General features: G+C 41.2%; 2 protein-coding genes across 2 annotated transcripts in view; one reads left to right on the top strand and one right to left on the bottom strand.

Moving 5' to 3' along the window:
• The window catches only part of MACROD2 (mono-ADP ribosylhydrolase 2), a 1327587-nt gene extending 1324056 nt beyond the window's left edge, over nucleotides 1–3531 (bottom strand). The window contains exon 1 of the mRNA XM_026653173.1: nucleotides 3371–3531. Coding sequence (XP_026508958.1) covers nucleotides 3371–3416 — 46 coding nt within the window. The 5' untranslated portion in view covers nucleotides 3417–3531. The remainder of the gene's footprint in view (nucleotides 1–3370) is intronic.
• A 30309-nt stretch (nucleotides 3532–33840) lies between these two features.
• SEL1L2 (SEL1L2 adaptor subunit of ERAD E3 ligase) lies at nucleotides 33841–71334 on the top strand. Its single transcript, XM_029911894.1, has 17 exons — nucleotides 33841–33896; nucleotides 34864–35026; nucleotides 46980–47033; nucleotides 47147–47206; nucleotides 47305–47386; nucleotides 50047–50201; nucleotides 50771–50827; nucleotides 51957–52025; nucleotides 52483–52560; nucleotides 56800–56862; nucleotides 57455–57542; nucleotides 57641–57789; nucleotides 60039–60204; nucleotides 60295–60369; nucleotides 61856–62025; nucleotides 69415–69543; nucleotides 71221–71334. The coding sequence occupies exons 1-17, from the start codon at nucleotides 33847–33849 to the stop codon at nucleotides 71332–71334; spliced, it is 1722 nt and encodes a 573-aa protein (XP_029767754.1). The 5' UTR covers nucleotides 33841–33846.
• The last annotated feature ends 755 nt before the right edge of the window (nucleotides 71335–72089 follow it).

Below are 72089 nucleotides of genomic sequence, written 5' to 3'. Positions count from 1 at the left end.
GTAAATATCACCTTTCAAATGTGAATCAATGAAGTGTTATTTTCCTTAGTTTGCAGAGAGTCGGCTCTTGTGTTAACATGAAATTGTAAGATCCAGGTAAATAGTGAAACAGAAAGAAAAAAGGTCAATTTCACACTGCTGCAGCTTGTGAATGCTCAGCAGCCACAGACTGACACTGCAGGCATTCACCTAGTAGGAAGACAACCACGGGAGAAAAAAAAAAAAAAAAAAAAAAAAATCCAGAAGTTAGGCATCTACAATACAGACATTGCAGTACTGACATCTAGTAATCAAATGAGAGACAAGGTGGATGAGGTAACATCTTTTATTGAACCAATTTCTGTTAGTGAAGGAAACAAGCTTTCGAGCTCCACAGAGCTCTTCTTCAGGTATGTAAGCTCAAAAGCTTGTCTCTTTCAACAACAGAAATTAGTCCAATAAAAATATCAACTCACCCACCCAGTCTCTCTCATATCCCACGACCAACACAGCTACAAAAAGAAAGCGAGAGAGATTAATCAAGGCTGAAGGACATTTACTAGACATTAATGGACAGCCTCAATAGAAATGATGAAGTAGGAGCATCCCTCACCACCAAATCCAGGATATACACCCTTGATGAGAAGCTCCACTGACAAATGTCAGAGGTAGAAAGGTGCTGAGATTCCTATTAGAATGCTGCTCATGCTTAGGGATCTTCTATCAACTTTGGTACAGTAATTGCCTGCAAATGTGAAGTCCCTATTTCTTCTCTCTGCTGGATGGGAGAAAGCATTCATAGTTTTAAGTTTTATAAACCTCTCCCCTCCCCATACGCCCCTAAGTAAACCAAGTGCATCCCTTTACCATTTCTGCAGGAAGTTAGTATTGCTTGATCATATATTAAAGATACTGAATAAATATTCAGCAACAGAAGGGAGCTCAAAATTAAGAGTGCCCATCACAATTTGACTGTCATTTTATCCACTGCAAGTAGGAACAATAGCATCAGGCATGCAAGATTAAAATCTCAGCTCATGTAAGTAGTTTTTGCCTGTAGAGCCCACGCCACAAATAACTTCTTGTACATTTAAGTGAAACATAAAAAGTTGGGCTAGCCTCAGGCAGATTGATTATGTATTTGTTTTGCTCTTTTTTCCCCCCATGGAGTTATGTTTAGACTTCGTCTTCTCTCTCAGGTAGCGGCTGTCTGTTATGGTCATGCAGCATCTAGCACCACAAGGCCCTCGCTTCCATGTGCTACCTTACTGATAATAAATTATAGGAATCCTACAGTAGAAGAAACGGCAACAACAAAATATGAAAAAGAGAATAATATTTTACATGGTCTGTCATACTTGTTTGCTGCTTAAGAGCGTAGTTTTTCATTTTACGTGAACACTAAATAGAAGGTCAACATGAGTGTTTCCAGGGCTAAACAACTGAACTAATTTATATTAGTTGATACTGATAACAGGATTTTGTACTGTTTCTATTATTGCATGTATGTTTGGATTGTCTTCAAAACAGTCAATACAAAATTGCAAGATCAGTTTGATGGTAATTCTGTGTTTGTGGACAAGTTGCTCTTTATCCAATTAAGAAGAAGAAAAAACGTTCCTATTAGATTGATGACAGAGTTTTCAAGGCAGGATACAGTTCTAAAAGTCAGTTCCCTTACTAAAAAGGGAAACATTTTTCACAGGAGGGGGCTCAGCTGTTTTCTACCATGAAGATTTCACTTAGCTGCCATTGCAAGGTTCGTGCCAAGAAGATCAATAAGTTTTATTTAAGCTACTATCCGTGTTCAATAGTTAAACACAACAATAAAAAGCCACGTAAGTTAAAGTGGAGTTATGTTTGGATTAAACACTTAATTTAGTCCCTTATATAACTTTATTTCTCACCTACCTGAAACATACCAACCTTTCATATGACTAACTTTATAGCAGTAGAATCAGTTTTAGTTCTGTCTTTTTACATACATTGTATGGAATGTTTATTTTTTCTACAGAGTAGTTTATAAAGGAAATATTTCACCTGTATTTTTCCAATTTAACACCTTTTTCTCTTCTTCCATTTTAAATGGCCTCTCAATCAAAACTAGCATTTGATAACAGTAAGTTTGTGAGATTTAAAGTTATATTTGGTTTCAAAATGTTTCCTTCAGTTAGAGCCATTGAAGTGTTCAGTTTTCCGTTTCTGTGTAGCCCTCTCTTTTCTCTCCAACCTCCCCCAGCTACTTTTAAAAAAATATGTATTGTGCTTTTAGACACTTGAACTTGTTTCAGACTTCTCTCTCTATTCTATGTCTGTTTTGTGATAAGTAGCATTGCAGATGTGTTTTCCTACCTAGATCTAGAAACTAAAAGGGAAAAGAGAGAAGGGGTAAGGATAGGGAGAAACACTCTACTTCATGTTTCTCCCCCCGAGTAGCACGCAGTTATCTCACAACAGGTCATCCCTATGTAAAAAAAAACAACAAAACAAGTTTTGTTTTAAACGCACACAATACAAATATGTGTTTGTGCTGATTGGAATAGCCTCTTGGGAGAAAGATCAGGTTTGAATAAGGGTCTAGGAAGGGGGAGAATCTGCAGTCATACAAAGGAAGAGAGAGGGACAGAGAACGCAAGGAAAAGGAGAAGTCACATACAAGGAAAGGGTGATTGTTTGAGAAAGATAGCAGAAATATACCAAAGAAAAGAAAGGAGGCTCACGGCCAGACTGACACACACACAGGGATGGCTGGAGAAGAGAAACACTGGGAGTAAAGACACATACCCCAGCGAAAGGTGCAGCACACAGAAAAGTGAGGGATGACCCATAAACAGGGGTGCTAGAACAATGTTTATAGTGGGGGTGCTGCTGATAGAAACCATGGTACTACTTCAAGCCAGGGGGTGGGGAAGCATCTCCAGAACCCCTAGCTCCAGCACCACCGCCCACACATGGTGCAAGAGGATAAAGAAATTCAAGGCATAAGAGCAACTGGGGAGCTCACACCTCAGAGCCACGGAGGTGGGGGGTGGCTCAAAACCCAGGAGAACCATTCACAGAGTACAGCAAGGCGGGTTGAGACCCAGTCCCACTGAGATAGCAGCAGGGGGACGGGGAAGGAGGAGACGAAGGGGGAGGAGGAGACTCTGCCCCCCAGCAAGAAGGATAGTGGGGCCAGGGGACCTACCAGCTGCCCCACTGGGCTGGGGGGGGGAGGGTTACACTGCCCCTCAGGAGGACGGGGGGGCACTAGGAAAGGGGGGCAGGACAAGAGGTAGGGCGGATGGGGAGGGAGTAACCCCCGGGCGGGCAGGCAGGGAAAGTGGCTCCCCACGCGGCGGGGAGATAGGGTGCCCTGCCCGGCTGAGACAGGGCTGCGGGGGGCTGGTACCTTTCTCCTCCTTCCAGAGCTTTTTCCGCTTGTTGCCGGGGTACATGGTGCTGTGGCTGGCGGCGGCTTTGAGCTGCACGTTCCCCAGGCTCACCGGAGATGGGGGGAATCGCTGACCCGGCGGCCGTCCCCTGCGTCCCCCTGCACGGCTCGCTCCTGCCCTGCGGCTCACAGCGCCTGTCAACTGGGTCACGCCTCGCTCTAACCCGACACCCCCGCAGCGCCCGCCTCCCTCCCCGCAGCCCGTTGGCTCCGGCAGCCGCCGCTCATCAGCCCCCGCCCCGCCGAGCCGCTCACAGCACCCGGGCTCCAGCGCCGCGGCCGAGGGGAGGGGCCTTAAAGGGACAGGCCGGGGGGCAGCGCCGGGCACACGAGTCGGCTCAGGCCATGGTGGGCTCCCTCGCCGCGGGGTGATTCCCTCCTCGCGGGCAAGGCGTGGGGGAGCTGGGCGGCTCTGAGGAGTCCCCGTCCATCCGGAGGGGGTCAGGGTGGGTCCCCTCTCTGTGCATGGGTGGAGGGAAACACTTGGGTGGCTCCCTCCAGGCGGGAGCAGTGGGGAGGTGCCTCTTCTTTCCAGGGAAGGCCAAGGGAGATGCCCTCCCTTTACCCAAGCGCCCTTCTTTATAGGGGGGGCTCCCTTGCTGCCCATAGTCCGGGGGCGCTTGACTGCGATGTGGGGGTGTCCCCCGAGTACAGTCATCCTCCCTAGCCCCCGGGGAGAGGCTTCTTTGCACCGCTGTTTTCTGACTAATCTCTCTTGCCCCCTCCCCAATTCGGCGGCATATCTCAGCCCTTTCTTCCCCCTCACCCGAGCCCACCCCGCTGCCGTCTGTGCTTAGGTGCGACACGTTGCTCCCAGGCGGCAGGAGATGCTGTGTAATGTCCTTCCCTGGCCTGTTGCTGCGCCCGCAGGTGGGGCTGTGAGTCGGGAGGATCCTGCCCCTCTTTCACTGAGTCGCGCTCACGTGCCAAGGGCCCGAGGAGGAGGGCGGGAAGAGGCCACAGCAATTGACACACACACACACACACCCCCGAGCCCCATGGGAAGCGGCTCTGTGCAGAGCGCGAGCAGGCTGGGCTCTGGGAGGAGGGGGTCCCACCCAAAACACACCGGGGTTACTGATTGCGGCTTCCACCCAAACACCCCCACATGCTGCCCGGCTCCTCCCCTCGCCGGGCGAGGGGCGTCCCTGGCACCACCGCCGCGCCCGGGTGCCCGCCTGCCCTCAGCCCTTTCGGTTAGAACCCGTGAACTGACATTTCACTTCCGGGTTGAAGGTCAGACGGGACGGAAGGCGGGGATTGGCCGCTAGTGAGGAAACGGTTGCTAAGTAACCGCATCAGGGCCCAGCCTGCGCCGGGGGCGGGAGTGGATGAGCTTGGCCGGAGCTCGGACCTTTGAGGTGGCCGCGGCCGGTAGTGCCTGCTGCCCTAGAGGTGGGGCCTGTCCCTGCCCTGGGTGTGTGGAAGAGGGGCCTGTGCGGGGGGAGCCCGTCCCTGCCCTGAAGCTGGGGGCGGTGGCAGGTGTCGGTTGCGGCCCCTGACCCATGTGGGGTCCCTGGGGGAGAGTTACAGCAGCAGGAGCTGCTCTGCGATGGAGGCTCTGAGTGTGGCGCTGCTGCTGCTGGCCCTCCTGGTCTCAGTGCACAGTAGGTATCTGACACTGCACTACAGCAGCTTTCCCCTCCTTAAAGCCGGGGTGAGCAGGCGACTTGATGTACGAAAACAAGTAGACACTTCCAAAATGACTCATGATTTTTGGTGCCTCACATCTGGGTGCCCAACTTAAGGCATAGGGTGACCAGATGTCCCCATAGGGACAGTCCCAATATTTGGGGGGTTTACTATATAGGGACCTATTATCCCCCAACCCTGTCCTGATTTTTTACATTTGCTATCTGGTCACCCTATTAAGACATCACTCACGGGTTTGGTTTTTCCTGGGGCACCTACTGTTCAGCCCTTGTGAAAAATCAAGCCTGTTCTCTCCACCTGTTGGGCACCTACAATCACTTTTGAAAATGTCCAGCTCTGTGTTTGAAAATACACTTTGTGGTTGGTTAACTTTCAAGTTCTTGTGCATTGAACTATAGTTTCCTATCCTGTGTCATCATTACTGGTAATTAAAGTTTGTGAGATTAGTAGTTTAAGATTAATGGAGATATCCTATCTCCTAGAACTAGAAGGGACCTTGAAAGGTCATTGAGTCCAGCCCCCTGCCTTCACTAGCAGGACTAAGTACTGATTTTGCTCCAGATCCCTAAGTGGCCCCTTTAAGGATTGAACTCACAACCCTGAGTTTAGCAGGCCAATGCTCAAACCACTGAGCTATCCCTCCCTGCAAGATTATTTCACTGTCATCACTTTAATAATAATGTGGTGCCTAACCATCCCAGAATTATGCCACCTTCAGAATTTGTCCCACCAAACCCTTTGCAGCCACTGCAAAACAATAGAATGACAGTTGTAAATATATATTATTATTATTTATTATGAAGGGACATTATAATCTCGCATTACCATGTTGCACACAACCCAACCTAATCCTCTGTTATAGCTGCTTTCCTTTGTGACATTTGACTTCAGAAATCAATATGACATTGGGGGAAAAACAAGACGTATAACTATTACCCTCTTTGCACTGCATTTTGCAGGTCACAAATTAGCTTGAGCAATGTCAAATTAAAATTTTATGATCACTTAATTGAGATTTTGGTGTTTGTGACAAGAGTAGTTATTTCATTTTTTAAAATAAAATCCTTGCTCTTAGTGTCTGGGCACCTGGGACCCAACTTTTAGATTTTAAAATAGATTTTTATCTAAAACAGAGAATTTTATTTAATTTAAAACACACACTGGACTATAAACTTAACTATATACACACACACACACATAGACATTCCCCTGCACCATTTGCAACCCAACATTGCAGCATGTATTAGTTCATGAGACAAAATAGCAGTAGAAAGTGTGTAAAGAAAAGTGAAACTTTCTACCTGACTTTCAAAACTGAGAGAAATGAAAAAACAAAACAACAACCAGCAAGCAGACTATATAATATTGTAGTAGTTTAAAAAAATATTTTAGTCAGTCAATCTGTTGTGTTAGTATTGTAATAGGGAAATTTGTTATTTTAAAATACTGATTTTAACCCCTAACTCTGAAATAATTTTGAAAAATGTAATTTAGCCATAATAAATAGGCTGTATATAAATTGTGTTTACTCTTTCCATTTCCTAGCTTGGGTGCAGTAGATTAAGTGAAACATAAAGTTTGTATCAAAGGGGTAGCCGTGTTAGTCTGGCTCTGTAAAAGCAGCAAAGAGTCCTGTGGCACCTTATAGACTAACAGACGTATAGGAGCATGAGTTTTCGTGGGTGAATACCCACTTCTTCGGATAAAGTTTGTAGTTACTTTCAGATCAGTTTCACTTTCTAATTCCTGTACTTAACAGTGCTGCCTGCTTAGGTTGCAAACACCGCAAGGAAATATTTAAATCTGAACACACCAAATTTTGTTTCAATTACTTTTATAACAGTAAGGCAAAAATAACTCCTCAATCAAAGGTGCATAGATAAACCCCTGCATCCATACAGAGCCCAACTGACTTCATTTGTACTGTGCTTGGGCGTAAGGTTCCACCTTCATGGATCACATTGAATGATCAAGGCCAATAATTTTGATCCCACAATGAGATTGGTAAAGGTGGATGCCTGTGTAGAGCTCCATGAAAGTTAAGAGAGCTACACAGGGAGCAGTGGACCACACATACAGACTCAGTTGCAGGCTGAGGGCCTTAATTAGCAAAACAAAATTTATAAATAAATTTTAGGGCAAAAACTATTTGACACTGTCACTTAGATATGCATTCTCATTTTAGTCAAATACATATATTTAGGTCCAATCCTATAAACACTTATGCTTATAAGTAACTTTACTCATTTGAGCAAAATTACTCATTTGCATAAGTGTTTACATGACTCATAGACTCATAGAATATCAGGGTTGGAAGGGACCTCAGGAGGTCATCTAGTCCAGGGGTCTCAAACTCAAATGACCACGAGGGCCGCATCACTGACACCCACCCCTTGCTGCCCCCAGCCCCGCCCCCACTACACCCCTTCCATGAGGCCCCGCCCCTGCCCCGCCTCTTCCCGCTCCTTCCCTGCCACCATTCCAACCCCTTCCCCGAAGTCCTCACCCCAACTCTGCCCCCTCCCTGGGGGGGAGTGATGGGGGCTCAGGGCAGGGAGTTGAGGTACAGGAGGTATGCAGTGTATAGCAGGGGGCTCAGGGCAGGGAATTGGGGTGTGGGGTGCAGAAGGGGTGAGGGGTGCAGCCGGGGGTCAGGGTGCAGGGTGCGGCAGGGGGCTCAGGGCAGGGAGTTGGGGTGCAGGAGGGGCGAGGGGTGCAGCAGGGGATTGGGGTGCAGGGTGTGGCAGGGGGCTCCGGACAGGGGGTTGGGGTTGGGGTGCAGGCTCCGGCCCGGCGCCGCTTACCTAGAGTGGCGCCGGGGTGGCAGCACCGTGCACCGTGGCCAGAGCAGGCTCCCTGCCTGCCTGCCCTGGCCCCGCTCCGGCCCCTGGCCCCGCTCCACTCCAGGAAGCAGCCAGAGTCCTGGGGGGATGAGGGGGAACGGCGCCATGTGCTGCTCTTGCTACTCCAGGTACCTCCCCCAAAGCTCCCATTGGCCGCTGTTCCCCGTTCCCGGCCAATGGGAGCTGCGGGGGGCAGTGCCTGGAAGTGAGAGCATGGAGCCCTCTATTCCCCTTCCTTCCCCCCCCCCGGACCCCTCCCGGGGCTGCAGGGACATAGTTCCAGCCACTTCAGGGAGCGGTGCGGGGCTCACGGTGCCACGGGGTAGGCAGAGGGGTGGGGGGGCGTGGGGAGCTTGGCGGGCGCGTGTTTGAGACCCCTGATCTAGTCCAACTCCCTGCTCAAAGCAGGACCAATCCCCCATGATCAGGCTTCTCTACAGTGAAACATTCTGTCAGTCTTGACCAACAACCTAAAAGGTCATGGACAATTTAGCAAATTTGGACTTTTCCTCTTTTTAAATAACTCATCCAAAAATTGTTGAATGTTGCGACAATCTTTATTTTCCTATTTGCTTTTAAGCTGCAAACATATAGTCTAAAAAGCAAAAATGCAGAAATAAAATAATAAATCACAAAGAAAATATTTTAATGGTATCAAGTCCTCCTATAAGTTCTTCAAAAATGAGCATTATGAGATACTTAAGTGCAGGAAAAAATTGGACATCTTCTGTAAGATGTATAAAATGAATAATTTGCATGTGTGAAAAAGTGTGCAAAATATGTCTTTAAAAACTAAAACTCAGACATGTTGAAAAACAAAGCTTCACAAGATATTGATATTCAGGGAGCAAAGATGTATCAAGTTGCAAAATCTAAATCAAATTTCTTTGGATACATGTAGCAAATTCTGGTTTTTATTATGCTGTGACAGTAACAAAAGACTGCATTATCCTAGTAAAAGTACAGTTTATCTTCAATGAAAGAAGTGTAACAGAAAATAATACTGAGGTCATAAAATGCAGAGAAAAAAAATCACATGATCAAGTTAATAACTTACTGTGCTAATTATGACTTATTTTAGAGGTATAATGAAAAATTGATTCCACCCTTTCCGCTCCCCCTAGCCCCCAAAATTTAGGAATACCCAAATACTGAATATTTGTAGTTTTTTAAAAAAAAATTGTAAGTTCTAGCTTATGGTGGACAAGCACATCATCGCTTTTCACAAATGCTCCACTTAGGACTTATAGTGCTACATGTCTGTAGAGAAGTATCCTTGATCTGATCAGACTCACTGATATTTTTTTCTTTAAAAATACTGGTTTGATACAAGATGTTGGGAGGAAGTATTCACAGGTTACCTTGTCAACCATACAGTAACAAAACAAAACAAGATTTCTCTATGCCAACATAAATTTTAATGCTCAGATTACATTAAGCACACCGTATCCAAATTTGCAACTTTTAAAATCCTGATTGCTATTGGATCTGCATGCAGTCAGTACATCATGTGTTTTTCAGCTTCTGCAGATGTTTATCTTTTTTTTCCCCCAAAGAAAAATTACTTTTATGTCTGTGGGATCTAATTGCACAATTTTAGTAATTTTGCTAAAGACTATTTTGCTCATCCTTTTTTTCCTGCGTAGGGGCATTTTAAACTAACATTTTCAGTTTCCTTATTTTGTGCATTTGACAATACTTTGCACAAAATTTCCGTTTGTTTATATGAAGAAAATTTTCTTTTGTTTGTATGAATTTTTCCACTGAGCAGCAGGGAAGAGAAAAACAGATTGAAAATAGAAAAACATTGGCTATGGGACTCAAGTGTAGTACCTGAAAGTACTTTTAACTCATGTTTTTTATCTAACTAGATTCAAGTTGATGGTTTCGTTTTAAATCTGCATTTATAAATAAAAATGTAGTAATCAGCTAGCACCTATCGAAATCTAGATATATATTATTGTTCTCCATGGTTGCTGACTGTCACAGCCTTTTGGGGTGGCCTCTCAAGGGGCCTCAACTTCATCTGACTGGTGGCTGGCGCCCCTTAGTTTGTTCTCGGTGAGGTCCGTGTTTGAAGCCTCATCTTCCTTTCAGCCTGTCAGCCGCTCGCTTCCTAGGCTTGTCATCTCTTCCAGTTGCCTAGATGTTTGGAGGCAGCCTGGTGCAGGGTTTTCAGCACCTTGCTACCCAGGCCTTTCTGCCTCACCTTCCTTCTCTGCACTCTTGCCTTTACAGCAGGCATTTCTTTTATTGGTTGCAGCAGTGGGTGCCTGCCTCCACGACTGGAGGCTCCAAGCTGCTTGCTTGTAAACAGGAGGGACTCTCCTCCCCCTTCTATGTTCAGTATGGGGCTTGGTAGACCCCATTACATATCTTCCTCGCAAGACTGAAGCCCTGCCTTGGCTAGCATAGGCTACCTCCCTGGACAGAAAAATTGGTGTTGTGATGCAAATTTCCTGCTCAGTGCTGTATCTGAAAGGTATATGGTTGTAGCAACAAGTACCATCTCATGTCTGGTTTCTTTCTTTCATCATATTCAGCCAGCATAAGGGAGCATGATCTGTAACTAGTGTGAACTTGTTTCCTAGGAGGTAGTACCACAGGCTCTCGATTGCCGATTTGGCAGCCAAGCACTCTTTTGCTATCACTGAGTACACTTTCCCACAGGGGGAAGAGTTTCCAGCTGATAAATGGTCACTAATTAGGTGTTCCTCATTTTCTGGATGTCCAATTTGAGACCTGGGACCTGATTTGCAATGCTGAGCATTCACAGCTGCAACTGAAGTCTGTGGAGCTGTGCCTTGATCATGTAAGTGCTATATAATACCAAGTACACCGAAAAATCAGGTCCTAGATGTATTATATTGGGCACCCAAAATTAGTGGAAACTTTTAATCTTAATCTCTGTGCCACAGCTCCCCATCTGTAAAATGGAGGTAGTATCACCCCCTCACTTCACAGGGGTATTGTGAAAATAAATTCATTAAAACTTGTGAAGCACTCAGATACTATAGTGATAAGTGTCATACAAAAGCCCATAAGGAAATTAATAATTCTGTTTTCAGAGCAGGGTTTGAATAGCATGTAGGAAGTAAGGCATGGGTCACACTTTGAATTATGAAAATAAAACAAAATACTGAAAAGCTCATTATTAAGTGAACACCATCTATTCTGTGCACTGAATAAGGCAGAAGTTACATATTGCCCCTCTGACATGGTTAATTACCATCCTTTACCTTATGCATGTTGGTTCAATCAAAACATCTCTATGCATCATCTTTATCTTTAGGAGGGGTCAGTGTGTCCCAGTATCATCTTTGGGGAGTGTGTTTACACCATAACCTTGTATTGGGGGTGTTCTGGAATGTGTTTATGTGAATACTTAGTTCACGTATTGGATAGCAAACCTACAGGCATCTGCTTTGTAACGAGGCCTGATTTTTTCTCATAGCCTGACTCTTGCTAACTTTGCTTTATATGAGTAGGGCAAAAAGGAGGAGAAAAAAAGAGCTAAGGTGGATTACCAGGTGACCTGTTTAGCCTGGGAATCAGAACAAAGGATGGAGGAGGGGTCCTTTGAGTGTGATATAGTATGGGTTGCTGGAAGCAAGATTCTCTTCTGTACTGGAGACAAAGAGGGGGTCTGGGCTCAGGGCTGACCCAGGTGGACTATGCTATAGCTTTCTATTCTTGATGCTAACTAAGACCTTTCTGCACTGTGTTCCAGACATCTAATAAACCCTTCTGATTTTACAATACTGTCTGAGAATCACTCCAGTCTAAAGAGGTTGAGGATGCATTGCTCCCTTTGGGTGTGCAAGTCTCCTTCAGGTGGCCAATGTGAGGGAAACTCACAGTGTGAAAGCTATGCTGAAGGCTCCAAAGTTCGTACCTAGGAGGCGGTGAATCCTAGGGGCTTACTCCAGTGAAAGAATATGACCGTAAGGGGGTTAACACTCTAACGGTGTCCTCCCAGAGACTATTCCAGAGCCGTGCGAGAGCACCAGACCTGTGGATCTATGACAACTTTACATTTTTAAGGACTCCTGAGATACTTTACCATATTTGGGGGTTTACACCCAGGCCACAAAGAGATGTCATTTTGTGGGTGAGCAACACCACCAGCAGTATTGCTCTTAGCCAGCCATCTTTTGCCAGTCATCTGACCATGCTAGGCAGCAATGCTTCTCCAGAAAAGGAGAAATCACAGAGAAGATCTTCTGGGTCTAGTTTTACCCAACCAGCCCATCTTCCATCTTTGGTGAGGCAGCATATTGGACTTTCATATCAAGAGCAACACACCAATTGTGAATGTTTCAACCCAGTCTCAATGCAGGGACAGGCAGTCTTGCTTCTACAGTGCTTGGGAAAGAACTACAGACAGATGGGTTCTAAACATTGTGGAATCATATTATGCCATACAGTTTCTTTCCATCCTGCCTTCCCATCTCTTTTCAGGGATGCCTCTCACAGACCACTGCTTCTTCAGCAGGTCCAGACTTTGCGTGCTCTGGGAGCTACAGAGGAGGTTTCTCCTTTTCACTGGGGAAAGGGATTCTACTCTCGGTACCTCCTGATCCCCAAGTCCAAGGAAGAGGTGAGACCTATCCTTGCTTTCCACAGTCTCAACAAATACATCAAGTATATGAGATTCCACATGGTTACCCTGGCAACTATTCTTCCCCCATCAAATCACAACTCGTCTGTTACTCTCGATCTTCAGGATGCCTATTTCTGTGTGGTGGTTTACCCAGGCCACAGGAAATTTCTGAGATTCCTTGTTGCCAGTCAACACTATCAGTATACCCCATGCATCTTTACCAAATGCATGACTGGTAGTGGCCTGTCTCAGAAGGAGGGGAATTCATGTCTTCCCCTATATAGATGATTGGCTAATGAGAGGCAGATCTGAAGAATAAATCCTCAGTCATGTCCACTTTACTTTTCTTTCATTGATTGGAGTTGATTTTGAACAAAGCAAAGTCAGCATTGACTCCAATTAAAAAAATGGAGTGCACTGGTGCCCCTACAAGTCTCTATGAATTCGAAGGTCTTTCTCTGACATGAGCAATTCCATTTGAGTTACTTACCTGTATTGTAACTATTCTTTGAGATGTGGGTGCAGACATGCATTCCATGATCCATTCTCCATCCTCAGAGCCTCCAGCCGTGGATTCCAGTGCGAAGAAACTGAGGGGTTTTGAGGCACCGCTGCCCTTATATAGCCATGGGAGGGACTACAGGGGCCAAAGGGTGGGCGCTGCTTCAATGGATACTGCTAAGCAAAGTTCTCTGGCTTCAGTTTGCTGGGTGCCTGCATGCCTGAGTTGAATACTTCTCAAAGAGCAACAGTTACAATACAGATAAATAACCATCTTTTTGCAAGAAAGTTGTCAATGTTTAAAGAGAAGGGAATTTAAAAGTTATTCATTTCTCAGTCAAAACAAAGTATTACTAGAAGTTGCCACCATAAAAACATTTTTAAATAGTATGCTTGTGAAGTATCGATTCCCTGTAAAATTTGTTTAATTCCAAAAGTTATATGCTAAATGAGTTGTGTAGTACTCTACTCTTAATATTTCACTTAAAAAAATAGTACTTACGTATTTATAAAATGTAATTAAATCTGTTAAATTTGCATTAAATGCTACAAAAAGGAAGAAAGCTGTTAGTTTTATACTGCATGATAAATGACTGTAGTGCCCCATTTTCCCCCTTGCATTTACGTGTATCACAATTATAAAACACAAATTGTAAGGTAAAGACAAGATTCCAATTAGATACTATCAACTAGTTTTTAGAGAAAGTCTTTTTTTAGCCACACACATGGATTTATATTATGTAATGTAACTGAACATTTAGTTTTAACTTTGAGTTGTGTTGACAGTACCCATTCAAAGATTGAAATTTCAAATTACGTCCTCCAATTTTGCCCTAATTTAAAAGAAAGTCACAGCTTTTTTGCTCAGCCCAGAATTTTGAAAGTTTGAAGAGTATAATTAAAGTTATCAATTCTGATTCTGTAATGAAAAGTGTTTTCATTTGTGACACTAGCGCTATAAAAGAGATATACAAAAATTTTAAATAGGTTTACAACTTGTTTAAATAACAATAATAAAAGTAATATTTTAATAAAGTATTTTTGGCCCAAATTCGGAATCAAGATCTGCTTCTGTGGACCCCTGACTGATTTCAATGGGACTCTGTGCAGGCGCAAAGTCCATGCTAAAGAATTCCAATGTAGAACTGTGCTCTTAAATAGTAAGCATAAGATATTTACTTCTGACTGTTTAACTAGTATTTCTATCATGTTGGAAAACCAGTTTATTTTCACTCTGTTTAGGGTTCGACACTGCTAGTGTCACAAATATTAGCTTTTAGTAACATGGATACCTTCAGATATTAAATTTAATATTCATTTAAAACTTAATGCACTTATTTATGCTGAGAATTACATTTTACCTTTTGAACTTTCAAACTTCTGGGTGCAGTTTTCATGTAATGAAATTATGCCTAGTGGCAAATGGTATTGAGCATTAGTTAGCTAAAACCCTTTGATCATTTATTCTGCTGTTAACAAATATGTATAATGTGCTGGTTTGCTTGTCTTGGGCAAATAAAATAAAGCTTTAGGCAGGTAATTACAAGTTTAGTTGGTTGATTAGTTTAGTTGGTAGTTTTGTAACTGAAGGATAAAATAAGGAAATGCAGTCACATATTCCCTTGGCTTCATTGGTTTTAATCCATTTGGTCAGGCAAATAAATTTTGGTCCATCAAATAATATAATAATTCACCTGCCAGACAAAGAAAAGTGTGTTGGTATATTTGCTCATGTAGCTTACTATAAAGATGCCATTTTATGTTAAGTCATATGTCCAATACCACAAATTACACTTAGCTGCAATGCCCATTTCTAGCCACACTAGCAAATAGGGGAATAAAGCATAAATTCAGTAAGGATGGAATAATTATAAAGATTTTTTTCTAGGGAGAAGTCTAAGCGGCTCATCTTTCAGTTAAGAAGATTAATAATTGTATTTTCAAGTTTTTTAGGTGCTAACTTGTGTTTACTTAGCTTTTATCAGTTACCTACCATTAATGTCAGTGAATAAGTTTTCAGAGTCTAAGGTCCTGTCTATAAATTGTAATTTCTACTGCTTAGGTAAGAGACCTTGTCGACAGGTCAGTCTTGCAGTGTAAATGGGAATGAGCCATATTTTCAGATATTTTTCAAAAATACCTCAGCTAAATAATATTAGCTAGATATTGGGGCAGTTAGGGAAGTCATTTACAGATTTTTAAAAAAAAATTAAGAATTCATATCCAATAAATGGTGTGCATTGGTATGTAACTATGATGTATTGTTACCTAAGGTTATCTAAACCCAAAGCTGTGGTAATTAATCTCTGTTTTCCAGATGGTGTCAGGAAATAAATCAGTGGGGGACACAGCACCTCTGTCTGATAAATGATTGGTACACCCAAGAGTGCTTCTACCCAAAAATCCTTGTTTTTATTTAGTACAAAGCATACGTCTAAAATAGAAATAGTCTTAGGACACCCCAAAAATAGTTACGCCAAGTCTGAGGTGGTATCAAACGACAACAGCAGGGTTCCAGTGGCCAGCCTCTCTCCTAGCTGCTGGGGAGTTTGTCAGTGACTCTTTGTTTGTTAAAAAACAAACAAACAGCCAAAAAAACCTTCTCCAAAGCAAACTCTAACCAAACTCTCTATAGATTTTCTCAGAACAAAGCACATAACTCATAATAACCCCTACTAGACTAAATTTCCCTAGCAATAGCCAATAATAATTCATTCTTCTTCTAAGCAAAGTAGCCTCAGTAAAAGCTTACGAACACTGGCACCCAGAATCAAGATCAGTTTTCCACACTCCCCACCGCTTCTCATGAATCTGTCCTTTCACTTTATCTATCTTAGTTAGTAAAACTGCAGTTTGCAGTTGTTAGTTCTGTCTGAGCCAAGGCCAGGTTTCTCCTGACACTGTAGTTTTCTCCTTTCCAGCTTATGGGGGCTAAGTGCACAAGATGGCTGTGGGTTATACCAAATCCAGTTCTCTCATAACACTATCACCTTTACACTTTTCCTTTCTTCCCCTATCTTATAGTGTGTTGTATCTTTTTTTCTACAGAGTTTATCACAGTGGGGACCCATTCCTTATAGAAAAATATTAGAAATGTAAAGGTCAGACAGTTCTCCTAAAGAAAATACAGGATTTTTTCAACATTGCTGAAGTAGCGGCATGATTGTTTTTCAGGTTATTTGCAGGTGGTAGCACTGCAGGCTAACCACAGAGGGGCAATTCAGTTCATGCTTACTCATGTAGGGAGCTGCAGAGATGACATCCATTATTCCAGCCCAGGAGCTGGAAGAGCTGTCATGGAGTCCCGCAGAATTACACTACACTTAAATTTACCTCCTAACCTGTGGTAAAGGTAATCTCCTCCAGCCCCTACAGAGGTCCCTGCACCAAGCCTGGAAGCCTTTGAACTCAAGCTCTTTAGAAGGGGTCTGTGATGTGCATTCACAGTTGAATTTCATCTCTGACATTGTCCATATATTCTAACTAGGGTCCTATATTCTAATATGTTAGAATTATCTGCAAAGACTCAGTTAAAAGAATAGCAAAATTTGTCTCTATTTGCAAGAGTACATTCTGTTTGATCAGAAATTAAATTTATAACAAAAAATAGATGTTCTGATGGCTTTTGTTATTTTCAGAAACAGAAAAAAGTTTTGAAAACCAGAAGGAAAAAAATGTTTCAAAACAGGTAAGTACGTCTCAAGGTGGAGTTTGTGGGTTGTTTGCTTGGGGGTTTCCTCCCAAACTAACTATGCTGTATAGTAATCATGAAATATGGACATTGTCTATTATTCTTTTAATCAGTGTAAAATGTTGCTTTAAATAAGGAATTTACACTAGTCTGAGGCCAGGGACTCACTGCGTTCTGTCGTGGACCACTGACAGAACAGCACTGAGATACTAGAGCGAATTTTTAAGCCCAACATCTCAGAAACCATTAGATTTAGAAAGCATTCTATCATGGGATAGTTGGAGATCCCCATTTTGCTACTACATTAATGGTGCATCTAAAGTGGGGAAGAAGCTAGATAGTAATCAGAATCATACAACTTTAAGGTCTGATGTCTTGCAACATGCTAAGTGTAGAAACACTTGAAAGACTAGTGCAAGTGCTTTCAAGATCGGAAAGCCTTTCCATGCACTAGTCTTATGCCAGTGATGGGGGGGGCGGGGAATCCCTGAAACCCATGTAGGATTGTTCTAGGATGAGGATATACAAATAAATTTTGAAAAGTGGCCACTAATTTTGGATTTCCCAGATTTGAGGTCCAATATTAAGTCACCTTGAGCTTGATTTGCTGAACATCTGCATCCCCCGTTGACCTAAAATGAAATGAGCACTCAGCACTTCTGAAAGTCAGGTTCTGGTTCCCTGATTCAGTGCCCACTGAAGTCAATGGAAAGGATCCTACTGATTTCAATGGGTACTGGATCTGACTATAGCTATCTCAGACTGGACTCCCGAAAACTGAAGCACCCATAACTGGCAGATACTTTGGAATATTTTGGCCTCAGTTGACTAAGTGGTTTTGCAACCTTTTTATACCGTAATTACTTACCAAATGTGATCAATTATGAGTTTAAAGCTGCAGCTGTGGCATGTGTAAAATATGTTTATCAAATTTGCCTGGATAACACACACAATTATTTTTATTAGTGCACTTCTTGAAATGTTAGCCCATTTTGTGCAGAAATCTAGTTGAATTTTAATATTTTTACTTGAAATAAAAAGTTATTTGGAAGAAACTGTATTATGTGCTTATGGTTTTGTTACAGAGAGAAATGTTTTCATAAACCTCCTTTCAATTCTAATCTTTTTCTGTTAAACACTTGTCTATTTTATACTGTATCGTGTTTGCTTTTGTAGCCATTCTTCAAGTGAAGCAATATACTTACTTCTTATCTGAACATCAATCTGAAAGCAATGTTCATTTGTTAAATAATTCAGCTATTTCTGTGGACATTTCTTAGAATACATTTGAGAAATAAAACTGATTTCTGAATTGGTAAACATTAAGGCAAACAGTAGCAAGAGAAATATTATGTTCAACATGGGAGACTCTTACAATTTATGAAACAATACCAGAATTCTGCATTTGAACTCTGCATCCTAAATTTTTTAAAAGATTATTATGGTAGGCTGTCATAACTAAGATTGCAAGACAGTTCCCATTATAATTTATGTTTTTGAAGTCAAGTTTCTTAATCTCTTATTTTCTTAGTTGATAATTTCTATGCCTGGTTTCAGTCTAGAAGTAAATACTTCTGGAACATTTCAGCAAAATTCTTTTAGCCATTTTTCAGCTATGGGAGAGATTAGAATCCATAGTTTTTTCCTGTGTGCTGAGCAATGACAGAACACCTTTAACATGCCTCCTTACACCTTAACAAGCTTTCTGACTTGGAGTTTCTTGGGAGGGTGTGGAGGAGCTCTGCAGCTGCCTAAACAGCTCTCTTTACTAAGAGTATTCATGAAGGGACACTGTGGCTGCTTTGTGGCTCCTTTTTACCAGGTTAGCCAGCACATATTGGTTACAAGATAACCGTCTAACACTGGGGTGGGCAAAATAAGGCCTGCGGGCCAGATCTGGCCTGTCTAACATTTCTGTCCAGGCCGCCAGTCTCTTTGGCCACCCCCTCGCGATCTCCGGGCCACTAAAAGTCCCGCGGCGCAGCGGGGCGTTCAGGCAGGCTGCCTGCCATGGCCCCAAGCCACTCCCCGAAGCAGCCGGCTGCTGCTGGCATGTCTCTGTGTGCCCCTGAGAGGGAGGGAGGTGGCCCCACGCGCTGCCCCCTTCCCCAGCACCATCCTCACAGCTCTCATTGGAAACTGGCCAATGGGAGCTGCGGGGGCAGTTCTTGCGGGCAGTGCACAGAGACCCGCTTCCTCCCTCCCCGCAAGGGGTACGCAGAGACGTGCCAGCAGCAGCCGGCCGCAGCCACTTCCGGGAGCAGCGTGGGGCCATGGCATGCAGGCAACCTGCCTGAGCCCTGCTGTGCCTCCGGCCAGGTGCCACCTGTGCTAAGCACCTCCCGGCCAAAGCCTTCACCTCGCACCCCCTCCCGCACCCCAATCCCCTGCTCCAGGTCAGAACCCCCTCCTGCACCCAAACTCCCTCCCAGACCCTGCACCTCCTCCTGCAGCCCAATCCCCTTCCCCAGCCTGGAACCCCCTCTTGCACCAAACTCTCTCCCAGAGCCCACACGCCTCACCCTCTCCTGCATCCCAACGCTGTGCACCAGCCCAGAGCTCCCTCCTGCACCCAAACTCCCTCTCAAACCCTGCACCCCCTCCATTAACATAGTAGAAATGTGCAGGCTGTGATGACTTACCAAAATGCGTGTAGTAGCCCCCCTGCGAAAATTATTGCCCACCCCTGGTCTAACTCTTCCCTTGTAGCTTTCTGGGGACTTTGAAGTCCCTGGGCCAGGTCCTCAATTTATGTAAGTCAATGAAGCTACACTGGTTTATAGCAGCTGAGAATCTGACCGGTTAAGTTCAAAGCCTCCAATAATTTTTGGGGGGATGTCATCTTGTAGTCTAGTAAACGGTGGTAATTTCCATTTGGTGGCCTCCATTTGTTAACAAAACTCTATTGCTTTTCATACATCAATTTTAGGTACCTTTTCCTATCCCAAAAACATATGTTAATCCAGTATTTCTTTTAGAATCTCTATCCTCTTGAATTAATGGCTTTAATATTCAAACAATATCAGTGAAAGGGACTGTGTGACATTTAGTGGAATAGTTTCTCCCTGATGAGTGTTTTGTACCAACAGGAACCAGCTATTTGGACAAGCAGAAGTTAGCTATGTAAACTGTATTGAGCCCAATCCTCCCTGTGATCTCAGCCTCTCTATGCTTCTCTGCTTGCATAAAGAGGGTTGTAATAGCCCCCCAGGGAAAACTCCAAGTGTCATGAGGTTCCTCAATCAATGTAGAGCTGACAGAACAGCTCTACATCAGTCATCAACACTGTATGTCACATCTAGATGTAGCAGGTAAAATTCACATTCAACAATAGCCAACATCAGTTATAGTTTCTTTGAATATATATAGTATTTTCTGTTCCTATTCTTCTGGATAAATGTACAGCTTAATATAGTGTCAGCGTATATCATAACATTTATAAGCTGCACATAGGGTGACCAGATGTCCCGATTTTATAGGGACAGTCCCGATATTTGAGGCTTTGTCTTATATAGGTGCCTATTGCCCCCCACCCCCGTCCCGATTTTTCACACTTGCTGTCTGGTCACCCTAGCTGCACAACTACTAAATTAATGGCGTATCAGAAACCTAATTTTGATTATTCTGTGTGACTTTAATGTTCATTGCATTACTGTAGTAAGTTTACATAATCTTGCCTCTTTGAAATACAAATATTTGCTTTATTTTGAAATAGTTTCTGTAAAATATGGAACAGCAGAGTGCAATTCCATTTGCCTTTGCCATTTGATGATGATGCATGTTAGACATGCGAGTGAACAAAAAGATAAATTAACTATGGCATTGCTAAGAGGACACAATGCTTCTCCTAATAAATTCTTTGCCTCTTTCCAAAGGGTCACAGCTATTTTTTCAGCTTATGGCTGGCTTACTGCCTACAGCAAAATTGGTTTTAATAGACTTACACAAGCTTAAGAAAAGATGATCTAGTAATGTTTCATATTCAAAATATGAAAAAACCTTCCAGAGAAAATAGAAAAGTGCTGCAACTGAACCATCTCATGCAAGTATAATTTCACCTGGAGGTAAAAGATATATATGCATAAACAAGATTCTCAGGCTGTAGAGAACAAATTATTTAAATATAATATTGTCAAGATTAGATCGATTTTAGTCACTTTGCTGGAAGTATTTAAAAATAATTAAATTCAGCTAAAAAGGTGGGGGAATTCCAGCCACTAGTCCAGCTAAATTTTCTTGTCTCAGATCACTATTATTAAATAGCAAGTTTCACTGTGAAAGGAGAAAAAGAAACAAGGAAAATCCTGAATTAGAAGGCTTTCGTATAAATTAATCCCAGAGAATGGAGATTCCTATGCTGAGATAAGCCAAGTCTATGCAAGACTATGCAAGCAGCCAGACATTTAGACAAGTCATTTTAGTGGTGGGCAATACCATAACACAGGTATCAAAGCAAAAAATTAGGTGGGTGTTATAAGGCTTTAATTCACTCTAAGCAGGATCTCTAGGACCTTTTAATATCAAGCATACAGGGAAAGGCCTAACCTGAATGGACATGTGTGTATGTAGAGGTAGAGGTGTTGTAGCCACGTTAGGCCTATGATATTAGAAAGACAAGGTAGGTGAGGTAATATCTTTTATTGGACCAACTTCTGTTGGTAAGAGACAAGCTTTCAAAAGATATTACCTAACTCACCCTGTCTCTATAACTGTTGGCAGGATCATAGGAACTCTGTCACCACTTTGGAAAGGAATCTCATGCTTTGTCTACACTACCGCGGCAAGTCAACCTAAGTTACGTTACTTCAGTTATGTGAATAATGTAACTCAAGTCAATGTAGCTTAGGTCGACTTACTGCGGTGTCTGCACTGTGCTGTGTCGATGGGAGACGCTCTCCCGCCGACTTCCCTTACTCTTCTCGGGGAACTGGAGTACAGACAGTCTTCAGACTTACGACACAATTGGTTCCTTACAATTGTGTCGTAAGTCGGAACTGCAATCTACTCCATTGCAGGACCAAGCTTTGTAAACTAAAAACCTATAGTCGTAAGTCGAATCAGGGTGTCAATGTAGAAGCGTTGTAAGTGCTGTTCGTCGTAATTCAAACATCATAAAGTTGAGGGCTGCCTGTACTGCAGTTGATAGTAGAGCACTCTGCCATTGACTCAGCAGGTCTTCACCAGACCCATCGATTGCAGCAGCACCGATCTACCGGTAAGTATAGACATGGCCTCAGGCAGTGCCACTGTATCCTTGTAAACTTTTGCATAAGGTAGATTGCTTATGAGAGCGTAGACCTCACTCATGCTGAGCTGAAGTTATTGCCATCAGGAAGAAGCTTCCACACAAGAAACTTGAACTCATACATACTCAGTGATTCAAAAGGAGTTTATCAGTTTAAATCAGACACTTGCCAGTACCTTCAAGAAGGCATAATTTGGCATCAAGGCATCTGGAACAAAAATGATCTTTATTTTTAATACACTGCTTTTGTACTATATTCAGAATTTCTTTGATTATTTTATAGTGCTCACAAGAATGTTAACAGGTTTCAGAGTGGTAGCCATGTTAGTCTGTATCAGCAAAAACAACGAGGGGTCCTTGTGGCACCTTAGAGACTAACAAATTTATTTGGGCATAAGCTTTCGTGGGCTAGTACCCACTTCATCGGATGCATGAAGTGAAAAATACAGGAGCAGATATAAATACATGAAAGGATGGTGGTTGCTTTACCAAGTGTGATGTCAGTCTAACAAGATAAATTTATACCTGCTCCTGTATTTTTCACTTCATGCATCCGATGAAGTGGGTTCTAGCCCATGAAAGCTTATGCCCAAATGAATTTGTTAGTCTCTAAGGTGCCACAAGGACTCCTCGTTGTTTTTACAAGAATGGTAGATGCTTCACAGAAACAGTCTTTGCTCTGACAAGTTACTCCTGGGAGAATTCTGCACCAAAAAATTTTAAATTCTTCAAAATTCTGCATATTTTGTCACGATAACACAATGTAATCATTCCAGTTTCAATTACTTTGGTAATTTATTTCAAAATACCTGTCAGCAAGTATGTCTGTATTGTTACAGACCAAAAAAAAAGTTGTTGTTTTTTTTACACCAATAGGCATATTAATACAGAACTTGAGTAATTAATTTAAATTACAATACAGAAATATATTTCCTTTACCTGTCAGAAGTGGAGCAATGGCTTGGGGGAGTCAGGGGTAATGGAGGAGCTGAGGGAGTGGGAAGGAGCCTGGAAGGTTGTCGGTTGTGCATGGGAGAAGTATGCTGCTGACTTTTATGGCGCCACAGTGGCCTCTGGTGGGCAAAAGGTGCAACTACAGCATTTCTGGGGCAGAAAGTATTTTCTGCGGGGAAAAAAGTTCTGCACCAGACATGAATTCTGCGTGTACACAGTCATGCAGAATTCCTCCAGGAGTAATAAGTATATGGTAGTGGGGATCTCTGAATCTAAAAACCATGAGCTTCTACTGCCTGAGCTAAAAGACTCTGGTCTGTTATGGGAAATGATAATGACTCCTTTTTTATTAAGGAATCATCAGTAAATACATTGACTACGCACCCTGTTGATGATCACAAAATTTGCTGCTATAAATTTTGGCATCCGTAGTTTTACTTAACCTGAAAATCAACATGGTACAGTGTTTGTAATGTAGACTTTAATCCAAACAATTGATATATGCTAGGGTTGTCGTTTAATTGCAGTTAACTCATGCAATTAACTCAAAAAAATTAATTGCGATTAATCGCAGTTTTAATTGCATTGTTAAACAATAGAATACAAATTGAAATGTATTAAATATTTTTGGATGTTTTTCTACATTTTTAAATATATTGATTTAAATTACAACACAGAATACGAAACGTACAGTGCTCACTTTATATTATTTTTATTTCAAATATTTGCACCATAAAAATGATAAACAAAAGAAATATTTTTCAGTTCACCTCACACAAGTACCATAATGCAATCTTTTTATCATGAAAGTACAACTTACAAATGTAGATTTTTTGTTACATAACTGCACTCAAAAACAAAACAATGTAAAACTTTAGAGCCTACAAGTCCACCCAGTCCTACTTCTTATTCAGCCAATCGCTAAGACAAACAAGTTTGTTTACTTTTACGGGAGATAATGCTGCCCGCTTCTAATTTACAACGTCATCTGAAAGTGAGAACAGGCATTCGCATGGCACTTTTATAGCCAGCATTGTAAGGTATTTACATGCCAGATATGCTAAACATTCGTATGCCCTTCATGCTTCGGCCACCATTCCAGAGATCATGCTTCCATGCTGATGACGCTCATATTAATTAAATTTGTGACTGAACTCCTTGGGGCAAAATAGTATGTCTCCTGCTGTGTTTTACCCGCATTCTGCCATATATTTCATGTTATAGTAGTCTTGGATGATGATCCCAGCACATGTTCATTTTAAGAATACTTTCACTGCAGATTTGACAAAACACAAAGAAGATACCAATGTGAGATTTCTAAAGATAGTTACCGCACTCAACCCAAGAGTTAAGAATCTGAAGTGCCTTCCAAAATCTGAGAGGGACGAGGTGTGGAGCATGCTTTCAGAAGTCTTAAAAGAGCAACACTCCAATGCGGAAACTACAGAATCCAAACCACCAAAAAAGAAAATCAACCTTCTGCTGGTAGCATCTGACTCAGATGATGAAAGTGAACGTGCGTCTGCACTGCTTTGGATCGTTATCGAGCAGAACCCATTATCAGCATGGACACGTCCTCTGGAATGGTTGAAGATGAAGAGACATATGAATCTTTAGCGCATCTGGCACGTAAATATCTTGCAACACCGGCCACAGCAGTGCCATGCGAACGTCTGTTCTCACTTTCAGGTGACATTGTAAACAAGAAGCGGGCAGCATTATCTCCTGCAAATGTAAACAAACTTGTTTGTCTGAACAAGAAGTAGGACTGAATGGACATTTAGGCTCAAAAATTTTACATAGAATTATGTACAAAAAAAACCTGCATTCGAAAATAAAACTACATTTGTAAGTTCAACTTTCATGATAAAGAGATTGCATTACAGTACTTGTATGAGGTGAATTGAAAAATACTATTTCTTTTGTTTTTTTACAGCACAAATATTTGTAATGAAAATAAATATAAAGTGAGCACTATACACTTTGTGTTGTGTGTTGTAATTGAAATCAATATATTTTAAAATGTAGAAAACATCCAAAAATATTTAAATAAATGGTATTCTATTATTGTTTAACAATGTGATTAATCACAATTAATTTTTTAAATCACTTGACAACCCTAATGTATGCATACCATCTCAGAATTAGCTACGCTGAATTCTGGTAATGTTTTATTTACAGGATTTGGGGTTTAACATGTATTGCAAGTATGGTTCAGTAGCTCATATGGCAGCATACATAATAAGACTATGTTTAATTTATATACATTATATGTATTGAGAATAAAAGTGGGTAAAGAATTGCAACAAAGCACACATGTAATTTCATTTATTAATCCTAATGTAATTTATATATAATATACTGAAATAAAGACAGCTTAATATCCATGTAAGATTTATCAAAAACAGTAAACCAGTTTTGAAAAAAAAATGTATGCAACTTATTTTTTCAGGAAGCACTGAATGAAAGTCAACTATTAACAATGCAAGATACATTTTCTTCACAAGGTAATAGATTTGGTTGTAAGTACATATCATTTATACACTCCCTCAGCTTATGTGGTGTTTGATTAAGACAGCATTTACTAGAACTATACAAGCTTTCTAAAAGGTAGACATTTATTGGTAAATATTTTAAGCTAAATAAGCTTGAAAGGTTTCTGATTTCTCATGTATTTGTGATATACCATGTCCATTCCACATACTACCTCTAGTTAATGCAATATTAACAGTTTGCTGTTGACTGTCAAAATGATGATCTAATATGTCTGTTCTATCTTTAATTTATTTGAAAACACCACAACACATTATGTACAAAAAATGGTATTCACAATGCAAGCAAAGGGAACTATATCTTATTCTGCACAGTAAGGGGGCGATCCTTGTGTGGAGTACCCCTCTCACATGGAGAGCATCAGTCAAAATCTGTCCTATTATGTTCATAATAGCAAAGCACTAAGAGTGAAATCTTGGCCTCATCCAAATCAATGGAAGGTTTGTGATTGATTTCACTGGGGTCAAGATTTCACAATTCAGCAAAAATACTTAAGCACATACTTAATTTTGAGCATGTGCTGAAGTCCATCAGTATGCAGAAATGTGCTTAAACTTTTAAGTAGATGCCTAAAAGTATCCTTAAAATTAGGACTATGTTCAATGTATTTTTAGCAATGAAATACAGAGCTTAGAGGCTGATTTTCATCTTCACCCAAAATAACTGCAATCTTTTCATACTCATTTACCAAAGTAAAAAGTATCAATGATAATGAAAGGAATGGTTTGGGTTTTTTAAGATTAAAATATTATTTTCTTTGATAGTATTTGAAAAATTCCCTGAAGATTTTTATATCTGTAAAACATATTTATTTGCTAGATGTTTCTTGTGAAAAGTTTGATTTTGAATAATCCATCATATATTCACAAAGAATGAGCCTTGTGGCTAGGTACTGTAGAGATGGTATTTTTTCTTGGCATCATAATTTGCTTTTAACTGAGTAGCTTTACTATGTTGTGCTTACAATGATCTTTTCTCATTTTTAATATATAGGACTATATACTTTAATCAGATTAAATTCCCTTCTGAGCCCAATTTCTGACAGACCCCTCTTGTTAGTGATTAATCCTTAATGTCTCTCTAAGGTGCAAGAGAAACTGAGTTTCTGTTTATAAGCCTGATTTTGGCCCAGTCTCTAAAATTAAAATTGATAGTTTACATCTGGGGCCAGCCAATATTGGATTTTTCCTGAAGAATTTGAAGCGGCTCAGACAGGAGGTACATTTTAGGTACCTAAAATTAAAGCTGTTCGGATTAGACCCAAAGGTCTACTAATGCTTCCATAGGAGAGAAATAAAACTTAGTTTACTGGTCTCTCCTAGCAGAGATCTAGGTCCAGATCCTGGCCACTGCTATAACCATTTTGTGGTTGAAAGAGGCTGGAAAGATAGCTTAAATAGCCAGTGGGGGATTTCCCTGGGTTGAGGGCGTGTTTACTGTAAAGCCAACATAGTTGGCTCAATACTTCCTCTGTCCTAGCACCTTGGTGGTGGGGGAATATTTAAGGTTGGAGAGGCAGTGGCCAGCGCACTTTGCACTCTGGCAATCTCTGACTGCTTAACAGCCTTAGAGGGGCATTACCAGCTGGTATAACTTAGAGCAGACCGACTGCACTTTAAGTTGCATCGGGGCCAGATCACTATTGGGCAGACTTAAGTTAGTTTGGGTGCCTTATTTGAAAAGTACCACCGTAGCTGCATTTTGCGTTTCTAATGGTTGGGATTTTGCTTAATATTTTTGAAAGGTTAAGTGCACACAACCCACTGCTACATGTCTGCAATGTTCATTTTAACTATGTTTGTTGGGATTTTTTTTTGTATGGGTATCTAAAAATGTTATAGTGATATGTTAAGAGCAAGAGCAAGTAAAGTGCACTGAATCATTCATTGAGAGAAATAGGTGCAGAATCAGATTCTTATTAAATACTCTTCTGGAGGAAAATTAGATATAGATAATGGTAAGAGTTTCTCCATGTTAGGCAGAAATTCTAGAATTACAGTCAACATTTTTTCTGATACTGTAGCATCTGATTTTTAGCCCATTGCAAAAGGATTATGACACTGGCTCAGCTCAGCTGCTCAATGTTACAGGTTCAACCCTTCAGTCTTGAATGATGGAAGATAAATTAGAACAATTGATTAATCTCATGGGATTAGAGCTACCAATGATTCTTGCATTATGAAAGGTGCCCAAAACAACAAATAGAGGACCAGATTCTGCTCTCAGTTACATTGTTATAAATCTTTAGTGACACCACTGAGGTCATTAGATTTATACCAGTGTAATGAAGAATACAGTTTGTCCCACAGTCTTCTGGTGTAACAGTGTAAGATTACAAAATTTAATGAAAGCATGTCCACAGGCTCCCAAGCCTTCATAAGATGTGACTCTATATAGCATCTCTTAGCCAAGTTACTTGTTGACTAAATTTGCAATACTGGATGGGGAAATATAGACTTGTTACTTCATAGAAAGCAGGCCCACTGACGGGGGGGCAAAGAAAGCCCAGGAGCCCGGGCGATTTAAAAGGGCCCAGGTGTCCCCAGCTGCTGCTGCTGCTGCCGCCACGGTAGCAGCGGCCAGGAGCCCCAGGCCCTTTTAAATCGCCCAGGGAAGCCACAGGGCTCCCAGGTGTGCGGCGGGTGGTGACCGTTCCGGGTGCCCGCGCTTTGAGGGAGCCCGCAGGCCGGTGTGGTTGGTCAGCATGGTTGGCTCCAGAAGTTACAGATTCGTCACTTCCGCCCCGGGCCCCGCACCGCCCTAGGGATGGCCCTGGGGCCCAGAATTGCTGTCGGCGGGCCTGATAGAAAGCTAATTTAAACTACTGCAATCAAATAAAATGAGCTTACTACTTTTCATAACAGAAATAGCTCTACTGCATCTTTCTTTAATGCAATAAACCCTTATATTAACCTACAATTATCCTCTCCCCTTTTTGGGGTGTGTGCAAGGTGCAGACAGAGGGAGCAGATGGAAAGGAATGGTAAGAGAAGAGTATGGTAATTTAGTTGTTGAAGTCATCCATTTTCATTTCTATGTTTATAAATACTTTAAGTATGTATTTATGAATAAATAAGTTTAAAGTTCATTATTTAAGATGAAAATTTTTTAAATTTAGAACTGCTTAAAGTCCAAGCTTACCACATTTTTTATGATTGGACAAATCCTACTAATTAAGCAAAAATGATTTATCCAATTAAGAATGCTATGGGAACAAAGGTAGTTTAAAATTGATTTTACCAAAAATTAAAAATCCATTGAAAAAGCACTTTTATCAGTTGTCAACCTTTCAAAACAAATGCAAGATTTAATATAATTAGCTGTCTATTCAGAAGAGGCCTTGGACCAGCACAGTAAAAGTATTGCAGGCCATGATTGAAGTGCATTGTCTGGCTATCCTGAAAGAAGGACAGGAGACACTTTGATATGGATTTAATCAGGCTGCAACTTTATTATTAGATGTCTGGGACTACCAAGCAGATAAAAGTGTGCAACTCCATGTTCATTCAAATAATTACCCAGGACTTCCACCAACCCCCCTTCATTTTCCATCCAGGTTCCCCAGCCAACCAGTGGCTCAGACCTTCCATCCACCCGCTCTCGTACGAGGGTTAAGGTGGGCTATAAGAAAGGGGGATGGCTCCCCTCCATACCAATCATAGGAGCCCTGAACACCCCGCCCCCCAGTTCCATTCTTTTAACCAGCATCTCCTTTTTAAGTCCTTTACCAGGCCATTTATTTGGTCACTGGATGCCTTCCCTATGGAGTACCTGCACTGGACATCCACCCCACACTTACAAACTAGGGTTGTCAGACATCTGGTTTTCGACTGGAACGCCCAGTCGAAAAGGGACCCTGGTGGCTCTGGTCAGCACTGCTGACTGAGCTGCTAAAAGTCCGGTTGGCGGCACAGTGGGGCTAAGAAAGGCTCCTTGCTTGCCCTGGCTCCATGCAGCTCCTGCAAGCGACCAGAATATCTGGCTTCTAGTCACAGGGGCAGCCATGGGGGCTCTGCATGCTGCTCCCACCCCAAGCGCTGGCTCCACAGCTCCCATTGGCTGGGAACTGCAGCCAATGGGAGCTGCGGGGGCAGCGCCTGCAGGCATGGGCAGCACGCAGAGTCCCCTGGCCCCTCCGGACATGCCGGCCGCTTCCAGGAGCCACTTGAGCCTGCACCCCGAATCTCCTCCTGCACCCCAACCTCCTGCCCCATGTTGGAGCCCTCTCCCTCACCCAAACTCCCTCTCGTAGCCTGCACCCTGCACCCCAACCCCCTGGCCCAGCCCTGAGCCCCCTCCTGCATCCCAAACTCCTCATCCCTGGCCCCACCCCAGAGCCCACAGCCCCTCCCACACCCCAACCCCCTGCCCCACCCCTGAGCCCCCTCCTGCACGCCGAACCTGTTGGCCCCAGCCCGGAGCCCCCTCCTACACCCCAAATCCCTCATCCCCGGCCCCACCCCAGAGCCCACACCTGCAGCAAGAGCCCTCATCCCCTCCTGCACTCCAACCCCCTGCCCCAGCCCAGAGCCTCCTCCTCAACCCTAAACCCCACATTTGTGCCTCACCACAGAGCCCAGCCAGAGTGAGCGACAGAGGGAGGGGAGATGGAGTGAGCGGGAAGCGGGGCCTTGGAGAAGGGGCAGGGCAAGGGTGTTCAGTTTTATTCGATTAGAAAGTTGGCAACCCTGTTACAAAATGAGTTGCAACATATAGCCCAACCCCCTTTCTTCCTCCCCATAATAGGTCCTCCCTGAAACCCGCTGTGGGGAAGGTGAAAAAAACCCATCCCATCTAAGCCAATATGGTGATGAGGGGAAAATTCCTTCCCAGGACCCCTAAAAGGGAGCGACTAGCGCTATGTCCACAGTAGGTCCTACCCCAACCTGATATTCGCCACCTCAAGGGGAGGGAGGGTGGGTGCTGCCTTGCCTGCTGCATGAAGAAAGGGCTTCTAACACCCGGGCTTGCCCCTTTTTAAACCTTCCGCCCTTACATTCCCAGGTCGCCAAGCTGATCCCTACCCACCTTTTTGCAGCAGCTTCTAACCTCTTTCCCCCCCAAACACACCCGTAAAGCAAGCCCAGATAATGTCCCCCCACTTCAGGCAGGACCAGAAACTTGCAAGGTATTCAAAATATCTCTTACCACAACACACTTCCTGTGGAACAGGAACCATAGTTCTGGCATTTCCCAGTTTGAGTGCTTGACTTTGCAACTTTAATGTTTTAACATATTTTGTGTGTATGCTTTCCTGGGCTTTTAAAAAACAAACTGAAAAAAAAACAGAAATTCTATCATATTGATAACAAATTGGTCATCAGCAGGGTTGTGACCTATAGATCCATGGCACAGACCTCTGCCACTTGAGCTGACAGATTACATGATAGGAGCACTATCTTGTAATTTTTTGTGGACCAGCACTAACAGGGATGAAACACTTTGCCAGTGGGTTTCACAGATATTTGCTAATAGCAGAGGAATGGTGAGACTCAAGAATCTTGAGTTCCATTTGTTTGCTCTAGACACTTCTGCCTGTTTCCTGCTCCTTCTCCTCCAACCTGTCCTTGTCCCAATCATGTGTTTTACCCACCAGTGGCTCCTTGTCCCAGTCCTATTCTCTTTGCCTAGCTGGTCCTAGTCATCATTCCTCCGGCTTTTTATCCCAGTCCCTGTCTCCTTGCCCAGCCAATCCTAGTTGCCCCTTCCAGACTCCCCACACCAGTCTTCCCCCTCCCAGTCCTGTCTCATTACCCAGCCATTGCCAGTCTCCTTACCCAGCAAGTCCCAGTTCCCCTGTGCTGGCTCCTTGCTTGATCTGTCTCCACTGCCTGGCCTCTAGTCACCCTCACACCCATATTCTCCATCCCCACTGATTCCCAATGCCAATCCCTTTTCACAGACTCCATGTTCAGTCTCAGTGTCTCCCTCCCCACTTACCTTAGCTCCTTCTCCCAGACTCTTTTCACAGCCAGTCCCAGTTCTCCTCCAGCACCTTTGTTCCTCACCAGATCCATCTTCCCTCCACCTCCTTACCCCAACCCTTCCTAGTCTCCTTGCCCAGTCAGTCCCACCCCCCCCCCATTCATTACCTCACTTCAATCTCTCCCCACACCCACTGGTTCCCAGTCCCTCCCATTGCCAATTCCCTTGCTGGCTCCCAGGCCCAGTCAACCCCACAGCCCATGGATCTCAGTCTCTTTGCCCAGCCAGTCCCAGTGTCTTCACCTAGCTCTCAGTCCCAGTTTCCCTTTCTCCCTCCACCCAGCCAGCCTCCAGTCATTCCCCCTTCTCCCAGACCCCTTGTCCCAATCTCTTCTCTTCACTCCTCTTCAGTTCTGGGTTTGTCCTCCTTGTGTTTGGTTTAGCTGGTTTCCTCCCCCGCACTGCCTGGTCCAGCAGGGGAGCACTGAAAGCACAGAACAGACAGGCTTCCAATCCTCCGTTCCTGTGACTGGTCCTGGACCCTGCATAGCCCCAGCAAGACTGTTGCAATTACAGGAAAACTCCTGTTCAGATCTCTACAGCCCTGGTCTTGAGGATGCTCAGTGCAGATGGACTCTTCAGGGAATTATGCTCCACAGCTCTAGCAAGTCTCTGAGGATATGCAAACTGCAATTTTTCAAATGCTTATAACTTTTCCAAATTTGGACAGATTTCCCAGAAGATGGCAAGAGGCACATCCCTGACATAAAGACCATGCCCCTGACAAATGTCAAGTTGCTGCTCCAAAGCACAGCAGCACTAGAACTTCTCAAAGAAGAGGTGGAGGTGATTTTTTTAAAACATAGCGAGACAATGTATTTTTTCCCTAGCCTTGTTCTCAGAAATGGCTAACCCTTTTTGGATGAAAATTTCCAAAACAATTCAGCACAAGGCAGATACCTGGCATGGAATATTTCAGCCGAAATGGTTAAAGCTTTGCAAAGTTATAAGCAACTGAAAACAGGGTTTATAAAGCAATATGTCAGTCTTAACTATAGGCAGGGCTACCATGCACACCTAGAATATAGCCCAAAGTGAATGATAACCAGACTGTAAGAAACAGCCCTAATATAAAGTTCTGAATTTGCCCAAATTGTAACATATATAACCTTGTCCACTGGAGATAGTGTAGCTTATGTCTTACATTAAAACAGATTCTGAAATTTTCTGAGACTTGTTAAACTTTAGCCAGAGCTTGATTACATGGTTCATAAGCTCATGTCCCTGAATCCATATTTTCCAGTCAGGGACCATTATCTGACACAACTTATGAAGAATGCCATCCCATAGGCATGATGGCCCTTTATGCACTTTATGGGCATGTCTAAACTTACCTCCGGAGTGATCGATCCAGCGGGGGTCGATTTATCACATCTAGTGAAGACGCAATAAATCGATCACCGAGCGCTCTCCCGTCGACTCTGGTACTCCACCGGAGCGAGAAACATAGGCGGAGCTGAAGGGGGAGTGTCAGCAGTCGACCTACCGCAGTGAAGACACCGCGGTGAGTAGATCTAAGTACGTCGACTTCAGCTACGTTATTCACATAGCTGAAGTTGCATAACTTAGATCGATTCCCCTCTCCCCCAGTGTAGACCAGGTCTATGTACTTAACTTTAAACACATGCTTAAATTCCATTGAAGATAGTAGAACTCAAGCTTCAGTGCTTTAGTAAATAGTGGTGGAATTAAGCCCATATTTAAGTTCCAATTCAGCAAAGCACTTATTAAGTTATGCAAACTATTGCCCCTTCTTCCAACACCAGTGTCACCCCTCTGATGAACAGAGGCAGATGTCCAGGGCTTTTCAAGTCTGTTTTCCCTTACATAAGAAATCAATGATGTGGAATCTGAGTATATTCTAAGAGTAACAAACAGAATGCAGGCAATCTCTTTTTTCATAAATTTCAGGCCAAAACCAATACCCAGCTCTCAGTAAGCAACATTGCCTTAAGGTTCAACTCTAATCAGAGACTAAGGCTCTCTGAGTGCTTCTACAGATCTGTCTCCAAGTATCACTGCACAGAGAACCTGGCATAATCTAAACTAACAACACAGAAGATCTTCCAAGATTTTATCAGCATTCTGGATGCTGATATGACAGGGACATTTGACTACCTGTATTTCTTTTCTTTAGTATCAGTGATTGCAACTACCTGCACTCATGTACAAATGGATATTGAATCTCTAATCTAAACTGATCTAAAGGAGAAAATTTTCAAACATAAACCTGTCATATGTAGTTGGGAATCACAGCAGCTGTATCAGAAGAGCATTTGCTCTAGTTCAAAAAAAGTGGTTTATTTCTAAATTTTTGATCATTTCAATTTACATTTGTGTTCACCTATAGCAGAAGATCTGGCTAGGAGAAAGAAGAATGAGGAGCGAGGACATCAGCTTTATAAAATGAGCAACAAAATCCTGAAACATTCCAAAAGCAAAAAAGAGAAAGAGGAGTAAGTCTGAACTCTAGCACTTGTGGGGCTAAATCAATAGTAAAGATAACATTGTGCTATAAAGACAAACAAGAACATGCACTGAGGAGTTTACAGTCTAGGTCTCCATCCCATAAAGAGTTTGATCTTACTGTACAGTTCCTGGTACAGACCCTCATTGACATCGATAGACCCCCTGCGAGAGGAAAAATATTCCTGGGCATCACTTTTGGCAGGATTGGGACCGACGGTGACTTTGTCAAGTTCAGCATTACTGAATATTTCTATTCTAGCTTAGTTACCTAGATTGGTTTGCATTTAATTGGAATTTTGCATTCTACATTGATAAAGCATAGTGCAAAGACATACAAATCAGCAAAAAAAAAAAATCAGTTTGATTAATTAAAACATGTCCAAAAGTTGTGGAAAAATTCTAGTGAATTGAAAAAAAAGTCTGTATCCAGCTGAACAAATCCATCCAAAAAAAAAATTTTTTTTCTGGGTGGTGGCGGCAGTTAGGACATTCACGTGGGATGAGGGAGACCCGGGTTAAATTTCCCTCTATGTCTGATATGGAGAAGTGAGTTGAACTTTGGTCTCTCATATTGCTGGAAAGTACTCTAGCCACTGAGTTTCCTACATCACAAGTGAGTTATAAGGAAAGAGTTATCCTCACCATAATAGTTTCAGGTTGGCTAGCACTACATTTTTTGGCAAACTATTAATCTGAAAAATTTGACCCAGCTCTACTAATCACATGAATTTGAAGTTACTGTTCAAGGAAGGGTGGCTGCAAAGAAAGAAATTAAAACTTCTCTGCTGCCAGAGAAGCATGTTTTAGTTAGCTTTCAGGAGGTGCATAATAGAAATTAGTTCTTGAATTAGTACACTTTAGTTGCTAAATCTCCTCTTAGAGATACAGGTACTGTACTTGAGGGGAGAAATTAATATCAGATGATTAAACCTGAATTTCATATTCTTGAATCAGAGCTTACCAACTCCTTACCAAAGCAGCAGATATGGGACATTTGAAAGCTATGGAGGAATTGGCTGCTGCTTTGCTGTTTGGTTATCATGGTCCTCAAAATATAACTGCAGCTGTGACATTATATGAGACTTTGGCTGAAAAAGGATCTCATAAAGGCCAAACTGTAAGTAGTTTTGGGTTTTTTTAAGTGTATAAAGCTTTGAATAGGACATTACTCAACTGGAAAGCTTATTAATATTTGAAAAGCAGTAAGGTGTGGTGTACTTTGTTTACATATATGTTGGTATAATGTGGGACCACACAACAGGTAAGTATTAATTAAAATTGTTTTTAATCATTCTCCAGTTAAATCCATTTTTAAATAGTAGCACCAGATAGTTACAACTGAATTTTAAAAATCTACTTTTCTTTTCACTATATAAGTTGATTGATTGTTTTTAGAACTTTGTTCATGTTGCACAATTGAAATAGACTAATCAGTGTCACTTACTGGTATGTTTGTAGTCAGTTTAATTTTCTCAAGCACTAGGAATAAAGTGCAATTTGGGGGGTCTAAACACTCCAGGAAATGTTTAACTAGAAACAACATACTGCTTTCCATTATTATTTCTGTAACTTTAAAATCTAATTTTTGAGTCTAGCACCACCTGACAGTAACTTGATTATTTTTAACTTTGGATATTTGTACACAGATACTGAAAACTATGTTTAGTTGTTGCAATTGTAGCTAGTGATATTGTCCAGAATTTTAACTTTCTGCTGGACAACAGTAGTTTTAATTAAAAATACAAAATATTTGAACATTGCATGATGGGGAACTTTGAGTTGCTCAATCTTCACTGTTACACACCAGATGTCACTTGAAGGAATTTTGGAGGGGAGTAAAACCCCTTTATGACCACGTCTTCTAGCTGCAAGGACTAATGGGACTCCTTTCAAACCTAATGGACCTTGCTCAGGTTCTCTGCAGAATCATGCAAGATTCACATCACCTTAGGACTTACTCTACCACCTCCATAGCACACCCAATCCATGTTCACATAATGGGAGTAAATAACCAGGACCACTCGAATGGACCCCAATTCTGCAAGAGAAAGCCCATGATTTTATTCATAATATAACAGTGAATAAGTCATCCAACCTTGCTGGATGATTCACATGGCCTTGAATTGACTGTTTTGTTAAAGCAGATATGTAAGACAAAATAAGCAAAGGCAGTGTGGCACACTTTGTATCAAATTTCAGGTGTAAAAGGTGTCCAGATCCCAAAGATAGATTTGTGTGGGTGTGTCCAACTACGGAGAGATATCTGGAATAAAATGAATTCGAAAATAAAAATTCTCAGACTACCCCATCACTCACTGTGATATTTACATACGTTTACTGTGATCTTGTTATGCTTGGGTATCATTGTTGCCAGATTTCTGTCTTGGACACTTTAATAGCTTTGTCAAGGATAACTTGTGTTTGCTTCAAATCTCATGGCAACAATGGGACTAACCAAGGTGGCTTCTTACTCAAACGAAACAGAGGACACACTCATATTTGGAGTAGGTCTAGAAACACTCTGAAACCTGTGTTAGCATAGGTTCTGGAACTAAGGGTGCTGCCACACACCTGGCTTGAAGTGGTTTCCATTATATACAGGGTTTACAGTTTGGCTAAATGGCTCTCAGCACTCCCACTATAAAAATTGGTGAGTTAGTGTGACCAGGTGCTGGGGATGGACCACACTGAGAATGCCACACTCAGGGCAGACTGCAAGAAATAGGACAGACAATCCTCAAAACTGGTGGTTTATTCTATAATTAGATTCACCCAGCCAGTAACAAAAGAGCTTCTGCAGTACCACAATGATTAACAAGAAGCCAAACACAGTCCCCTTTAGGCATTCCAGCCCTTGGTTCTCATCTAGACACGTTGGTTTGATATAGTGAGAGATTATTGAAAACCCTATTCACCATATGTGAGATTCTACCAATCCCAAAGGGTCAGACACTTACCCTCAGATCAATATATGTCTCAGATCTTACCCAAATATCACGTCAGCCAATTCTTAGTAAACTAACTAAAGATTTATTAAGAAAAGAAGAGAGTTATTGAATAGCTAAAAGATTATATACATTACAAATGCTTACAAGGTCCTTATATCAGGTTTGTAGCAGTGATAGATGCGTCTGCTGGCTTCAAAAAGTCTCTCTGGAATCATCTGAAAAGGTTAGAATCCAAATGTAGCTTAGATGTAAAGTCTGTTAGAGTCTTTCCCTGCATTTTCCAGGGTATTCCAAATAACTATTGGAAGATCTCTTTCCCACAACTTAAACTTTTCCCTGTTCAAAGTTCAGCAGACTAGAGATGCCGGATCAGGCCGGAGGTTTCTCTTTTATAGCTGAAGTGGGCTGTTAAGTATTTTGAGCACAGCATGTGACTCTGAAGGTTCTTCTTTGTTGAGGACACACTGACCCGTCACTTTAAAGTTAACATTCAATTTCTTACGCATACACAGGTAATTTAGTAATACTCATTTTTTATAAAGCAATTAGCCGGTCTTTCATTATAACAGGGACAGATAAGCTGAAGATAATATAAGTAATATTATTAATTTCCTGCAGTGTCTCACATCTTTGATCTTAAGGTTAACTGAACACAGTCACCTGGATAATGTAAGGCAATTAAGTCATGAAAAGGATTTAGCATCTAAAACAGGGGTGGGCAATAATTTTTGCAGGGGGGCCTCTCCACGAATTTTGGTAAGTCATCACACACTGTACATTTCTACTATATTAACGGAGGGGGTGCGGGGTCTGGAAGGGAGTTTGGGTGCAGGAAGGAGCTCCGGGCTGGTGCAGAGTGTTGGGGTGCAGGAGAGGGTGAGGGGTGTGGGCTCTGGGAGGGAGTTTGGTGCAGGAGGGGGTTCTGACCTAGGGCAGGGAGTTGGGGTGTGGGAGGGGGTGCGAGGTGCAGGCTCTGGCCGGGAGGCACTTACCACAGGTGGCTTCCAGCCAGCAGTGCAGCAGGGCTCAGTCAGGCTACCTGCCGTGGCCCCACACCACTCCCAGAAGCGGCTGCGGCTGGCTGCTGCTGGCACGTCTCTATGCGCTCCTTGGTGGGAGGGGGGCAACGGGTTTCCGTGCGCTGCCTGTGCCCGCAAGCACTGCCCTCACAGCTTCCATTGGCCAGTTTCTGGCCAATGGGAGCTGTGGGGACAATGCTGGGGGCGAGGGCAGCATGCGGAGCCGCCTCCTCCCACCAGGGGCGCGCAGAGATGTGCCAGCAGCAGCCAGCCGCTTCCGTGACTGGCGTGCGGCCATTGCAGGCAGGCAGCCTGCCTGAGTGCCCCGCTGCGCTGTGTGACTTTTAGCGGCCTGGAGATTGTGAGGGGGCAGCCAAAGAGCCTGCCGGGACGGACAGAAATGTTAGACGGACCCGCGGGTCATATTTTGCCCACCCCGATCTAAAAGCTAATTTGGTTACATTGATAAACTTGTAACTGGATATAGGTAAACACAGACAAATACACTTAGCAACTATTCTTTGATTCTTATCAATACAAAGTGAATGAGTTGGGGATTGCTAGCCTAATTAACATTTCTTTGATACCTATACATAAATGGATTGCCTTGATTACAATTGCAATGCCACTTGTTAAATCGTTATGGGTCATATACCAGTTAGCTGGTTTGCCTGCCCCACAGTTAGAAATACACATCTGACATAGTGAGATTAAGCCATCTTCTCACTTCTGCTGAGGTGGTGGACCTATTTCTGCATACATCTTTCCACAAAGGAGTTTTAAAATTGCAAAATTATCCAAGAGAAATGTCTTGCTCAAATCCTGAGCAATAAAGCCCCTAGTTTAAAGGAACCATCATAACAATCGGCTGTCTGTGGCCATTGACATAGTCACACTTTGACACCTCACTCCTCATTCATCCTGGACTGTCCTCACAGATCAGCTGACACAAGGAAGTGACAAAGCTGCAGCTCCAATGGTAAAAAAAACTTGCTCAGAGTGATCAGGTTTTTTCAATTTCTGTGCTATGGCAATTGTTGAATGAAAGTGTTAACCGTTATGAAGTGTAAGTAGTCTGATTAATTACAACTGCTTCAGCATGGTAATAAAGTCAAATGTTTTGTTTGCTGTGAGTAACTCTTCACTTAATTCTCAGGTAAGATGAATGGTGGTAGAGCAAGAGGACAAGCTGCCCAGTCATGCTTATTCCAGAGGTGGTTAGTCCCTGGCCCAAGTAGTAACTGTTGGAAATTAATTGTTTTTCCAATCATGTCTTGAACCTCCCATTTTAGGGAAGATTATATAGAAGATCATAATAAATCAACTCCCAGTACACTTAATCTATCACTATTCTTGCTCCATACCAGTCAGGGCATGCAAGTGAAACTATTGATATCAAAGGTTGTGCTTGTGAAAACAATTTTAATAATGAATGAGCAACTTTTGACCATTGTCAATGAAATATTGTTGATACACCTGTAGACTCTTGCAAAAGTGGGCAGAGTACCTCTTTTGTGGATTCACTCCTTCGATTCAGAGAAATCCTATATTGTGGAGCTGCTCATCCTCTGTGAAGGACCCTACCTGTAATGTCCTTCAGGGTTCCATCTTGTAACTATGTTTATATTCCATACAAAAAACTATGACAAATTTCATCCTAGAAGTTGAAAGTTTCAGAAAGATACACTATCAGCAGTTGAAAACAAGGGTTAGAATGGAAATTGTACCTTCATATTTGTTGTTGTTCCCTCTGCACTGATGCCACATTCTTACTCTTTCATTTTCTGACACAACGATGAATGGAAATAAACTGGCTGCTATGCAAGCCAAGAATGACACTGGCTGGCAAGAGGAATCAGTAAGTATAAGAGTGTTCGCATTGTATATTGATGGGGTATTCCCAACTTTCATCAGAATAATAGGCAGCCTCAAGGTCCTATTAAATCCAATAATACTCCTGAATTCCAAGATAGCAGCAATGATCTGTTATGCCTTTCACCATCTGTGGCACCCCACAAGATATCTCAGCTTCCTCTCACCGTACACAGCATCACAGCAGTTAAGGTCATCTGAAAGTGCTTGCTATCAGCTCCTGTGCTGTTCCTCCCTGCAGGTGCAATATTGAAGGCAAAACCCAAGATGAGCATGACTTCAAGCCATGTTTGCACCCTCTGATTTCAGGGCTCCTATGGGGGCCAAAATGCCCCTCCTTGCATAACCCAGGAAGCCTTGGGAGCAACTCAAAATTACAGCAGACTCCCTACTGCTGTAATGGCTTGTGGTGCAAGCCAAAATGGCTGTAGCAGCATGTGCTGTTCCCCCACCCTTTCCCATCTTGCTCAGTTCCCACCAGAGCTTCCTCTATCCTGGAATTTACAGAGGAACTAGTGATTATAGGGGCTAGAGTGAGGAACATAATCCCCCCCCTCAAAGGGCCAGCAGTAGTAGTGCTAGTTGAAGGCCTCCACCTTTGAATTTGGCTCTTCTTGGGAAAGCCAGAGTCTAGAGATCATCAGGATGAAATTCAAGATCCATTCATGTTAACATTTTATTGTCTTTTGTTTGTTGAATTGCCTTCATTAGTGCCTAATTTCCATGGTGACAGGCTCTACAAAAGAGAACCGAATCTTCTGAAACACATTAAATCATTTATCATTTCACCACAATATTCAATCTAAGTAAGTGCTGTTCTGCAGGCACTGGCTCACAATAGGATTAGTGCTTAAATCCAGTGGAATCCTGTAAATCCTATTAAAATAATTGATCAATCCATAAATGGTATCAGAGAAAAATATAGCTACAATTTAAAGTATGATGTTTTACTGTCTTGGACCAGTGCCATAGTCTAGCACTGTAAATGGCTAAGGTCCCACAGCTCTTCCATTTATTTATTTAAGGAGAGAATTAAGTCATAGAACTAATTTTATAGATTAAGAGATTCCAAGGCCAGAGTACCTAATGGAAAACACCTGGGACAACCTTATAATAATCAGATGACATTAATGGCTATAAACCAGTCCAAAAGAATCATCATCAGCATGGACCCTGAAGTCACCAAGCACATTCACCAGCACCGCTGCACTGTGGAAGCACTAGGTGAAGGGACATTTGTAAACTATCATTAAGCCCTTCCCTATGTCATCCTGTGACTCATACATTAGATGGACACACTCTATTAGATCCTGTTTTAATCCACAGTTGAACTCACACAACACTTACACAAATGCATAACTATAAACAAATACTTAAGTACTTTACTGAATCAAGGCCTTAGAGCAGGTAACCTGCTATGTCTCACATTGGATATAAAAAAATCACAGCCACCCCTTCACAGTCCCTTCTCAGAGTTCATACTGAACTAAATACCTAGTGGAAATCAGCTGGGCCAGTTATTCATGGCGAAGCTTCAACCAGCCATATCTCAGTTATCGATGCTATGCCAGAGTTCTCATCCCTAATTAAATCATGGCTGATGGTAAAATTTATTAGCCACTGACCATACATTAAACAGCATAATTCAACACCAAACATACTTGGGGGATATGGGGGAGTATCATGCTGAATTGTGAATTTCTTGGGTCCTCTGTTTCTGTCAAAGACATATTTTATAATCGCGAATTAGTTTGTAGACTTCCTTGATAGTTTTAGTGCCTGTTTATATGGAGATTATTCTAACGGCATCTTTGAAAATCAGATTTTAAAAGAGAGGAGATCTGTGCGCGCAGGGAGAGCAGAATATCAGTCATGATCCACCATGTGGATCTGAGAAGAACGTTTTGTCTAAATTTAGTAGGTAACCATTGAATGTTTGCAGTAAGCCTGCTAAAATATTTTAACTATATAGTGAAAAAAGTATCATTTACAGTAATTGATTTTATTATAAAATTATTTTACTCTCTCTCCCCCTCAACTCGCTCTTTCTCTCACACCTACTCACCCATCCACCCACCCACCCACTCACTCACCCACCAATGTCACTGGACATAGTTCTCAGCCACCCTCCAGTTTTTACTTTTTTCGATATCTCCTCTCTCCCAAAGTCATTGTGTCTTAGAAGTACCGTTCTGGCTGATGAAAGCTGAATCTGAAACATCCTGGAGACTGTCAAAGCCATTCTGGAAATGAGCATTCACTGTAGAGCAGTGGTAGTCAATAGGTGGACCGCATGCCAAATCCGGACCGCCAGATGCTTTTGAACAGACCCCCCAAAAATTTTATTTACTTATTATTAGTATCATTATTGTGTTTTTTATTATTTTCTCTGGAATCTGGACCTTGATTATACCTTGACCAAAACTTTGGACTTTGACAAAAAATAATTTACTGCCTCTGCTTATAGAGTGAAGCAAGGTACTCCCTTTCTCTGGGCACTAATCATACTGCCTCTCATTGTCCCAGCCTGAGATGACTTGGTCACAGTAACAATTTGAAATTTCCCAAATTAGCCATATGACTTGTCATTAATCACTAGTGTAAACATGTAACACTTTTAAAAAATTCTTTTTTTTTTTTTGAGATAGAATGTCAGGAAGCAAAAATAATTTAAACAATCCAATTACATATTTTCCTAGTTCAAATGCACAAGATAATTTTATTCTCAAAATGTACAGAAATTAATTGATCTTGGGCTGAAAGCATGTATGCAATGTTTTAGTCCCCATCACAAAAATTTTACAGCCAAGGGACTGAAATACAATTGGAGGTTAAAGTGGAAATCGTGACATTGCATTAAGTATAATAATCACAATCACGTTTTAAAAATAAGAGGGTGTTAGAATTGAAATATTTAATGAATAAACATGAATTACTGCAGATAGAGTTAAGTCATTTTAAAATAGAACTAGCATTTCTCCAAAGGTACATGTCTGCTGCAGAGCTACACTATGCAGTCCCAGGTTGTCTTGTATGCTCATGACCTTGGGAGTTGATTAACTAGGATAAATCGTAAAACTCAAGATCCCTTGTAAAAAAGAAGTCCATGCATATGCCTCAAGGTGTGTATACACACAGCTTATCTGCCAGTTCCTTTTCTCCCATAGAGTGAATATACATCCTGACTCTACACTGTTTGCATCATCTCTCACATTTAGAGCTTTATAAGGGGATTGTTTTTTTGTCTTTATGTCTGAAACTGTTTATTCATAATGTTCCATTTTTATTTTAATGTAAACTTTGCAGTTTTGGTGCGGGGACAAATTTGAGTGTGCCAGGTTACAACACCCCTCACTCAAATTTGGCCCAGCCTCCTCTCCATCTGTTGTGACACTGTGAATGAGTGAGGTTGTGACCTGGTGCACAGGATCACAATGCCACTCAAGTTTGCAGCAACTATTAGAAGTTGTGGTGTATGTTAAAAGTTGCAGTTTCCACAACAAAATCACAGCCCATGATTTTCTTACAGCCTTACCCATAAAGCATCTGCTTCATTGGCTACTCATTGCTGGATTTATGACTCTTTAAAGGACTGATCCAAAGCCCAGTTAAGTCAATGGCATCATTTGGACTCGTCTAGAATTAGTGGCAGCCATTTTCAGGGAGTATTTAAATGCACCTCTTCATGGGAACTGAAGTTATTCAGAGTGGAAGAACAGAGGTGTCAGTCTGTCACTTAGTGTGGCTCACTTGTGAGATCATATTAAATGAAAACATTTGGTCTTTCACTATCTGAACTTTTTTACTGGGTCAGACATTACACATTTCAGTATCTAGCTATGTCTGGGCCATTTGTTCAAAAATATCCAAAAATATTCCTAGTGCACGATCTTATTTTCAGAGAAGCATCTTTCTCAGCAGAATGAAATATGAAGATTTACTTAGCTCATTCAATTTCAGCTTTGTTGAGCATTGAATTTTGGAGCTTAGCTATCAAGGTGATAGGAGCCTTGCATGGATGGATAGATTTAATAAATCTGACTTAAGCTAATACTGCTATTTAACAAAAAGATATTCCCACTTCTTCCATCCTGGGGAATGTGTGATCACTGAAGGGTCATTTTTTGGGTCCATGATGCATCAACCTCCCAAAGGCTCTTATTATCCCTAGACATTTTTCATCTAAAGGACTTCTGAACATGGAGGACTGTGTGAAGGTAAAAGACTTCAAGTTTTCGTCACATAAGATCCCAATCCAATGACCATTACTGTCAGTCAAAAGACTCCCATTGACTTCGGTCCTTAGGTAACATGGTTTCTTAGTCATATTAGGGCCTTAAGACTTTTCCTTCATAAACAGACATAGATTTGCATCATCCTGACTTCCTAGTCCTACTGTAGTTTGGCCCTTTATGCAGAGGGACAGTGTTCACATAACTCCAGGAAACCAAGTTACAGACATGACCGATTACCAATACCCCAAATCCATATGTATGGTAATCATTTGTGCTATCCATGTTCCAGGTAAATGGGCATAGATTTTCCCTCGGGGACTTTTTTTCCTTTTATTGCATGGCTTTAAAAACATTTGTCACAGCCAAACCCATTGTTCCACCCTGTTTAAAAGTTATTTAACATAATGGCTTTCCTGTTTAGCCTTCTATAGCAGGGATTCTCAACCTTTTTCTTTCTGAGGCCCCCCCAACATGCTATAAAAACTCTATGGCCCACCTGTGTTACAATAGCAGGTTTTCTGCATATAAAAGCCAGGGTCAGCGTTGTGGGTAGCAAGCAGGGCAATTGCCTGGGGCCTCATGCCACAGGAGCCCCCGCAAAGCTACATTGCTCAGGCTTTGGCTTCAGCCTCGGGTGGTGGGGCACAGGGCCTGGGCTTCAAACCCATGTGGCAGGACTTCAGCTTTCTGCCCTGGGCCCTGCTGGCCCTGCTTGGCGGCCCCCCTGAAACCTGCTCACGGCCTCCCAGGGGGCCTCGGACCCCTGGTTGAGAACCATTGCTCTATAGGCTCAGGGCCTGGATATTTTGAAGCCTCGGGAGAGACCCATCTCCTTAGTGAAGCTACTGAAATGAAAAGTTATTGTAGCCACTCGACCACTTGGGTAAATTACCCTATAATGCTGTGTTTTCTGAATCCTCTGCCCAGATAGACCACTCCAGTCTCTCACAGAAACCTGTTTTTTAACTAATCTATAAAAGTTTCAAAGGAATAAGAGGCATTTCCTATCATGATACAGTAGCCAATATTAAAAAGGACTAAAATGCCATGACCATCAAATATTATCAAATAACTAAAGTTACCTTAGTAAAATCACAGAATGTTAGAATTCCAAAGAGAGTGGCAGGTTGGTGTAGTATTTTAAGAAGCACTGTGGGACACATTCTGATTACAGTTAGACCCATGTAAACCCAGACTAGTTCTGTTGATTTTAATGAGTTACCACAGATTTACACCGACATAAGTGACATCAGAATCTGGTCGTGTGTGTGTGTCAGAGGAGAGAGGGTCTCATTTATCCAGGATCTTGGAGAAAAGGCTCTCAGGCAGCAGTGTGCCTCACCATATACACTTCTACCCCGATATAACGCTGTCCTCGGGAGCCAAAAAAATCTTACCGCGTTATAGGTGAAACCGCGTTATATCGAACTTGCTTTGATCCACCCGAGTGCGCAGCCCCACCCCCCTGGAGCACTGCTTTACTGCGTTATATCTGAATTCGTGTTATATCGGATCGCATTATATCGGGGTAGAGGTGTATTTCCTTTATGTTTTGGGGATTCTTCAGAGCAGAGCTCAAAAGGTCGGGGAGGATAGGAATTACATTTCTTTCCCCATTTAACACCCTGGAATGTTCCTTTTAATTTTGTATCCCCTTTCATGTTCTGTGAGCCTTCTCTCATGGATGGGATATGTAGTACAAATAGTGCATGAATGATACAGTATTGAAATACAGCTTTCCCTTGTATTCTTTTAAAAGGCTCAGAAGCATTGTTTCTTCACTCTTCCTGAAAGGAGGACAGAAATACTGCTATGTTTCCTCCCCCACTTACAGAAAGGAAACCAGGAACTGTTCATTAGGTGGAGCCACATTAAACCCTTTTTCCATGGGTTTTAGTTTAGGCCCTCCCATAACTTCCTAGTTCTGAATTTAAGATGGCTGGGAGAGGGTTACCAATCCATTGCGTAGTGATAGAGCTAAAAAATCAAGGGAAACCAGTTTGTCTCAATCCTTAGATTTATTTTGTTTTCCCATGTATTTCTATGTTTACTTTACCAAGTAAAAATAAGGTTTCTTCTCAATGATGTGATCCAAGGAGAGAAAGAGTTTGGATTTTTCTTCAAACATCAGCCAATGCACAGAAATGAGTTGTTAATCAGTAAGGGGCAGTACACTACAGCTTGGACCAGCTGTGGCACTTCTAACAAGACAGAGGTGCTGTGTAGAGGGCACATAAGGTGACTGAGGAAAACTACCATTTTTTATTTTTTTTTTTGGCAGACGTGTAGCTACCAGGAACAAGCCATCTAGTGTAAACATGCTGAATTGGTGTGCAAAGTAGAGCTAGTCATGACATGATTTCTTTCCCCCACTGCAAAAAAATAAGTTTCCCCCCCATTTTTGTCCCTAGTTTATGAAAATTTTTGGATTTTACAAAATCCAAATATTGAAAATTTCAGAAATGAAATTTTTCCCATAGAATTTGTTTTAGTCAAAACCAATTTTGTGTCAAAAGAATTTAAACCACTGCTAGTCAGAATTGATTTGAGCTGGTGCTGCTTACTCCAGCATAAACCGTGAAACAAGGTTTCGGTGCTTCAGTTCAGGTCATGGCTCTTAACAGACAAAATGATACCACCTTATTGGAGGAAACTTTCTCTGGTAGTTCAACTAGACAAGTTTCAAAATAATAACCAATATAGTTTTCTTTAGTTTTTAACAGTTATCTAAGATTAATCTTATCTTGAATCATGCTTCACACAAGCCTAACCTGCTCACCTGACTGGTAACAAAAAAGCACCATAGTAAGTTACTAAATGAAGACTTCATAACCCCAGTTAGAAGAGTTTTAACTCTTAAAAGCCCCTCACAAATCAGAAAAGAAATTACATACAATAAAATAAAACAGGCAGCATCTGTTTCAACTTGTATAAACAAAATGAATGACCACACATAAATAAATGTACTGACATGTGCTTTTATTTTGGATCTGCAGGCTTTAGGATTCATGTTTTCATATGGCATAGGAATGGAGTATAATCAAGCCAAGGTAAGAAAAATAAAAAGTGATATGCTTTTAAAAATTAAAGAAAGGACTTACCAAAAATACTACTGGTTTTGTTTTTTTCATTCCTTGTATAATTTTTTGTTTCTATGTTTTAGGCACTTGTTTATTATACATTTGGAAGTCTTGGAGGAAATTTGATATCCCAGATGATTTTGGTTTGTAAATTATATATTTGGCAGCTCTATTTCTTGTTCTCTGTATAATAATCCAAAGGTTAAAGAATAAGAAAAATATCTGTTATTTATTGTATTAGGGATACCGTTACTGGGTCGGAATCAATGTTCCAAGAAATTGTGAAGCAGCACTAACTAATTACAGGAAAGTGGCATATTTCAGTAAGCAATCCACATATTATTACTATTGTCATACCTCATTTTAGAACAAATGAAAAATAATATGTGAAGTGAAGAAAAAACAATTTCTTATTTATAACTGGTTATATATTGTGACAAAGTTCCTCCTCTATCTTGGTGGGTTCTGCACTTATTGGTGGATTTTCTTGCCTCAGAGATTCACCATGTGGGTTGGGAAACAGCCCAGAGACCTTCCCCTCTGGAAGAACCCACAGTCCAGGTCAGTTGGGAGGTTTGGGGGGAACCCAGGCCCACCCTCTACTCCAGGTTCCAGCCCAGGGCCCTGTGGACTGCAGCTGTCTATAGTGCCTCCTGTAACAGCTGCATGACAGCTACAATTCCCTGGGCTACTTCCCCATGGCCTCCTCCAAACACCTTCCTTATTCTCACCACAGGACCTTCCTCCTGGTGTCTGATAACACTTGTGCTCCTCAGTCCTCCAGCAGCACACCCTCTCACTCTCAGCTCTTTGCGCCTCTTGCTCCCAGCTCCTCACACTCACACTACAAACTGAAGTGAGCTCCTTTTAAAACCCAGGTGCCCTGATTAGCCTGCCTTAATTGATTCTAGCAGCTTCTTAGTTGGCTCCAGGTGTCCTAATTAGACTGCCTGCCTGAACTGGTTCTAGCAGGTTCCTGATTACTCTAGTTCAGCCCCTTCTCTGGTCACTCAGGGAACAGAAAACTACTCATCCAATGACCAGTATATTTGCCCTCTACCAGACTCCTGTACCCCACTGGTCTGGGCCTGTCACTATATATATATATATTGCACCCGATTCTGCTCTCAGATGCAGCTTTCATTAAGATCTTCTACAGGAGCTATGCACATATATCTAATGGTAGAGTTTAAGCTATGTAGTATTGCAGTCTCATGAGTTCCATTAATACTATGTATTTTCAGATAGTAGTTACAATAAGATTTTGGAAACATGCTAGGGACATCATAGTTAAAGTTCTAAGACAATTTCCATTAGAAGCCTGATTTTGGCATCCCCATCTTCATAAGAGGAAGTGAATCTAGACACACCCTGGACATCATTGGCTATGCCACTTTCCAGCCAGTGCCACCAGTTTAAGGGGCTGAGCACAATCTCTGATGGCATGAGGGAGGCTGCATCTACCTTGTGTCACTGCAAACTTATACCTCAGACAAATTTCTACTGGGTACCCCTGCCCTAATCATGGAAACTAATCTGACACTGGAACTTTAGAAGCTCCACAACTATGGTAGCCTCAAACATGGTTCTCCCAAACCACATTCAAGCTTATAAACCCAAAGAGAACCACAGTTAAGGCTCCATAGAAGTTTTAAACCAAGCCAACATAGCCGTAGCTCATGACACCTATATTTCTTCACTGAAGTTAGAGGCAAAACCTGTTCAGCCATTTGAGTTATGAGCTTGCCCAAACACTTTCCTCTTTATAACTGAACATGCCCCACATCAACTGGAAGCATGGGTGATAGGTTTTATCATACACTTGAAAGCCACATATTGTTATTTATTTAAAAGAGATGACTAAATTTCTTGTGGGATCTGATGAGGCTCTTCAGTGTACTGGTGGAGGGAGGGCAGAGATGGGGGCAAAGTTAACACTGATGTTAAAATGTTCACTGCATGTTTTTTGAACTCCCAACGTTTCACTGATGTTTGTTAAATTATAACACTGTTCATTTTTTAAAAGTCACATTCTCAACTTTAACTTTAATTTGCCTGGATAAAGATATTCTTTCTCTCTGAATTATAAAGTAACCTTCATATAATATTTTATAAGAAAAATGGAAAACCAACTTTTCATATCTGAAAGTAATATATACCAAATTGAAGTATCTTGTATTATTAATTTCCATGCTATCTTTCCCATTTATCAATTTTACTCTTAATGCAACACCAATAAAATGTCATTTATTGCTATGCTCATACCAAGAATTATTGACCTTAATATTCAAGTTATGAAAGTAATTCCGATATCTTACTTCTAGTTCCTCAAATACATACACATCATCTTTATGGAAGTTGCATAAATGCAGCAATAACCAGTACATTTCTGGCAGGAATACTGTGATTTTGATAAACATGGTTGTCATTTCTCAGGTCAGCCCATATTGGCCTTCCATCTACATGACATAATGAGCAGATAAACCAATGAAACTGCGGAGTTTCTAATGCAAATCTAGTCACTGTCCCTTCTTCCAAGTTCCTCGCTTTTGTTCTGCTTCACATAAAACAAGTTTCTTCGTCTGCTCTCACTTTCTACAGTTGTCCATTTTTAGTTCTCAACTTGTTAGTTGAAATCCAGTCCTACATTAAGTGTTGTAGTTGTTATGAGAATTTGTCATCAGCCCTTTTAAGTGTCTTTTCAATTTGCTAATCCAATGGCCTGCTTTTCATGTTTCCTCCATTGACCCTGCTACAAAAGATCTAGATGGCAGGGTCAGATACCATCATTTTTCCTGAATTCAGCACTGTATAAACAATGCTAGAACATGCTTGGTACATCTTTCGACTTTATTTGGCTAAACAGTTTTTTGCATAATTTCATGAAACTATGTAATGTACCGTCCACATTAATAATCTCTAAATTGCTAAATATAATACCATTGTTCTATGTCAACTCTTGTCTTGTCATTTTTATTAACAGTTGCTGATAAATTAGAAAAAAATGAAGAAATGCCAGTAGAAAAAGTGAGACTGATGGAAAAATCAGAAAATCTGAGTTCGAACAATGACTTCTTAGATTGGGATGTACACCAATACTATAAGTTTTTGGCTGAAAGAGGAGACACACAGATACAGGTAATGTATAAAGCTAAGATACTTTTTTCTGGAAAAAATGTTGACTTCTGGGGACAGGACAGTATTCATGAACTACAAATGTTTTGTCATGTTGTAGTCAATGGGAACAGGATTTGGGCCCACAGGGGAAATGGGTACAGGAGACTCCTTGGTATGGCTGAATCCCTACATGGCACATAACCATTCATTTCCATTGGACTCCATGCAGACACAAAGGTCTGCTCATATGGATCTGATTGCAGGATTAGGGCTTTAGAAGTCAGCTCTTTAGGCATGAACCATATGTTTGTGCAGTGCCTAGTATAGTGGGGTCCCAACCTCGATTAGAGTTTCTGGGTGCTATGATAAAATGAATTGAAGTAATAATTTTATTAGGTTATGCCAAAACCATTACAATATTTATTCCATTGTATGAAAGCTTTCCAGATATACTACTTGCTCAGAAGTCAGTAATAAAGTACTTTCAAAACTTTTATTTTCTGCCCAGTGGGAATTAACGGTATTTTTTCTGGGATTTCAGAAAGACAGAGAATATTGCTGAAATAAAATGTTTGAATACTTATTTCCAGGTATTTCTTGGACAATTACATCTTGCAGGAAGGAAGGGACTAGAGAAAGATCATTCTGTAGGTATATTTAAATAAGAGCTGAGGATTAAATCTTGCAACACTAGTTTTCACTACAACCAGTTTATTTGCATAATGAATATTCTGCAGTAAACGAAAGTCATTTATCTTCATTGATTCTGTACAATTAAGAACCCCATTATACACTAAAAAAGACTTTATTCTACCAAGTTTCAGCTAGTATGGTTATGAAGGTGGGTGGGCTCAGATAGAATATCCGGGCCCCATAATTATCTCAGTACCCCAAAGCAGCCAAAAAAGTTTCAGTGCAAGATAACTTTTAAACATTTGCAGCAAACATATATGAGAGAGGATGGAATTAGAGGCAAGTTTCTTCCCTCTCTAGTCCTGTGGGGAGCAGAGCAAGTAAGGCAGTTAGTCTCTTCCCTTTCTATTCTTGCTGTTGGAGTAGATCTGACAACTTTTGACTTACTGGGTCAGTGCAGCTTTCAGGGGCCTCAAAAATCCAAATATCTAAGCAGTTCCTTGTGTCTAAGACTGGCCCTGTAAGAAGACATATACTGTAATTCATGTACATATAAAAAAACGTGTGATACTGATGACAATTTGTGCTTATCTGAGTGTTTTCAGACACAAAACTGACTTTGACAATTGTGGGAGGGGATGTATTTTAAAGGCAAATTATATTTCTAAAAGCTAATTCACATTATGGGGAACACTACAGTTTTTTTCTTATGGTCACATACATGGTAACAAGAATTTGTAAAAATTAGTTCATATGGCCTCAACACTGTCAATCTGTTCCTGTCTAAGGTCAGAGTCTCCTTAGGTAACGGATCTAGATGCTCTGTTCTTACCTTTGATTCAGCCACCACCCACCTATCATACCAGACTAAGGCCCTGATTCTGCAAAGGCTAACATGCATGAATAGTCCCATTGAGTGGAACTCCACATGGGCATAAAATCATACTTGTGTGTAAGCGTTTGTAGGTTCAGAGCCTAAATGTGTAAAGCTATTTTCAGTTTTGCGTTGTGACATTTTCTGGTCTGTCTAAATCAAGAAGAGGTGTAAAGCTGTGCAAAACATTTGTCTTGGTTGAAATTTACAAAAAAAAAAAAACCTTTTTCAGGTGAAAAAATGTAACTTTGTTATTGCTTTTTATTCAGAAAGCTTTCTACTATTTCCTAAAGGCAGCAAAAGCAGGGAATACACATGGTATGGCATTCCTGGGAAAGGTACATATTACTTTTCATGAGATTAATTTGGTAAATTGCAACAGTCAAGGACTAGATAATGGCTAAACCTAAAGTAGCCACGCAGAGGTGTAAGAGTAGTCACCAGTCACTTTTGAAAATCTTGGCCTCAGAAGATATTACAAATAACCTAAAGGCTTTTTTAAGAAAACAAGTTACAAACAAGTAATTATCATGATTCTATTAGTGTATACTCAGTATAAATCAGTAAAAATTTAGTACATTAAACCAGTCAGAAAAACTCATGAGTGGGAGAGAACTGGCAAAGTTCTGTTCTCAGTTACATCTGTACAATATCATTGGCTTTATTGGGGATGTACAAGTGGAAGTAGGAGCAGAGTTTGTCCTACTGTTTATATTTTTTATGAGAAACTGGATAGGCAGGGATTCATAACACATATCTAAGGAGCAAATATCTCCTTTTCTTTATATTGATCAGATGTTTTTAGAAGGAAGTGTTGCAGTGACACAGAGTAATGCTTCTGCCTTTAAGTACTTCACAATGGCAGCTGAAAAGGTAATATAAGAAAAAGTATCTGTTTGTATACAATATTTTAAGAGTGTATTTGATTTACACCTCAATTAGTGTGTAAATTACAGGAGGAAAGCATGCAGTCCATTTCTTCTATTTAATGGGAATGTTGTTCAGTGTAGATTTTTAAGAAGTAGGTAACTATAGCACACTTCTGAAGCCTATGAAATATAATGTTATGCAGTTGGTGATGTTGAGGGTAATGGAAAAGCTAGCCGAAAAGTTGGAGAAGTAGAAACAGGAGATAGAACTGCCATTGTTTGTGTGCAAACTAAAGGCCCGATTCTGGAAGGTCTTGATCATCCTCAACTCTCACTAAAGTCCAAGGCATCACAAGAACTCACTAAGTGGTCTCATGATGTGTAGAATGGATGACAAGTAGTAGGTGCCCATGAAAACACTATGATCTGTCTGATAGAAACAAGTGGATCCTGCAGTCTAGGAGAAATTTTTATGCCATGTCCTGTTCTGAAAGAGATGCTGGATATTGGCAGAGGACAAGTACTTCTATAACTGAGATAGTACCACCTTCTTAAATGATCTTGCTAAGAAAAGGAAAGTTGGAAATTATTTGGGTAGTTAGCAGAGTTGTTGGCTTTGTCAGGTTTGGCCAGGTTACTGAATTCTTTAGTGACTAAACATTTGCCTTCTTTAGCATGGAATGGCAAAATCCCCTTCATACAATACCACAGCAGCAAAGTAGCGTGTGATCTCCTTATGGTGTGTTGCAGGGCTGCCTCTTCACAAGTGCCCCCACATGGCCTGGAGTGGCTCTGTGGCATCTTGCCTCTGTTTCCTCTTCTCTCAGGACTCCTTAATAAAACTCTAGACAGTCTAAAGTAGGGTTGCCAACCCTCCCAGATTGGCGGGGAGTCTACCAGAATTGGTATCAATCTACTGGTGACCATTGAAAGCTCAGGAGAGTTTAATAGGTTGCTAAAAGTTTGGTCGGCGGTGCAGCAGGGCTAAGGCAGTCTCCCTACCTGCCCTAGCTCCACGTGGCTCCCGGAAGCAACCAGCATGTCCAGCTCCTAGGCACAGAGGCAGCCAGGGGGTCTGCGCATTGCCCCCGCCCCGAGCACCAACTCCGCAGCTCCCATTGGCCAGGAACTGCGGACAATGGGAGCTGCGGGGGCAGTGCCTGCAGGCAGGAGCATTGTGTGGAGCCACCTAACTACCCCTGAGCTTAGGCACCAGACATGCCAGTCACTTCTGGGAGCCGCCCGAGGTAAGCGCCTCCCGGCCCGAGCCCACACACCTTACCCCCTTCCACACCCCAACCCCCTGCCCCAGGCCTGAGCCCCCTCCTGCACACTGAACTCTTGGCCCCAGCCCAGAGCCCTCTCCTGCACCGCAAACCCCTCATCCCCACCCCCAGCCAGAGCCCACACCCCAATCCCCTGCCCCAGCCTGGAGCCACCTCCCACACTCCAAACCTCTCAGCCCCAGCCCAGAGCCCCCTCCTGCACCCCAAACCCCTCATCCCTGACCCCACCCCAGAGCCTGCACCCCCAGCCAGAGCCCTCACTCCCTCCCGCATCCCAACCTCCTGCCCCAGCCTGGAGCCCCCTCCTACATCCTGAACCCCTCATTTCTGGCCCTACCCCAGAGCCCGCATCCCCAGCTGAAGCCCTCACCCCGTCCCGCACTCCAACCCTCTGCCCCAGCCCGGTTAAAGTGAGTGAGGGTGGAAGACAGCGAGCGACAGAGGGAGATGGGATGGAGTGAGTGAGGGGCGGGGCCTCCGAGAAGGGGTGGGGCAGGAGCTTTGCCTCGGGGAAGGGGTGGGGCAGTAGCAGGGGAAGGGTGTTTGTGCGATTAGAAAGTTGGCAACCCTAGTCTAAAGGTATAGCACAAAATTCCCCTTCAGGGGGTCTACTTTATTAAAACCAAAATCAACTGAAAATAAAGTCGCTTCAACCCAGTCCTTAGCTGGGCCCAATTCCTCCTATCTGAGAAATTGTTCTCTCTGGTTCTGTGCCATCTTCTCTTTCTCACAGAAGAGTCCCATGGTTTTCCTCGGGGCTTTTTTAATACCAATCGGCTGTAACCTTCCATAGCTTCCCTCAGCTGACCGCCATTATCTTTGTTTTATTCTTCCCCCATCTGGGAGAGAACAGCAGGCAGCCATTCTTCCCGTGCTAGTGTCTCCCTCACCTGCTAACTCAGGGTTCCCTGCAGGAGCCTTCTCAGTATCTGCAGGCATTTGCCAACGCCAACCATCAGCCCTCTTCTCTCTCCAGGCCTCTTCCTTATCTACCCCAGGCCGGACTGAATCACCTGACACCCTCATTCTCCCCACCTAGGGAGGCAAGCTAATTGTTTTACAGGAGGGGGCTGGTCCTGTGTCCCATTAAGGGGCTAGCCACCCTGTGACATGGTCCTATCTCTGAAAGTTTTGGATTTGATCCAAGTGCAGTACAGGAAAAGCATGCTTTAATGACCATGTCTTTTGTCTGTATGGATATTGTAATTTATTTTCCCCATTTTACCTTGTGACAACTCAGTGTATACAGATTATGCTGAAGCACTTCTTCCCTTTCCTATGAAACCTATGTGCTGCTTCTTTCCAAAAGTGGCTTCCTTGTTGATTAAGGTAATGTTTGTTAATATGTATGTGATTGCTTTATTTGGTCAAGAGAATGGGATTCCCTAAGCTCATATTTGAAATTTTGAGTCATTTGCTTAGCCCCAGTCCATCAATAGGGCATGTATTTTTTGGATTTCTTGTTGTTTAATGTCAGAAAGGAAGCCAAAATCTCCATCTGGCTACATAGACTCTGAAAATACAAGAGTGTTTGTAAATGCAGATCTACCTTTATAAAAAATAGGATCTTATTGAGCTTTTTGATGTTAAATTACATAATAAATTTTAAAATCACAGGGTCAGAAATTGGAGATGAAAAAGACCTATGCGGTCATCTTATGCATCTTCCTGCCAATGCAGAAAAAAAGTGAAGGTTCTGACAAAGCCAACAAATTATGAGTCACTTCATCCTTAACTCACCCCATTGTGCTTAAATGCACATGGGTATATCACATACAGTATTACCAAGATACAAACAAGGCAAATTAAATAGCTGTTGTATCTAATACTCAGTGAATAGAGAAGAGTGTGTGTACAATTCATATTGCACTAGAGAACATCAAAGAGAGCTAAGGAAAGAGTCAAGATGAGAAAGCCAAGATGGTGAAGGACTGTTAGCTTAAATAATCCATTACTGGGTACTTGCTTACTTTGGCCAAAACACAATTGTTTCTGCTAAATATTCAAAGAACAAAAGATGATCTTCCAAAGTGAGTAACTAAGAAGCAAATACTTGTTGAAATAGAGCATTAAAAATGGACTTTCAAAATATCTAGTATTGGGCTGGCACCATCTGTGGCGTGAAACGGAAGAAATTTCTGCAATGAAACTGAAGTGGACAATCTCCCTTTTATTTGTGGAGATTTCTCCCTAATCATTATGTTGGGGGGGGGTTGTGCCCCACTGTAGAACAGAACATGGATTTGACCCCCCAATGTCTCTTGGGGCTATCCACTCAGAGCATCTCTGTGTGCTAGTGCTCCCCCAACATCTACTGACAGAACAGCATGAATGGAGATCACAACCATGCTTTTTCAGCAGACAGCTGTTTTCAGATGCCCCACATTACAATAGGGTTTCTAATATGGGGGGCATGGCATGGAAATAATACAGCCTGAACTCTCTAGAGCGAGTGGAGGAAAAATGTGCACCAACCCCAGTCTGCCTACATCTCTTCCAGCCTGACCACCTTCCAGCCCCTTCTTTTTCATGTGAATCCAGACTACAGCTGGGCAGAAAAAGACAATTCTATTTCTCAGAGGATTTTTATATTTTGAAATTTGGTTTTGTTCCAATTCAGGGGGGAAGGGGAACACCCTGCTCTAGTTTTACCATCCAGTGAAGCCACTTTTATTAATGGCAATGAAATTACATGTGGATAACAAAAATTAAAGCCACTTTTTAAACATATGGTATGGTGTCTGTCTACAAGCAGTCATGAGAGTCATCAGAATAAGAATACTAATTTAGCATTGATCATTATCAGAATTCATAGTTCTAAGTTCACTATATCATAGTAAAATAAAAGCAAGAATAACTAATTGGTTAGTAACTTATCTGATAGATGTTTTCTTTATTGCAAGTGCTTTTCAATGTCTTAATGAAAAATTACATTCAAACTTAATACATTATTTTAGGGTAATGCAGTTGGACTATGGGGTGTAGGCCTTCTTTATTATCAAGGAAAAGGTGTTCCTGTGGTAAGAATTATTTTAGTCACTTCAAATATGTTTTTCACAATACAGCTATTAAAAATCTGAGAAAATAAAATGTTTAATCAATATCAACTATGGATTAAAACACCCTTTAGTAGGGGATTATAGCTAAAATAACTATAATAAAGCTCATTCAAGTGGTGCAACTAATAGATTTATAGCACTGCAAATATGAGTAATTTTTCTTGTACTCTGAATACTATCATGAACACACCATTGTATGTCTTGAATGGAGCTCCTCCTGATTTATACTAGTGTAACTTTCATTAGAATGAGGCCCAGAGTCCAATTAAATAAATAAAAAACATTGGTAGGTGTTAGTCCATTCAACGCTATGGAGTATAACTGGTGTGAGATCAGAATCAGGACCCTGATCTCAAATACTATACAAGCTGCACATTGGAGAAAATGTTAGTTTGATTTTGTTTTTCATTTGTTTGGGATACAGCGTAACATTCTGTCATTAAATTGTGCCGCTCAAAAGTGAGACAAAACTTGTCTTTTTCATGAGCACACAATTCTTACCACGCTGGCAGGTACCTGGAACTTTCAGTAATGGAGGGTAATTACCTTTCAGAACTATACTGAAGCTTTTAAATACTTTCATATAGCAGCTGAGAAAGGTTTGGCAGATGCACAGTTCCAGCTAGGAGTCATGTATCACTGTAAGTACTATGCATTTTTTAATTAAAAATTTGCATTAATCAGTCGTCTGTAATTTTACAAAAACCAAACTAAACTCCAATCTCAACTTGATTTGCAGCTGGCTCTGGAGTAAGGAAAGACTATAAACTTGCCTTCAAATATTTTTACTTGGCCTCTCAAAATGGACAACCCATTGCTGTTTATTATTTGGCTCAGATGTATGCTGCAGGGACTGGAGTGTTTAGATCATGTCAAAATGCAGTTGAGGTAAATAGTATATTTTTTTAAAGATTTGTGATTAGTTATAGAAGTAATAGCCTGGATTTGTATTACTATTTTAACTTCTCTTTTTATGAAAGTTGCCTATATGCTATGATTTAGAGTCAGAAATTTGTATTTTCTTAAGTAGGAGAAAAGTGATCATATCTGGGCCAAATTCTGTTTTCAGCTACACTAGTCTAAATCCAGAATAACTCCACTGATGTCAATAGAGTTGCTCCAGATAAGACCAGTGTAAGTTAGAGTAGAGGGTGACCCATAGCATGCAGGTATGATGGCCTTTACACCTCAGAGTCATAGAGTGGGTATACACAGCGTTTTGAAGTAAGCCTTCCAGCCCGGGTTGACAGACTTGGGCTAGTGGGGCTCACACTAATGCTCTAAAAATAGATGGCTAGACAGTGTTTGAAGTTGTGGCTTGGGCTGGAGCTTGAGCTCCGAAGCCTAGGGAGGGAGGCTGGGAGGCTTGCTCCAAAATGCTATGTAGACATACCCATGGAGTTTAAGGCCAGAAGGGACCACAAAATCATCCAGTCTCACCGCCTGTACCTCACAGGCCACTGACACCACCCAGCACCAGCACAATAAACTGAAATTAAACCAAAGTATTACAGCCCTCAGCCCTGGACTCAATCTTTAAATCTATTTCATAAATCTTCACCAAATTAACAATGTAAGTACAGTACTTATCAATTTGGCATTCACTCTTTCTTTTTAAGTAGGTTGAGTCTGCCTAAAATGTCACAGATGGATTTAACTTAGAACCATTCATCTCAAGAAATCCTAAGTACTTGTATATCTGACTATTGATAAAACATTTTAGGGAAGATTTGCTGTGGCTTTTTTTGTTCTTTGCCCACAACTATTCATGCCTATTTTAGAATGTTATTGGCAGTTCTAGTTTTATCAAGTTTCCCATGTACTATAAATATATCCAGTTCAACTGGCCCCTTTTCAGCTCAGGCAGTTAGCTGGCAACTTTTGCACTATAGCTAGATTTTTTACATTGCTGGCTTTCTTATGGAATACATATGCATGACATGACTTTTTATAGTTACATAAGAATTATTTCTCTAAGACGTACTCTTCCATAGGAATCTTTACATCTTGCAAAACTTTATCCAGCAGCCACAGTGCAGATCAGGGTGGAGTTCCCCTGTCCCCCAATACTGTGGCACACTATCCTGTGATACACAGCTTAATTGTGATGTACTTTAAGATCACTAGGGGGAAATGCCAAAATATTATTACATAGTGGCAGTACTATTGTGTCATAATCAGTCTTAGAGTTGAATTTCACCAGCATATGCTAGTCACAAATGACCAGGGCACTGGGGGGCTGTCTTGTGCATAAGCTGTAGACAAAGATGAAAATAGGGTATTCTGGGTTGAGTTCCTCTCAATTTCTCCTGTTGAAGCTGTACCACTTTGCATTAAATAGCTGAATAGCCATTGGGCCAAAAAAAGTGACACTTATAGGGGAGGCGAGAAATCCAGGTTCAAATTCCTGCTCCCATAATTATTTATACAAAGTGGAACAGCTTCAACAGGAGAGATTGCTAGAGTCCCAGCCTGCAGCCTAGTGTTTAGGGTATTCAGCTGAGATGGGGAGACCTGGCTTCAAGTCCCTGCTCCAGAGTAGAAGTTTAAACCTTGATCTCTCACATCTCAGGGGAGTGTCCTAGTTATTGGATGCGTGGGGCAGGTGGGAGCACTTTCAATGGGTTTTTTGCGAATGGTGCCTAAGTCCCCTAGAGAATCTAGCCCAACACATTTTATTTTGTCCAATAGTATTTGGAAAATGTATGTCAAATTCACAAATAGTTTTGTCGACACAAAATTGCATTTTGGGGGGAATAAACTATTCATCTGACAAATTTCTCTCATCTCTAGTTGAAATCTTATTTGTGGCTTAATATTCAGCAGAGCATCTTAAAATAAATAACTGTTGTATAACGGAAAACACTTTTGTTTTTTATCAGTGTATTTTTCTTTATATGCAACTAAGAAAACAACTTTAGAGTCAGATTAGATATGGATTCATCTGACTTTTAACGATTAAGTACTCTGTATCAGTTAAGGATGCAATTGGCATAACTTTTTTGTAAACAATACACACAAATGTTGTAACTTTAACCCTTGTGTCCCCCAGCAGGAGCTACAAGCTCCTAAGATTTATTGCCTGTGGTGAAGTGTAAAACCTCACGGGTTTGTTCTATCACTGTTCCTCTGTTCAGCTTTACCGAAGTGTTTGTGAACTAGGAAGTTGGTCTGAGAAATTCCTGACTGCATACTTCGCTTACCAGGATGGTAATATAGATTCATCTCTTATTCAATATGCATTATTAGCAGAAATGGGATATGAAGTAGCTCAAAGTAATTCAGCTTACATTTTGGAATCTGGTAAGAGAAGTTAAATTATTTTCTCTATAAATTATATATGTATTTGCAAGTGCTGTTGTAAACTATGCAAATTCAATTTTTCTTTTACAGAACAGGTTAAAATTCTCAGCAATGATCAGATGTATCCATTAGCACTTCTCCTGTGGAACAGAGCTGCAGCTCAAGGTATGGAACACCACATAGTTAAAAATAACTTGCAGTTAGCTGTCCACTCTTATAAGTATGATTTTCTTCAACTCTGTTCCTCAGATTGTACAGCCAGAAGAGAAATGAACACTCAGTGGCCCAAGAACATGGCATTACAAACGTCAGATAATTAAGCTAACATCATTAAGGGATTGATTCTCACATATTTAACTCACGATTAAAAGGATATCTGTACTACCGCCTTAGGCATGTTAAAAACAATCTAACATTCAAGAAATTCTCACATTTCTAGGTTAAAACACTCAACTATTCATTTATCCTCCACTGATTCAATCCTCATTCATGGGTACTTTATCACAAAACTTCAACTGAATAGGAAAAATGGTTTCTTTAGCTAAATGAACACCAAGAAAAACTTACACCTACTCACTAAGAAAAACTATAGGAAATTGAGAAGCATAAAGATGTGTAAAATATGCTTACTTGTTAAATGTGCACTATTTGTATGCTTTACTTCAGTACAGCTTCAAGAATAATTTGGGGTCTAGAAAACCTCCTTTATAGTTTATAAGTATCTACTTGGGGAGAAGATTTCTGATGCTACGTCTACACTACAGCCTATTCTCCATTCCTGTCAAAATTTCCATTCTTTTCCCTGTCACCAAGATGCTCAAACAGGGATCATATTTATTGTTTTTTCCCCTCCGCTCCCAGGCTGTTGCTATATTGTCTGTTTTCCCTTCACATACAAATCTACCCTTTCATTTGGGGGAGGGATAGCTCAGTGGTTTGAGCATTGGCCTGCTAAACCCAGGGTTGTGAGTTCAATCCTTGAGGGGGCCATTTGGGGATTGATCCTGCTTTGAGCAGGGGGTTGGACTAGATGATCTCCTGAGGTCCCTTCCAACCCTAATATTCTATGAATCTATGAATCTCCATCCCCTACCTTTGACATCGCACTGCTCCTAACTTCTTGTCTTGCCCCCTTAGTTTATCCAAAATATGGCTGTCACAGTCCTTTCTTGCCACCATGTTGCTTCCTTTTTTTTTTTTTCTTTCTAATCTCTCTCTTGTCTTTCACATCAAATTCAAGCTTTCACCTTCAAGGATGTACATCAACTCTGCCCCACACACATTTCAATGTTCATTTCCTCCTACTTTCCTTTCTGCTCTCTGCATTCCAAGAGGCCCTCCTGTCGGTCCCTTTCTTATTCTTCTCTCGCATTACCTTCACCCCTTCTTCCATGCCATTCCTTACCTGTGGGACTTCCTTCCTACTTCTGTACTCTCAACACCTTGGTTTCTTCCCAAATCCTTCCCGTTTAGAATACTCTATAAATTATAATAATTCTATGATGACTGAAACCATAGTGCTTCAAATTTACATTTTATTCATTTTTATATTTAAGAGAAAAATACAATTTTATTAGAGGAGGAAATTTAGCAAGAAGCACAGTTTAATCTAGATTTTTGTTGTGACTTTTCTTTTTAATGTTTCCACCAGGCAATGCATTTGCTAGAGTAAAAACTGGAGATTACCACTTTTACGGTTATGGAACCAAGAGGGATTATGTCACAGCAGCAATTCATTACAGCCTCGCAGTTGATCACCACATCGCTCAAGCCATGTTTAATCTGGCATATATGTATGAACATGGTTTAGGTATTCCAAAGGTAATGTGGACTGCATATGGTGCAATCTGTGTGTAAAATTAACCTTAATAGATATCGTTGAAATTAAAAGCTATTATAGCTATAATATCCTAATGTAGCATTCTGGGTGAGGCAGAATCTCCCATATGAGGGAAAATTAGGTAAACAGAGCTTATTAAAATTGTAAAGGAGGGTCAGGCAGGCTATGACTGAGAGATACATGTGAAATGATAGATGGTATGGTGAAGGCCAAATGCGTGCCCTTTCATCTTGCCACATAAAAACAAGGATGAGAAATGAAAATAAAGTTAGTGCAGTAAACATGGAAATTCAGTTTTAAACAGTGCATGGTCAACCTGTAAGATCTATGACCACATGATATCAATGAGACTAGTTCAGTAAAATTCAAAAATATAATTGGTTACTTATAAATAAGAAAAACATCTAAAGTTGCATCAGAAAGGCTGGAAAAATACAAAAGACATAATTCTTCATGACTGGAAAAATACAAAAGACATAATTCTTCATGATTCAACTGACAGTCAGTTGATGCCTTAGAATCATAAAGGAATCCCACCCTAATCTCATGCTTGCAGGGCATGAGGGAAGGGAGAGGTGCTGGTTTGAGCTAATGGCTCCCTACCACTGGCCCAATATTCTCTCCTGCTCAGTACAATGTAGAAACAAATGATACAATTTACTAAATCTGAAGTTGTGTGTATTTTTGCCATTTTTGTTGTTTGCTTGTTTTTCCATTGCTTCCTTCAACTTCCTTTTGTACTTGCCTTTTTCTCATTTCTCTCCTTCCTGTTTGTGGCTTCAACTTTTTGTTTCTTTCATCTTACCTAGTCTCTCTTCATTCTCTCCTTGCCCAGGCCCATTACCTGTATGCCTCTCCTCTCGATCTCGCCACAGCTCTATCTGGTTTCTCCAGTCTCCCTCCTCCAGCACTCTCAGATCTTCTGCATCCTTTCCCAACTCTCTTCCTCCCCTAATCTCTTTGCGCCTCCCCAACCTAGTTTCATCCCTCATAAATGTCCCAGTTCTTGACCTGACATGTCTCCAAACGCCATGGGCTTGGTTCTCTGATTGGTTTCTCAGCTGATTGCCCCTTCTTCTGATGATTTTCATTCTTCCACTTTTTAGGGGGAAGTAATGGGGAAGTAAGCAAGGCTCCAGTGACCTGGGGGTGGATTAGTGGAACCAGAAGAGAGGTGGTTATGCTATACTCCACTGTAACTCTGAGTGATGCCAGGGGAAAAGAGAGAAGCTAGTATGGCTGCCTGCTTGTGTGTAAGCTCCAGCAGCTGCACAAAGGGATAGAAGAACATATGGAGAAGGCAGGCAGGGGTTTCTTTCAGAGAGCCACCATCCATCCTTTCCCCCACTCTTGTGCTTCCGCCTACACAGAGGCAGTGCCTCTATAATGGAAGCAGACCACTTCTAGTCTTAAAAATTATAGTAAAAATGACACCCTTTTAATAATCAGAACTGTTGCCTGTGTAGCTAACGTAAAATGAGCAGGATTCTATTCACTCTTATACAGGAATTATTTACCAAGTTCCAAGCCGTTACAGTGGTTTAGACCCACTGAAGCCAATGGGGCTTCTCTATTTGGACTACAGAACTTTTATTACTGGTAATAGTGACAAGAAGCAAAGATGGTAGCTTAAGTTGTATCCCAGGCGAGTTTGAAGGACTGTCAGTTAGAAGAAGCATCTCTTTACTTGTAAACTGGACACATAACTAAGACAAACATGCAACCACACTATGCCATCATCAGTCACTCCTCAGCAAAGAGTCACACTCAGAAGCTTTTCCTTCTGTTCCTGCTTTTCTTTTCCTTCCAAATTACTTCCCAACTTTGCTCCTTCTCCATCTATGAGCAGCAGTAAGCTGTTTCAGTATGGTATGGCTATGAGCAAAGCTAGGAGGAAGAATGTAATCAAAATGAGGCCCAGAAGGCAGGTGATGTGTCCCTGACTCAGCCACATATTTTTGTGACCTTGGGCAAGGCTTCAGAGCCAGATTTTTCGAGGTGTATGCATGCAATGATGTAACTAATTTATGCACAAAATTGCCACAATGGCATGAACAATTACAGAAATTGCATATACAAAAGATGAGCTACATATCTAATGAATATGACTGCATGTGCAAATTTAAAGGTAAGTCTATTAGCTATCCTGTTATATGCAAATACTTCTGACGATTTGGCCCTTATTCTATTTGGTTAACGTTATTAATATTTAATTATTAATATTAATATTAGCAATATTAATATTAAATAATTGATAATGTATTGTTATTAAAATCTCTTGTGAAGCAGAGTCATTGTTCGCACTTATAGTAATGCCTTTCAGCTAAGGAATTCAGAGTACTTTCTAAAGTATTATTAGGAGAGGGCAAATAGTGAAAAGCATCATGAATATTTGGTTACATTTTTCAATAAAACTGCTGCGGCCATGTTCATGCCCCTTTGCATGAACTTACTGCAAATACTTGAAAAATTGAGTTTGACCAGCATGGATGCTTGTGGAAAGTGAATGAATGCCAAAGTCTCGAGATCAGCATATTTGTCCCAAAATCAGCCAATTTGAGGAGATTAAAGTTGTCTTGCAGATATTCTATAAGCAGAAAATAATAAACTAATTGGGTAGAAATAAGAGCAAAGCTGGTCATTCTTATACAGACAGAACAAGCTGAATTATTGTAGCCCATAAGGGGACAGTGTCATCTTTAAGCCCTTACACTTCTTTACTTTTATGGACTGCTTTTCAATAACAGTTTGAATTTTAAGAAATAAAATTTATAAAAACAGACCATTACTAAATTAAACTTTGAACAGGGCTTAAAGGTTGATACAAGAAATCATAGGACTGGGAAGGGACCTCGAGAGGTCATCTAGTCCAGTTCCCTGCACTCAAAGCAGGACTAAGTATGATCTAGACCATCCCTGACAGGTGTTTGTCTAACCTGCTCTTAAAAATCTCCAATGATAGAGATTCTACAATCTCCCTAGGCAATTTATTCCAGTGCTTAACCACACTGACAGTTAGGAAGTTTTTCCTAATGTCCAACCTAAATCTCCCTTGCTGCAATTTAAGCCCATTGCTTCTTGTCCCATCCTCAGAAGTTAAGAAGAACAATTTTTCTCCCTCCTCCTCATAACAGCCTTTTATGTACTTGAAGATTCTTGTCATGTCCCCTCTCTGTCTTCTCTTTTCCAGACTAAACAAACCCACGTTTTTCAATCGTCCCTCATAGGTCATCTTTTCTAGACCTTTAATCATTTTTGTTTCTCTTCTCTGGACTTTCTCCAATTTGTCCACATCTTCCCTGAAATGTGGCGCCCAGAACTGGACACAATACTCCAGTTGAGGCCTAATCAGCGCGGAGTAGAGCGGAAGAATTACTTATTGTGTATTGCTTACAACACACCTGCTACTACATCCCACAATGATGTTCGCTTTCTTTGTAACAGTGTTACACTGTTGACTCATATTTAGCTTGTGGTCCACTATGACCCCCCCAGATTCCTTTCCACAGTACTCCTTCCTAGGCAGTCATTTCCCATTTTGTATGTGTGCAACTGATGGTTCCTTCCTAAATGGAGTAGTTGGCATTTGTCCTTATTGAATTTCATCCTATTTACTTCAGACCATTTCTCCAGTTTGTCCAGATCATTTTGAATTTTAATCCTATCCTCCAAAGCACTTGCACCCCCTCTCAGCTTGGTATGGTCTGCAAACTTTATAAGTGTACTCTCTATGACATTATCTAAAACATTGATGAAGATATTGAACAGAACCGGACCCAGAACTGATCCTTGCAGGACACCACTCATTATGCCCTTCCAGCATGATACTGAACCACTGATAACTACTCTCTGGGAACAGTTTTCCAACCAGTTTTTCACTCACCTTATAGTAGCTCCATCTACGTTGCATTTCCTTAGTTTGTTTATGAGAAGGTCATCTGAGACAGTATCAAAAGCTTTACTAAAGTCAACATATACTATGTTTACCGCTTCCCCCTATCCACAAGGCTTGTTACCCTTTCAAAGAAAGCTATCAGGTTGGTTTGACATGATTTGTTCTTGATAAATCCATGCTGACTGTTACTTATCACCTTATTATCTTCTAGATGTTCGCAAATTGATTTCTTAATTATTTGCTCCATTATCTTTCCGGGTACAGAAGTTAAGCTGACTAGTCTGTAATTCTCCAGGTTGTCCTTATTTCCCTTTTTATAGATTGGCACTATATTTGCCCTTTTCCAGTCTTCTGGAATCTCTCCCACTTTCCATGACTTTTCAAAGATAAGCGCTAATTGCTCAGATATCTCCTCAGTCAGCTCCTTGACTATTCTACGATGCATTTCATCTGGCCCTGGTGACTTGAAGACATCTAATTTGTCTAAGTAATTTTTAACCTGTTAGTTTTCTTATTTTAGCCTCTGATCCTATCTCATTTTTACTGGCATTCACTATGCTAGATGTCCAATCACCACCAACCTTCTTGGTGAAAACCGGACCAAAGAAGTCATTAAGCACCTCTGCCATTTCCACATTTAATGTTATTGTTTTCCCCCCTCATTGAGTAATGGACCTACCCTGTCCTTGGTCTTCCTCTTGCTTCTAATGTATTTGTAGAATGTTTTCTTGTTACCCTTTATCTCTCTAGCTAGTTTGATCACATTTTATGCTTTGGCCTTTCTAATTTTGTCCCTACATACTTGTGTTATTTGTTTATATTCATCCTTTGTAATTTGACTTAGTTTCCACTTTTTGTAGGACTCTTCTTTGATTTTTAAATCATTGAAGATCTCCTGGTTAAGCCAGGGTGGTCTCTTGCCATACTTCCTATCTTTCCTACTCAGTGGGATAGTTTGCTTTTGTGCCCTTAATATCTTTTTGAAAAACTGCCAACTGTTTTCAATTGATTTTCGCCTTAGACTTGCTTCCTATGGGATCTTACCTATCAACTCCCTGAGTTTGCTAAAGTTTGCCTTCTTGCCTTCATTGTCTTTATTTTGCTGTTCTCCCTCCTACCATTCTTTAGAATCATGAACGCTACCATTTCATGATCACTTTCACCTAAATCTGCTGTTCATCTTTCCTTCTTGGTTTAGTTCCCTCTCTCATCATCTGTTTTTTCAGTTTCTTTGAAAAAATGTATTAAGAAATTAAGTGGCATCACTTCTGCTTCTTTCCCCCCCCCCCAACCATGGGGGATCTCTCTCCCCAATCCGCTCTGCACCCCAACTAACCATGGTACATCTATCTTTATTCCATGTAGCTCTCCTTTTCATCCTGAACCTCATTCTTCTTTGAATAGTGTCCGTATGGGTACTCTGCTTCAGGTGCGTGTGTGCCCCATGTGCCTTTGACTGGAGATTTTCAGTAGCAGTGCCCAATTGGCCCACGCATGCTCTCCAGAAATCCTCTTGCCCTGTACTAGGGTAAGATAAAGGTGAATCTGGCCTCTTCAGCATCTCCCCCATCTCAGATGTATTTCAGGTTTGTTATGTTAAACAGATTCATTTCTCTTCCCCCCTCCCCCCCCAATTTTTATCACTCTTAATGAAGAGAAGTGGGGAAAATGAAGATAGGTTTTTAAAATGTAAAATAAATAGGATGGAAAGATAACCAGATTAAGCTTAAGAAGTGATCAGTGCTGACCTTCCTAATATAGCTCCTTTATGACTCTGCTACATATATTGCACACACCCAACAGGAGTTCTCAAATTTACATGAGAAATATTGCATGATATGGAAAAGGAGCCTCTTGTGATCACCTCCTTTCCCAACCTCAATTCCACACCTTGCTTGTGAAAACTAAAGTTCTTGGTTACATGAAAAAGTAATGTAAAAGACAGACCCAAAGATGGACCAAAATTTTTCTTTCATAAACTGTGTGGAGCTTCTTGGTTCTCTCTGCCCATGCTGTATCTGTACTGTCTATGCTCTACCTGGCAGGAGGACTTGGTTTGATACAAGTTCTTTTCTTATTACCTGTAACCTCCACTACTTGAATCATTGCAGATCACTTTCAGCTTAGAAAACAACCAGAAAAAAAGAACCACTTTGTCATATGTATATATGGTTAACTGGATTTTCACCAAAGAAAATGCTGACAAAGACATGAAGCAGCTCTTGAGGATGGAAAGAGTAGCTTGTTCTTTGGGTTTCTTCATTGGTCTGGACATTCCAAAGAGTCTTTGACTAGGCTTCAACAAACGTGAAGCAACAATTGTTTGACAACTTGCAGATGCCATTGTGATATAACAGCTCCATGAATCACACTTTGAGAACCATTATATTAGAGATAAAACCCGTTTCCTTTTCCAGCCTCTCCTAAGTGGAATCCAAACACAAATTTTGAAACCTTAAAGTGGTATTTAAGTTAGACAAGATGAATTCAACTATCTTTAACTGAAATACTGCTCGTTCAGCTAAGAATGGATAGTATTTTTGACCTGATGGGAAAAAAGGAGTGCTGGAAATTGTAGAAGAAATCCTGTACTAGCAATATTTACAGCCTGATGTCTAAGATCAGAGTAAGTTTGAGATAAGCATCCAAATTGAATCTCTACTCATTACTAATAATTATTAAGTAGAAATTTGCAGACAACTATGCATTAAAAATAAATTAACAGGAGAAACTAACCAAGAAGACATGATGAGCAGCATGAGCAGCCACACTTGACAAGCCTAGCTAGATCAATGCCTTTCGAAAGATTCTAGTACTTTACTAACTAGATAAATATTTTACCAAAATGTGCTCTGCTGAGAAAGTAGCTGATGGGGCAAAGTCACTAATTGGTTCCATCATGACATGAATATGCTAGCTAAAATTGAGGATATTAGACTAAAAAATTGTCCATTAAATTTATGGACTAATTTTTATACACATATAGTTACTAAATTTAGTCAGTAAACTAGATAATTGGGTTGTTGTATTTCTAGCTTTAGATATAAAGAATAACTGCTTAATTAGATAATTTAAAATGTCTGACTGCCTATTTTAAGTATCCATGAGCAAATGCTGACTTCAACTTGACTTCCTATTGAATTCAGAAGACCATTTATATACACAAGACAAATGAACTGAGAGGTTGTGGGGATTGAAAATGAGTTTGTAGAAAGTAGGCACACAAATTAAATGTTAACAAAATCCATTTTTATCTCATGCCAACAATTATACATGAATCTAAGGTTTATGCTTTTCAGGTATTGTTATAGCTTTATGATATACTAAGCTACAAAAATACTTGAAAAGCAGAAACCTAAAAGACAAAGGATAGAAATGCTTTGAAGATTAGCTAAAGCATCACAACATTCATCTAAGCAAATTCCACATGTTCTAAGTAAAAGAGACACCCTTCCCCCCCGCCTTTTTTTTTAAGGATATACATTTGGCTAAAAGGTGGTATGACCTCGCAGCACAAACAAGCCCAGATGCTTCCATTCCAGTGTTCTTGGCACGTATGAAGCTAGAAGTTAAGCTTCTATTCAGCGAGATGCAACTTTTCAAGGTAAGTATGATTTGGACATACTGACAAGCTTTCACCAGGGCCAATTCTAATATTTTTTACATTTTATTCTATACTTTTAGATTTGCTTATTGCACCTATTCCAGACCCTGGGTATATTACATAATATGTCCTGTTTTGGTAAAAATAGGCCCACCATCCAAGACTTGTCATACAAATTGCACTATCTATTATTTCCCTATCCTCATACTGCAATTTCCATTTGTACAAATGCAGAAAACCCTTCAAAAGTGAAACCTATAATTTTAGTTGTAAATTAAAGTTCATGTGACTTGAAGCCCTTCAAACCTTTAGTTTCACTGCCAGTCTGCCAATTTTAGTGGCAATACAGTGCCCTTATGATGCAAGGCATCAGAGTTTGTGTCGTCAGCTCATCAGGACCTGGGAGCACATCATGGTCATCTGAAGGGAGGGGAGTCCTTGCTTATTCTTAAGCAATCTTCTCCCAAAAACCCAGGAGTGGTGTAGTGCTGATGAGATCCAGGGGACTAGTCCAGTCATCTTTTGCCAGGACACAGATTTGAGCTATAATAAACCTTTCCACAATGGATTCCTTCACTTCCCTCCATGCCTTGATTAGTTATTAACTAGAAAACCCAGCTGCTTGTCCCTCCACTTCACACAGTGAAAGGAAGTACTTCTGATCATCTATTCTGAAACAATTCCACCAAACCCTATCAGAATCTGAGGTTTGGGAATACAACCTATAATCCAAATTTCCCTAGGAATAGCATTTGGTTCCTTCATGCAATACTGGTAGTCTGAAGCTGTTCCTATACTGCCTCCCAATCTGTTGGGGATTTCCACATAGTAAGCAAGCTGGGTGCTGCCTCGGAGCCATGCAGTACTTGTGCACCCCATTACAGATGCCCTATACGCAGAACAAAAAAAACAGGTGAACTCAATGTCTGTTTTATAGAATTGTGGGTTCAAAAAATAATTAGATAAGTTCATGGAGGATAGGTCCATTAATGGCTATTAGCCAAGATGATTTGGGATGCAACCCCATGCTCTAGGTGTTCTAAGCCTCTAAGGGTATGTCTACACTGCAATTCGATACCCACAACTGCCCTGTGCCAGTCGACTCAGGCTCACAGGGCTTGGGCTAAGGGGCTATTTAACTGTGGTATAGATGTTCTGGCTCAGGCTGCAGCCTGAGCTCTGGGATCCTTCCACCTCACAGGTTTTAGACCCTGGGCTCCAGCCCAAGCCCGGGCATCTACATTGCAATTAAACAGCACTACAGCTCGAGTCAGATGGCATGGACCAGCTGCAGCTTTTTAATTGCAGTGTAGATATACCCTAACTGCCAGAAGCTGGGAGCAGATGACAGGGGATGGATCATGCGTAAATTGCCCTGTTCTGTTCATTCCCTCTGAAGCATCTGGCATTGGCCACTCACGGAAGACAGGATAGTGGGCTAGATGGACCATTGGTCTGACCCAGTATGGCCATTATGTTCTTATTATAGGCTTTATTCTTCTGTGCTTACTATATTATACATCTTGTCCTGATTCAAGTTTACCAATCCTAGCATTGTCTAAAACCTCATTAAAAAGAGCATAATGCTTTCATTTTACACATTTTAAAAATAGCTTCTATTTTGCATGTAAAAAAGTATTCTCTGTATTGCTAAGATCTCCCTTTCTGTCCTAGCAGTTTACTTCAAGTCGGAAAATGTCAAAACTGGACACCATGCTGCGACCACATTGGGATCTGTTTGTATTGGTAGTCATAGTTATTTTGCTTGTACTACTGATAAGAAATAGGTAGAACTGGGAAAATGTTAATGTGAAAATCTTTTGGTAGTTTCCTTTATATTCTAAATAAAAATTCTATTACTCATTTTTCTAACATCTCTTTCTAATACTTATGTAACAAAGTGAATATACGTGTAGCCTTAGGGAGAGTTAGTAACATTACAAAAAATTAGGTTCTTAATTTAAAACGGATAATTTGCTTACAGAAACTAAAACCTGTCAGTACAGCAAAATCTTTCATTTGCTCGCTGATGGAAACATACACAGCAGATAATCAGCTATCCCAGTGCTCAGGAGTATGTTGTGCAGAAAAAATCCCTTATTTCATAAGTTCCTTAAATATTGTTTACACTGCTTATTTTAAAGAATTATATTAAAAGATCAACTCAGTGAGCCAGCATACAAAAGGAAAGCAGAAAGAATTAACAAAAAGCTGCCAGTAGGAAGCTAGACAACCAACAGTTTTTAATGACTGCGAATGGGTTCACAGGTTCCATTTCAACAGACCAAATATACCATTAATCCATTGTTCAGTCATTGAAATAGATTCTCTGCAGTTTGTTACCCGATTATTGCTCTAATTAAGTAGGCATGACATTCACTAGAGTTTCTACTAACTAACAGAAAGCCTGATCCTGCCTTCATTTAGTGGCAAAACGTTCCTGGACACCAATGGTGGAAGATCAGGCCTCTAGCATGACACTGAAGAAAATCATTTTTCTAGGGGAGAAGATTCTGTATGTGTCATAACTATGAAGGGAAGGGTAA

Source organism: Terrapene carolina, unplaced genomic scaffold, assembly GCF_002925995.2.
Source record: "Terrapene carolina triunguis isolate 2854851 unplaced genomic scaffold, T_m_triunguis-2.0 Scaffold132, whole genome shotgun sequence".
NCBI classification, from domain to species: Eukaryota; Metazoa; Chordata; order Testudines; family Emydidae; genus Terrapene; species Terrapene triunguis.
Note: the sequence above shows the minus strand (reverse complement) of the source record. Positions and strands in the feature narration are given on the sequence as shown.

Excerpts from the sequence above, each read along its gene's own strand:
- SEL1L2 (XM_029911894.1), top strand. The coding sequence starts at position 33,847 with ATGAGCAACAAAATCCTGAAACATTCCAAAAGCAAAAAAGAGAAAGAG. Across the intron at positions 35,027-46,979 it reads GATCTCATAAAGGCCAAACT|GCTTTAGGATTCATGTTTTC; the intron begins GTAAGTAGTTTT and ends TTGGATCTGCAG. Across the intron at positions 52,026-52,482 it reads GTATGGCATTCCTGGGAAAG|ATGTTTTTAGAAGGAAGTGT; the intron begins GTACATATTACT and ends TATATTGATCAG.